This window comes from Diplotaxodon limnothrissa, linkage group LG14 (genome assembly GCF_057381915.1).
Source record: "Diplotaxodon limnothrissa isolate DT_005_m linkage group LG14, D_limnothrissa_male_GT1.1, whole genome shotgun sequence".
Lineage (NCBI taxonomy): Eukaryota > Metazoa > Chordata > Actinopteri > Cichliformes > Cichlidae > Diplotaxodon > Diplotaxodon limnothrissa.
The window spans coordinates 9294200-9364103 of record NC_140609.1 but is presented as its reverse complement, the minus strand read 5'-3'; the positions used below and the strand labels follow the sequence as shown (position 1 = coordinate 9364103).

The following is a 69904-nucleotide window of genomic DNA, read 5'->3' as shown; positions in this document are numbered from 1 at the left end:
CTTAGCTTAACTGTGTTGTAATGTAGTGTCACTTCTGTCAGTTACCACAAATGTTGAGTCATGTCACAAAGTTTCCTGTGCCCTCGCAGACTAACCTCACCTCATTTACTTAGCCTGGCAGGGCAAAAGACACTGTCTCAGCTGAACTCTGGACACACACACACACATACACTGATATGCACACACTGATCCCTCCTCCCTTTCCAACACCTTCGATGCTTGTGCCCTACCGGGGAAGATGGCAGGATGCTGCAGGACCGGATGCGCTGTCTACACCGGCTTTCTCTTACCCTTTACCCGCCCCTGTTGCTTGTCTTGTGTTTCTATGGTGTATTGATAGTCATGTGCTTTTTGTGCTGAGGTGTTTTTTCTGTTATCAAACTGTTCTCCCACTAGGAGCTCAGTCTGAGTGGAGTTTTTTTCTCCTCCTCTTACCTCATGTTATGTATTTTCGTTGTTGTTTTCCTATCAGCCTACCTTTCTGACATGTCTCCCCAATGTGATGTTTTTGTAAAGTTGGTCAGAAGGTTCCTTTGTTAGTGCGCATGCGCCATTAGCGTGCTGCCGCTATAACCCTAATTTCCTTTGGGATTAATAAAGTATACTGATTCTGATTCTGATTCCACACAGATAACCAGCACAAAGAGGAACATTTGCTGCTTGGCTACAATATTTTGTAAAGGACGCAGAAGGATTTCTTTTCTCATCATGAACACATCAAACATCACTGACGTGACAACAGAAGACCGGGTTTATGCTGGGATCTTTAGCTTAATTATGGTGATAGGTCTGCCTCTCAATGCGATCTCACTGTGGATTCTTCTTCGCCGGCACAGCCTCAAATCACCCAACGCTGTTTTCATGGTTAACCTGGCACTCTCAGACCTGCTGTTGGTCTTCACTTTGCCCATGAGGATCCACTTTCACGCCACAGGGGAATGGACTCTGCCCAGTGGGGTGTGCCTCATCATCACAATGTTCTTTCGCACCAACATCCGCTCCAGCTCCTCCTTCATCACCTTCATAAGCGTGGACCGAATGCTGGCTGTGGTTTATCCTATGAGGTCTCGCAATCTTCGAACCTCGTGCAATGCCTGGAAGGCTTCTGTACTCGTCTGGGTGATTTTGCTGGTGATGAACATCCTAGAGAGTGTGGACTTTCTAAAGCAGTTGAATAACCACACTCGCCCTACTTGTTTTGAGTGTTACGAATCTGCAAAATGTCCTTTGGAAGGAATCCGATTAAGAGTTATTCAGTTTATGATTGTAATATTGGTCACAATGCTGTTAGTCAATATTGTGTGCACCACTATGGTGTTTAGGACTCTACACGGACATCTCAGTGGTGACTCTCCAAAAATCAACAACAAGATGAATGTAATGCTGATTTTTGCCATAAACTTGATTTTATATGCTATATTCTTACCTGTGCCTATAACTATGGCTATGGATTGTGCCCATGTCAAGCCATTGATATGTCTTACTGTTTTAAACTGCTGTCTGGATCCTCTGTTGTATTACTTCTCTTTTGATGCTTTCTGGAAGAAAAAAGAAGATGTTGTGTAAATGTAAATAAATGGGGATACTGTCTGTGTCACACACTGCTCAGGCCTTTTACTTCAGCTGTGTGTGTGTTATTTTATAAATAAATGTAATATATTTTGTTTTTAAAATCAAGCTGTAGACTTGTTTTTTTTAAGCTCACTGCCAGTTGTTTATTGAGAGATGCACTTGCCACCGCAAACATATGATTTTATAGAATATGAGGCATTACCAAAAATTAAACACCATATGAAGCAGTTCAAATGAGGTCAACCCTAAACATCAGCAGCAGCAGTAATACTGATCAATATAACAGCATTCATATGATCAATATGGGGAACAGCTTTTCTGCAGTAAAAGTACTGCTGATGATTTATGTAGAATTTAGTGTAAAACACTTTCATGTCTAGTCAGGTATTTTCATATTGAATTTTAAAAAATTCCCCAACTACTTGCCATTGTAAGCTTAATGTAAATATCTATGTTGTCATAATCCTGAGTCCGTGACTCGGTGATTTTGTGTTTGGTGTATTTATTGTTATTATTTTCATTATTATTTGGAGGGGGGGGTTTGTGATGGTTTGTGTTTTGTGTTTTAGATACTGGGTTTCTGGGTTTGTGCTCCCTCTGTTGGTCCCTGGTGTTAGTGTTCCCCTGTCTTGTCAGGTTAATCAGGTCCAGCTGTGTATTTATAGTGTGTGTTTGCCTTTGTTCCTCGTCGCGTCGTCTGTGTTCATCCTCTGTGTTACCCTGCGTACTCTGCATTTCTCCGTGAATCCCCTGCTGTCCTCCCTTCATGTTCAGGTTTGCTACTCTTTGGTTTAGTTTCTCCCAGTTTAGTTCATCCTTAGTTCTGTTTTGCCATCCCCACTTTATGTTCGGTATTCTTAATAAATCACCCTCACATCTGAATAAGTGACAGTACGACGTGACCACAAGATGGACCCAGCAGCACTTAATCCATCTAAGTAGCTATGGGAGAATCTCATCGATGCCTCACAAGAGCTCATCGACCTGTGGCTGGAAAGCCCGGATGACAAGTCCCATCACGCTATAGAGAGGCGGCTACAACGTCTGGTGACGTCTGGTGACCATCTCACCCTCAACGTCGCAAAGACAAAGGAGTTGATAGTGGACTTCCGGAGGTGCAGAGAAGTACACACCCCCATCACCATCAACGGCGCTGCTGTGGAGAGAGTGAGCAGCTTCCGGTTCCTTGGAGTACATCTGGCTGAGGATCTTACGTGGTCAGTACACACAAACAAAACAGTGAAGAAGGCGCAGCAGCGCCTCTTCTTTCTCAGGAGACTGAAAAGATTCGGCATGAGCCCCCGCATCCTCAGGACCTTCTATCACTGTGCCATTGAGAGCATCCTCACTGGATGCATCACCACCTGGTATGGCAACAGCACCGCCAACAACTGCAAAGCTCTCCAGCGAGTAGTGCGGTGCTCTGAACGGATAATTGGAGGTGAGCTTCCCTCCCTCCAAGACATCTACAGGAAGCGCTGCCTGAGGAAAGCGGGGAGGATCATCAAGGACTCCAGTCACCCCAGCCATAAACTGTTCAGACTGCTTCCATCAGGAAGGAGGTTCTGCAGCATCCGGTCCCGTACCAGCAGACTGAGAGACAGCTTCTTCCACCAGGCCATCAGACTGCTGAACACGTCATAGACACCTCAGCTTCACTACTGGAACTTCAACATTATGCACTCCACACTGTATATAAATGCCACTTGTTTTGCACATATTCAACTCTGTATATTTTATATATTTTATTATTATTATTATTATTATTATTTTTTTTTTTTTTTACTATTTAATTTGTAAAATATGTGTACACACACACACACACACACACACACACACACACACACACACACACGTAGGAAAATATTTAGTATACACATCCAGAAATGCATATACTATTATATATTGTACATATATTTATTAGTTTCAGGTTGGCCATTCTTGTATTTTGCTCGTTTGTGTTGTTGTGTTTGCACATCTCTGTTGCTTGTGGGGCTCGCACACAAGAATTTCACTCGCATGTGCTGTGCCAGTGTGCCTGCACATGTGATGTGACAATAAAAGTGATTTGATTTGATTTGATTTGATTTGACTGGTCTCCCATGGCTTCTGGGCTCGCTATATCCGTGGGAGCAGGAATTTCTCCTTTTGGATCTTGGACTTCATCCCCCGTCTGCATTCACTTTCGAGCAGCCAGATGCGGTGAGTGAGCGGGATACTTTGGCTTCCCCAGATTCCGGGACTTTGTTTTCGGGGGCTATTCAGAGCGGGATGAGAGATAGTATGTGTAGCTTACCTACCTTTGTGGTAACGGACCCTTCCCAAGTGGGGGTCTATAAACCTTCTGTTAAACCAAAAGACTGTCTCTGTCGCTCCAGCCGAGCCTGGACTTTATTGCCACTCTCCAGCTCAGTTTTGTGTTCAGCCGTTAGCTCCCCAGTCAGTAGCACAGCCATTAGCCTCCGCAGGAGCACTATTAACTGTTCAGCCACCATTTCGGTCAGCCACTCAGCTACCATCACCACTAGCATCACTACAACCCATATTTCTGTCCATGGCTCAGTCAGCAGCTCAGTTAATGGCTGAGTCACAATCTTCACTCGCCCCTCTACAGGAAGCTATGCCCATACACCCCTTAAAGGACTGTTTTTCCGCCGCTGTTTCTGAGCAGGGAGACAAACTGTTTCACAATGGACCTGTTCCTCAAAAGCTGGCAACATTAGAGACTACTACTCACTCCAGGGCTTCCCCAGAGGCTGGGTTACAACCCTCAGCTTACTCTGGACCCCTGGAGGCCAAGATGCCAGCTAGGGACTGCACCCGGCTGTCACTGCCTGAGCAGAGTCAGTGCTCTGCGCAGCTGCAGCCTTCCTCATGTGTGCCAGAGGCCCATGTGCCTACTGGTTTTGTTTCACGTTCACCAGAGGCCCACGAGCCTGCTGGTTTTGTTTTGTGTGTGCCAGGGGCGCCCATGCCTACTGGTTTTGAGCCTGTTTTTGCTGGGGGGACCAAGGAGCCCGTCCAGCCTTCGCCATCATCAGCAGCTTCCGCTGAGGGGTCTCAGGAACCGCTTCAGCCTGTTGCTTTTGCTGGGGGGACCGAGGAACCCATCCAGCTATCACCATCGCCTGCAGTGCCACCACCTGCAGCGCCTTCGTCTCCGGCTTCCACGCCGCCGCCTGCAGCGCCTTCGTCTCCGGCTTCCACACCGCCGCCTGCAGCGACATTCTCGTCTGGTCCAGTTTCAGAGCCTTCAGCCTCACCTGGTCCAGCTTCAGCCTCAGCTTCGCCTTCGCCCAGTCCAGCGCCGGCATCGGCGTCATCCACGCCTGGTCCAGCGCCGGCATCGGTGTCATCCACGTCTGGTCCAGCGTCGGTATCGGCGTCATCCACGCCTGGTCCAGCGTCGGCATCGGCGGCATCCTTGTCTGGTCCAGCCTCCGTGTCTGCATCCTCGCCTGCGGCAGAGGCTTCATCATCCTCATCATCACCTGCTGCATCAGCTTCGGCTTCGCCTGGCCCGGCCTCTGCTTCAGCTCTGGCTTCGCCTGGCCCGGCCTCTGCTTCAGCTCCGGCTTCGCCTGGCCCGGCCTCTGCTTCAGCTCTAGCCCCGCCTGGTTCAGCTTCAGCAGCAGCTTCTGCCTCATCCTTCTCCTCATCCTTGCCTGGTTCTGCTGCTGGCATGCCGCCATCCGGTCCACGTCTAGCACCACCTCATCATCACTGGCCGTTTTCTAGGCCGCTGGCTGGTCGTCATCGCCATTGTGGACGCCCTCCTGAACGAGGTCGCCGCCGCCACTGCCTTCCGCATGGACGGCCTCCTGAACTGTTTGCGCGCCGCCACGGCCTTCTTCGTGGCCGGCCTCCTGAACTGTCCCATCCTGGCCTTCTGTGCTATTGGCCCCCAGGCCGGCCACCTGAACTATGTTTCGGACTCCCAGTCCCCTGTGTGTTTTGTTAACGTTTTGTTTGGGACTCTGGGGCCTCCACTTTTGTCCTGGTCCAGTCCCTCTGTCCTGGACCCCCTACCGCCCACCCGGGTCTGGTGGTGTTTTTCTGTGGCTGTCGGGAGCCAGCCCTTGGGGGGTACTGTCATGATCCTGAGTCCGTGACTTGGTGATTTTGTGTTTGGTGTATTTATTGTTATTATTTTCATTATTATTTGTGGGCTGTTTTGGGATGGTTTGTGTTTTGTGTTTTAGATACTGGGTTTCTGGGTTTGTGCTCCCTCTGTTGGTCCCTGGTGTTAGTGTTCCCCTGTCTCGTCAGGTTAATCAGGTCCAGCTGTGTCTTTCACCTGTGTGTGTGATTTTTCCCAGTGTCCCTCTGTGTATTTATAGTGTGTGTTTGCCTCTGTGTTACCCTGCGTACTCTGTATTTCTCCGTGAATCCCCTGCGTGCTCTCCCTGCTGTCCTCCCTTCATGTTCAGGTTTGCTACTCTTTGATTTAGTTTCTCCCAGTTTAGTTCATCCTTAGTTGTGTTTTGCCATCATCACTTTATGTTCAGTAGTGATGGGCAGATGAAGCCCCATGAAGCACTGAAGCTTTTCATCCAATTGGTTCACCCCAACGCGAAGCTTCATGAAGCTTCATTTGCTCTAGCAGGACACCTACTGGACGTAAAAATAATAGCTGGCATGAATTTGAAGAGTGTGGCATTTTGCACACAGCCTGTAAATGTCAACAACAAAAGGAGTGTGTAAAACATGTATATTGTAGTGATGGCAGTATACTGTGTATATTTATAGTGGCAGTATGGGAAATGATTATTTGGAAATGCTTGAAATGGAAATGATCATTTACTGTGAGGTGAGGTGTGGTTGGGTGTGGACAGTGGTTGTGCTTTTGTAACGTTGAGGTATGGACAGCTACACACTCCTGCCTGTTCACATTTTATTCTGTAAAAACTAAATTTTCACTGCTTTTATGACCTTTTTAGTGGGGAGAACATAGCTAGGATTTAATGATTTAACAAATCTTTTGAATCCTTTGTCCTCCACAATGCTAAATGGCTGGGAGTCCTCAATCACCATGCTGACCAGGTCTTCATCTATTTGAGATTGTTCTCCTGAGGAAAGACAATAAAGATAAAGCACAAATATAAATATCACACACGTAACTTATAACAGTTGTATAATATTGTTATATCGTTTAGTAACATTACTGCATGCTGTATTATGATGGCATTTGATGGCTCACCTGGTCTTGCTCCACAATCGGTGTCCCCCTTATTCTCATGCAAAGCTCTGTAGTGCCTAAGCATGGATGAGGTGTTGTTATATCCCAGCTCCCTGGCACATAGCAAACACTTCACCTTGTACAAAAGTCAAGACAGCTCAACATAAATTGTATTGCACCATCAGTATCATGACAATACATCTTCTGTAGAAATTTACATACCTTGTTGGGAGGAATAAGATCAAAATGTTCCCACACAGGGGAGGACATCCTCCTCTTCTTAGCTGGCTCCATTCTCTCCTGACTTTCTTTCCTCACTCTCATAAACCTCCAAACGGTCTCCAAACTCTCTCTAACCGCAACTCTCCATCAAACACCCACATTTTGAATGAAGTCTGAGGGGTTTATATCGCTGTCATATCTCGCGGCAAAGTTCGAACCGCTTCATGAACCAGTCACGTGGTACAGCCGGGCAGCGAGGCTTCGGACGTCATCATTTTCAGCTCCTCCCATAAATGAAGCAAGCCTCGATACGCGCTTCGCGGAAACGCCCCCTCCATTACTCGACACACCTCCGAAGCCTCGATACAGAACGTCCCATCACTAATGTTCAGTATTCTTAATAAATCACCCTCACATCTGAATAAGTGTTGCATTTGAGTCCTCCTTCCACACATCACACGGCTGCTGCCCCAATTGTGACAGACATGGTAGCTACAGAAGTTTTTACAACTCTTCATTATGTGTGTGTGTTCACATGTGTATATGTGGCCCTATAGTAGCTCCACTTGAGAAGCAAAACAAAAAAGTTAAGTGCTGTAGTGCTGGAGGGTTGGCAGCAGAGTTTCATAATTTCATTGCGTCTGTAATGTCATGAAAAGTAAACTTCACCAACCACAAAAGCTGAGTTTCCTCTTACATTTTTGACTAGCTGCTGCGTCACACACTAACCTTGCCTCACTTCACACAGATAAACAGAAAAAGGAAGAACGTTTACTGTAATACTTCATAAAGGATAGAGAAATATCTTATTTTCCATCATGCACACACCAAACATCACCACAGAAGACCGGATATATGGCTTCATTATGGTGATAGGTCTCGCCTCTCAAAGTGGCTCACTGGATTCGTCTTCGCTGTCACATCTCAAATCACCCAATGTCGTTTTCATGGTCAACCTGGTCATCTCAGCCTGCTGCTCATCCTCACTTTGCACATGAGGGTCCCCTTTCACGCCACAGGCACTGTGTGTGTGGTCAAATGAATGGCAGCAGCCTCATGGCCCTCTGCTCACTTCTATGGCTGCAAATAATGTGTCAGTATTATGTTTTGGGCATTGTCAGGAAAGATCTGTGTGAGCAGAGCAACTGGTGGAAAGTTAACATTAGGTATTCACATATTCTGACAGTTTTGTTAGTTTGTAAAACAATAATTGTACAGATCTACATAATGCTGCTTTGTAAATATAGACCATCTAGTATCCGCTTAGTACAAATAAGAGTCTCTTGTAGTGAAATAAGGGGAATTTTCAACCACACATTGGGCACAAAGTGGTAAATGGGTGATTGCTGGCAGATAAAGAGCCCGCTTCTGGCAGTCGTCCAGTACTGTGCTATGCGTTTCCCATGTTGCTGACTGATATCTTATTTGGAAAGTTAAATGGGCAACATTTAGTTACTGTAATAGCTTTTTTTTTTCTGTATTGACACATTATCATTTGCTAATTCAGTGATAAACTATACCTTTTACTCTACGCATAAAAATAAGACATGGTTAACTGGTAGAGCCCTATGAGGTATGTTTACTATATCATACCAACCATGTATTTATTTAATTTAAAGCAAAGCGGTAACACTTTGTTCACAGGCAGAACATTCCGTTTATAGTAGTGTTTTTTCTGTATTTTAACAGTTGTGGTTAGACAGGTTTTAAGTCCTGTCCTCTTTTTCTTTGGTTTTGCACTTAAAGTTTTGCATGAATTCTGATAAAACTTTGTAGGTGTGTGGAGTGGGATCATATTAACGCTTCATTAAAATTTGGCTTACATCCACCAAGGTCTTCAAGGTCAACTTTAATGATTTAGTGGGTGAAGAAAGCCTTATAACTTAAACTATGGTTCTTACAAGTATGGTGTGTATGGTCAGCAAATAGAAAGCATTGCATAAAGATTTAAAATATCATGTCACATCTGATCCCTGACGTCTCCTTCAAGGTCCAGAGACTGATCTGAAGTGATAGCAATGCTACTGTAAACTGTAGTATAATATTATAGAATCAGCTCAAGTCATTCATGTCCTGTTATACACGTTACCCATTAGCCACTGCTACAAAGTCTTTGTGTAATCAAAGTCAATTCAATTCAAATTCACAATTCATTAAAAAGCAACTGTATTTGTCCCTAAGGGGCAATTAAAAAGACAATTAAATATCTGTCCTGCTACCCTTATCTGATTTTTGCTGTACTATGAACCTATTAAAGTATTTTAAAAAGAAAAGAACAAAGAGAACAAGATGGATATATGTAGAATACAGCACTGTTCCCTTATAGGGTGAGCTGGAAGGAGACAAACTTTCTGTCCGTGCTGTCTGGGTACCTCGGCTTTGTCCCACAGTCCAAAGGCATGCTTGTGAAGTTAACTGGTTGTTCTAAATTGGCTGTAGATGTGAATGTGAGCATGAATACTTCTGTCTCACTGCATTTGTATTGTGATAGACTGGTGACCTGTCCCTCCTCTCACCCACTGACAGCTGAGATAGACTCAAGCCCAAATTAGAAAAGATGGAACTGGATGGATGGGTTTACAAGCATACACGGGAACACTGGTGTACTGCCTGATGGTTTTCCATAAGACCAGAGATCGACAACCTACGGCTCTTTCGCCCCTGAGCTATGGCTCTTACCTGGCTTGCAGATTTGGGTAAAAAAAAATATTAAAAAAGTAAAATTAAATAAAACTAGGAACATTTGAAATGTTACAGGCATAGTCTCCCCTTTAGGAAAGTAACCTGATGGGTAATGTATTCTGTGCCAGAGGCTGAAGTGGAAGACAGGCACGTGCGCGCCAGCGACTGAGTGAAGTGCAATGAAGTTTACGGAGATTGGGAAAAAGAAACCTATGCTTATAGTACTAGCTAGTGCAACCAGAGGGGCATGTAAAGGACCCATTTCTAAGTGAAATGTTAGTAGGCTATACCAGACCAGGAAGCTATAGCAGCTACGAGATGAACTCTGACTCACACAGGCACTTGAACGCAGAAGCTGGCAGTGTTAAATTTACCTCAAAACCTACGTGGGCATACCGACGTGATCTGTGCGTATCAGGTGATTCGTCCACACGTATGTAAGGTTTTGTGAGCGAGCGAGAGAGCTGTTTCGTGTAGTCTTATACGTTTGTACGCACAAAAAGGCTTTTGATAGTCAAAATGATCGGATTCTTGAAGCTGATCTTAATAAATTAATTATTTACTCAGGTTTGGATGTATGCGTTTGTAAAATAGTTTTACGTGTGGTCAGATATTTCTGTGTGGATTGAAGCACACGCGTGAGTCCTCTAAAGTTACACACGCATCATTGAATACGTTTGTAAAGCTTAGTTTACGCTTTTGAGACATATTTCTCTCCATATTTCGGAGGCCTGCATATCTTGAGATCCGCATAGCAATGCGAGCAGGTTTTCTCAAACATAAACTACAGGAAGTCCAAACACCTTCTTGCAGCCCTGATATGGAAATCAAACAAAACAAAGTGAGAACACTATTATTTAATACGCTGTCATTTTCAATCACAAAATATCTATAATACCTTTTGCAAATATCTGTATATGTTCGACCCTGACCTCAAGCTGTTTTATTGTCGCCTATTGAGAAGAGGACAGTACACTGAAATAGACTGAAGTCATAATTTCATGCAAAAAGCTTTCATGATTACTCTTTTTATTTTAAAATTATTACTCCACTGCTACGTTTTATTTATTTGAAAGTGGGCTGTTTGTTATTTGATGAATTTTCCATAAGGTGTGAACTCAAATAGACCTGTGGGTGGAGAGGCTAAAATGTGTTTTTTGATGTTAAAGGTTGCCGTCCCCTACATTAGACATAGCCATATTGCGTTAACAATTTGTTTAAAAGTCCTACAATGTCACATCCAAAAAGTTGGGACACTGTCCCAAATGTCAATAAGACATGTAAAATATTTACAGTGAGAAAGTTGGAATCTGATTGCAGCAATATATCTTAGGAGACAGAGGCAACAAAAGCTAGAAAACAGAAATAATGAGAGCAATATTTTGCAGCTTATTGGGTTAATAGGCAACAGATCAGTAACATGAGTTGGTATAAAAGCAACATCTTAGAGAGGCAATAGTTTCTGTGTAGTAAAGAGAGCCGCATGATAAAAGTGGCTCTGCCATCCAAGATCACAATATCGTCAAAGCACAAATGTAGAGGAAGAGCTTATGAGATGAGCTTGAGTTTCCTGTAGTGTGACTAGTTACAGTCACAAACTAGTCACGTCTCACTCACAAAGAAAAACCACACAAAGAGGAACCTTTGCCACACTGCTTCCGTTCTTTAAAAAGGACATTCAGACATTTCTTTTCTCATCATGAACACATCAAACAGCTCCACAGAAGATGACCGGGTTTATGCTGGGATCTTTGGCTGCATTATGGTGATAGGTCTGCCACTGAATGCAGTCTCACTGTGGATTCTTCTTCGCCGCCACAGCCTCAAATCACCCAACGCTGTCTTCATGGTGAACCTGGCACTCTCAGACCTGCTAGCCATCATCTCTTTGCCCATGAGGATCTACCATCATGCAACAGGCACCTCGCTGGGAATTATCACATGCCTCTTCAGCCTAATAATCTTTCGCAACAACCTCCGCTCCAGCGCCTCCTTCATCACCTTCATAAGTGTGGACCGACTGCTGGCTGTGGTTTATCCTCTGAGGTCTCGCCATCTTCGGACCTCGTGCAATGCCTGGAAAGGAGCAGCACTCGTCTGGGGGGTTTTGCTGGTGGTAAATATCCCAGAGGGCATAGGATTTGTAAAACACGTACAGAACCACACAGAACACAATTGTTTTCAATCTCATTATTATAAAAGTGTAACACGATCAGCAATTATTTACCTTCAGATTGTGTTACTGGTCACAATGCTAGCAGTCAACATTGTGTGCACCGTTATGGTTTCTTGGACTCTACACAAACATCACAGTGACTCTGCAAAGGTCAGAAACAAGGTGAACGTAATGCTGATTTTTGCCATCAACTTGCTTATATTCTGCACATGTTTTCTGCCCATGCCACTACACGCAGTTACAAAAAGCAAAGGAAAAATAGCTCCACTGGCATTTCTGACTGTTTTGAGCTGCTGTCTGGATCCACTGATGTATTATTTTTCTTTTGACTCCTTCTGGAAGAAAAAAGAGGACGTGGGAAGAGAACTATAGATTAGTGACCTGCTAGAGTTGCTATCAGATGTCCCATGATAAATGCCTGTTTTTTTGTTTTTAACAAAGTGAGTTTGTGCACAAGATTCTTAAGTAGTTCAACCACATGCAAAGTTTTCAGCAGTTAACCATCAATATTCATTTCTTCAGCAACATTTGCGTGAAAGCCAGAGACTGAAACAGCAAAAGCAAAGGCTTGGGTTAGTGGCTTCATATTTTATTTTCACTGCAACATGAAAGCCTCAGCTACAGAAAGTATGGGAAAAGGCAGCAAATCACATAATTGATTAAATCTACTTTATATTTGTTCACTTCACAACCAGTGTTGCCAACTTAGCGACTTTGTCGCTATATATAGCGAGTTTTCAGACCCCTTAGCGACTTTTTTTCTAAAAAAAAAAGTCTAAAAAAAAAGTCGCTAAAAAAAGACGTGAAAGCGCGTATCTCTTTTACTCTCAACAAGCAGCGGGTGCTGTAACGCAGTCAGTTCTTCTTTTACTCTTTTACTCTTATGCTGTTTTGTGGATCACAAGGTTTAAAACTACTTATAAACACACACACACAAAGTAACTTCACCAGAGTGCCTATTTCGGGTCACTTGCCGGTCCAGGCCCGGGTAAAGGAGCAGGGTTGGAATTGTGACATTAAAAAAAAACAATAATTGCTAAAAGAAATTTAATTTGTAGTTCTAAATAAACTCTAAATGCATTTAGGACGTTTTTTACTCACTTTATGTCTCTTCCACGATGTTATTTCTCTCTCCAACAACATAGATTACAATTAGATTAGCATGACCAATTATGCAAATTAGGCGAGGACGTCATTTAGCGACTTCTAGCGACTTTTAGGACAACCGATTTTCCTTACTGAGGAGTTGGAAACAGTGTTCACAACTGAGGAAGCAGCTTGTCTAAATCAGTTAGAAAGCTTCTGGAAGTCACCGCTTGTTGAACTAAATACTGTCAGGACATGAAACAAACCACCTTTTAACAAACAGATAAGAAAAACAGAAGAAAAATTGTGTTTTTTCGTCTTTTTAGTCAGACTAGCTGCTTTGTTTTTGTGATAAGTTGTCTCCTTGTTGTACATTTTTCAGTTGCATGAAAGACAGGTCAGTAATGTGGTATAAAAAGAGCATCTTAGAAAGGAAGAGTTTCATCAATCTATAAAAACTGCATCTCTAAATTGTGAAAAAAAATCAGAATAACATCCCTCAATGTAAAATTGTAAAGGCTTGAATATCTCATAATCTACAATACATAACACCATCAATGCATTATGAGAATGTGGAGGAATCTCTGTGCGCAAGGGACAAAGCCCAAAATCAACATTGCAGTCCTGTGATTTTCAGGCCTTAATATAGCACTGCATTACAAAAAAGTATGCCTGTGTCGTGGAAATCACCACATGGGCTCAGGAACACTTGCAGAAATTGCTGTATGTGAATCATAATCATAATTTACTGTGCCAACGACAAATCCAAGTTAAAGAAAAAGAAGAACATGGTCCAGGAACACCACCATCTTCTCTGGGCAAAATGCATTTAAAATGCACAAATTGAAAAACTTTTCTATGGTCAGATCAATTCTCTGGACTAAAGAAGAGATGGGCCTTCTAAAGGTTACACTTCTGATGGTATGGGTGTGCATTACTGACCATGAAATTGGCAACTTGCACATCTGGAAAGGCACCATCAATGCTGATAGTTATATACAGATTTTAGAGCAATGCTCTAAATGTTGATGACATTTTTTCAGAGAATTTGTTGCATAAGACTGATAAATAACATACTGGCTCTATTACAGCAGTGTGGCTTCATAGTAGAAGAGTCTTTTTATAGATCAGTTGCTGCCATCAAATTTAAAATGGGCTAATATTTGTCTTTAAAAGGTACATTTTCTCAGTTTAAACACTTGGTATGTTTTCTATGTTTTTTTGTGAATTGTTTATGAGTTCAAGAGTTTTTCATTTGGGGCTGTTTTTCATCTGCCTGAAACACACTTGCTTCTACAAAAAAGCCTCTCTAACCTTATGGCTGATTTAGTCCAATATACAATAATGTTACATTCTGCTTGATATTAGGGTTGCTAAGGTTTCAGTTGAAACTTCTGTCGATACAAGTGATTGCTCAAAATGAATTTTAGTGGCAGCCCTGTGACATACTAGCGACCTGTCCAAGGTATATCCTGCCTGTCACCCTATGGTAGCTCGAATAGGCTCCAGCACCCCTTCAACCCTGAATTGGATAAATAGAGGTGAATGGATGGAGATTTTAGTTGCCACTATATCAGCCCACCTTATGGCACATCATTTAGAGAGGGAGCTGCTGCTGCTTTGCTCTGTATGGCTCTTTCTAAAATTAAGCCCATGTGTTTCATTGTGGTAATTTGTGCTGTCTAATTGTGATAGATATAGTGTCACATATAAAACTCTCCCACTGCCTGTTACAACTGCTGACAGCTAAATCAATCTTAGCATGTTAGTTATGCTGTGCTCGCCTTTCTTTTGAAAGAAATTTGTGAAGAATGAATTTCCCTTACTTGCTGCCTTTTCTCCCGCTTGTTTTGTTTTGATTCTTTGATTTTGCTTTGATTTGTTTCATCCATGTGCAGTGAAATTGATTTCATTTAGTTAGGTTAAATCTCCTGTAGATACGTTTCTATTGGTATTGTTAAACAAATGTTAGCTTGTGTATGTCGCAGTAATGTTGGGCTAATATATGTCAAAGTGTATAAAGATTTTAAATAAAACAAATATTTGTTGTTTACACAGATGCTTTTTTGTTTTGTTTGTTTTCTTTTGTGTAACAGCAAAATGTACATTACTTAACTGTCCTGTAGCTGATGCGGTGTTTCCTGGAGGAAAAGATTATAAAAGGATGAAGAATTCTTTTTCTACAGTTAAAGCTGAAGATTCATAAAACTTCCAGAAATACCAGTAAAGTTCACCAATGTTTGACTGGTGTTTGCTATAGATTCTGCATTATCCACTTTTCTGTGATGTGACCATGCACAGAGTGGTCAGTAGAAGAAGGTTTAACTCAGCTGACATAGCTGCAGATGAAGATGCAGATACATGGTACTGGACTGTGAGCACGGGGCCCACTAAAGGATGTTGGAACCTTGTGCCACCTTCACAAAGCCTTTTCCTGACAGTTTGATAACTAACATGCACAGGAATAGCCTGCTGGAGGTCATTCTGTGGGAGTCTGGCAGCTCCTCCTAGTAGAAATGAGCAGACACAGATCTTGCCCTTTAGGGTGAGGCCTTTCTATGGTCCTGTCCAACTCTCTTTGTGCAACCTCCCATCTCCTGGTATCTCCTCCATATACTCAAGACTGAGCTCGGAGACACAGCAAACTTTCTTGCATGGATGTGCCATCCTGGAGGAGTTGGACTACCTGTGCAACCAGAATTGGCTGTAAGCATCTGGGCTACCAGCAGTGACAAGAACAGTAGCTAAAAACCAAACAAAAGGAAAATCAGTCAGGAGGGAAAGTAGAGAAATGGTCTGTGGACACTGTGGCTCTCCAGTGCACCTGTTGCCACTTTTATTTATCATCACCATATGTGATGATGGCGCACAAGCGCCACATATTTAAATGTTTTCCAGAAAAAGACTCCAAACGAGGAACATTCACTGTGTCCAGTCTAATCATTTATCATCACGCTGCCACATTTAAGAAATTGTTTCTTGTTCTTCTGTTTAGTTTTAGCACAGGTTATCTACTGTAATAACATGTCTTTACCTGTTTATTCAAACGGATCATCTCTCTTCAAAACTTACAAACGTATTAAAGGTAACTGAAAACAAACCATCTGGCATCCATCAATGTAAATTCACATAAGCCTAGGCCCTGTAATGTTTCATACTTTTTATTTATTTCATGTAAAATTACGCTCTCTTTTTTTTTAGACAGTCCATATTTCATTTTTATGTGTACAGCTGAACAGTGACGAAAAATATCTTATTTAAGTATAAGATGGGGAAAATCCCTAAATTACACAATACTTAAAATAACAAAACTCTAAAAATTTAATTGACTTGTTATTTGTTTTATTTTCAATGTTCTTGAAAGTGAAAAAAAAAAAGTGAGGGAAGGAAATAAGGCAAGCTGACTGCAGATTAGTGAACTTCAGTTTGGAAGCCATTTATGTGTGAACTTTATCATGGTCCTGCCTGCAGTGGAGTCACAGTGGTTACAATGGCCTAGATCAGGGGTGTCAAACTCAAATACAAAGTGGGCCAAAATTCAAAACTGGAACAAAGTCGCGGGCTAACGTTAATATTTATTGAAAAAAGAATCTTCCTCTAGATATAAGAATGAATCTTTTCTTATGGATTCAAACAAGTTTTGCTGAAAAACTGAATATGGAACAAGCAAAGCTTAATACTAAACAATATATATATTAGCTGTATAATACCAGTAGGCCAGCTCTAATAGTAATTTGGTATGGCTTCGCGGGCCAAATGTAATTAGGCTGCGGGCCAAATTTGGCCCGCGGGTCAGAGTTTGACACCTATGGCCTAGATTAAAAACGCAACTCAAAAATAATACTGTCATTTCCAATATTTCTAAACCATCATGATCTGAGGCTGCAGATTGTGTGAGACCAATCAGTGAGCACCAGAATGAAGACGACACAGGAGAGATTGGTAAAAGAAAACAAGACGTTTATTTTGTATTTTGGCTGACACAATAAACAAGACAAACCTAAATGCAACAGGGAACCTGAACTGGGAAAATACTTTATAGAAGCAGGGGCGATTTTAGCTCATTTTTGGGGGTGCTTCAGCATTTTGGGGGTGCTTCATCACCCCCCAAAATAAATCAAAGCACCCCCAAAGATTTCTTACTTTTTTTGGAAAATATTTGCTGTTTGTGGGACACACTACTAAAAATATAAAAAGCATACAGTACTTACTTGAGATGGAACATTTTAACAACAAAAGTATAGATAACCCCTCCCCCCTCCCAAAATGGTTTGTTCCAGCTCGGCTCTCCCCTGCTCTGGCTCTAGCACCGTTGCTGCTAGAGCAATAGTGGCTGAGCGGAGGTGGGAGTGCCTGGCTTAAAACAGGACATGTTTTTTGTTTTGTTTTGTTTTGGGTTTTTTTCCCATTTCAATTATTTATTTTTACCAGTGAAACCAATATAACATCTCTACATTCACAAATATACATTTCTGACATTCAAAAACAAAACAAAAACAAATCAGCGACCAATATAGCCACCTTTCTTTGCAAGGACACTCAAAAGCCTGCCATCCATGGATTCTGTCCGTGTTTTGATCTGTTCACCATCAACATTGCGTGCAGCAGCAACCACAGCCTCCCAGACACTGTTCAGAGAGGTGTACTGTTTTCCCTCCTTGTAAATCTCACATTTGATGATGGACCACAGGTTCTCAATGGGGTTCAGATCAGGTGAACGAGGTGGCCATGTCATTAGTTTTTCTTCTTTTATACCCTTTCTTGCCAGCCACGCTGTGGAGTACTTGGACGCATGTGATGGAGCATTGTCCTGCATGAAAATCATGTTTTTCTTGAAGGATGCAGACTTCTTCCTGTACCACTGCTTGAAGAAGGTGTCTTCCAGAAACTGGCAGTAGGACTGGGAGTTGAGCTTGACTCCATCCTCAACCCGAAAAGGCCCCACAAGCTCATCTTTGATGATACCAGCCCAAACCAGTACTCCACCTCCACCTTGCTGGCGTCTGAGTCGGAGCTCTCTGCCCTTTACCAATCCAGCCACGGGCCCATCCATCTGGCCCATCAAGACTCACTCTCATTTCATCAGTCCATAAAACCTTAGAAAAACCAGTCTTGAGATATTTCTTGGCCCAGTCTTGACGTTTCAGCTTGTGTGTCTTGTTCAGTGGTGGTCGTCTTTCAGCCTTTCTTACCTTGGCCATGTCTCTGAGTATTGCACACCTTGTGCTTTTGGGCACTCCAGTGATGTTGCAGCTCTGAAATATGGCCAAACTGGTGGCAAGTGGCATCTTGGCAGCTGCACGCTTGACTTTTCTCAGTTCATGGGCAGTTATTTTGCGCCTTGGTTTTTCCACACGCTTCTTGCGACCCTGTTGACTATTTTGTTTTTTTTTGTTTTTTGTGTCCCGTTTGGATCTTTAGCCATCAGAATTGTTGTCTTAAGGCCAAGAAAGATGCCAAGCGGATTTATTTTACCAAGTGGATCATCATGGCCTTGCCATATTGGTCCATTTGATTGACCTTTATTATAATTATGAATTTATTTTTATTTTCAGTTGCTACAAACGGGACAGACATGACTGGGGGATAGGACAGGGAGAGAGAATGAAAGAAAGAGAGGGAGAGAAAGAAAACCAAAGGGGAGAAGAGACGGTGAGAAGGGGGAGAAGAAAGAAAGAAAAACAAACAAAACACCTGGGTCACCTGTATGGAGAAAAAAAACAGAAGAGAAAGCAAACAACAAAGAGCAACATAATAAAAAAAAACGGCACCATCACAATAAACTAGCTAGCAGTAGATATCAGTAGATACTAAATAATAAACGATATTGTGCAGCACGCAAGATAGACAGCGTACAATGTGCTTTGAGGCAGCAGCCAAGAAAGCTGTAGTCCGCGTCTGTGAATACCCGTGTGTACACCTGTGTGCATACCTGTGTGGATCAGCATGCTTGCATTCCAAAGGTTTCTCCATGTAACGATCTGCTAGGGAGTGTGGGGGGGCCACAGCCCCGTCCTCCAGGGTATGAAGCAGGTATGGAGGAGATCAAAACTCCAGACATCCAGAGGTCCCCAGAACACAAGAGACCAAGGAAGACCAACAGAGGGGCAGCCGCGCCACTGTCCCAGTAAGAGCTGAGGAGAGTCCCAGATGAGGGCTCACTCAGCAGCCGCGGAGCAGAAGCCAGGGGGAGTTGCAGTGACGCGCCCGTGAGCTCCGCCGGCACCCAGCTGTGCCTGAGTGACCGAGCCCCAGGCCGAGAGGCCGGGGGCACCCCACCTCCGAAGTGGCCCGAGCGAGCCCCAGGCTCCAGGCCCCGATAAGCGGCCGCCAAGGAGTGAGCCGGTGTGTACCCGGACGCCCACCCCCAGACACAAAGAACCACCAACGCACCGACACCTGAGGGAGTCCGCCACTGGCAGGGGAAGTGGTGGTGGGTGGAGATAGGCCTCCAAACCTTGGAGGGCCTGAGATGTCCCCAGAGAGGTGGCGTCTGATACCCAACCTGACATATAGACACAGACATACAGGCACACACAGGTACAAACATCCATCCCCACCCTCATGCTCTCATATGCACTTACTCCACACTCAACCAACGTGGATACAGACATAAAGAGACGCTGTACACACGATCACACTCCCCAAGCGTACTCTACGAACCGGGTCTAGGTACCCTTGCCCCTGGAGGGGGGAACTGCACCCAGACCCAGGTGGTGGTGGTCTTCTCTCACCCCCGTTCTCTGCGGCCTGCTGGAGCGGGGGGGCTAGGAGGAGTTGGCCGTCCAACTGCGGTCTGGAGTGTGGGGCCTCCCTGCTGCTGCGGAGTCGGGGCGGTCTGCCTCTCCCCACCGCAGGGAAAAGGGTAACACCACCTGGGAAACAGGACATGTTAGCTGCATTTAACTTTCAGTTACTCTTTATATAGTTAGGTAGGAGTCAGGCCATGTTTCTTTTTAGCTGAAAAACATTATAACAGGTAACCTGCAGTGTTGAAAACTTCCGACGATGTTTGCTACCCTACAATCCGTCCTACTCTGTAGTAAAACCAGCGCTATTTGACTGTCCTGTTGATGTCATTGAAATGTATATAGCCTATTTAAAATCTAAAACTTAACATTGTCCGTAGCCTGCTGTTGTTACCACTGTCCTGTTTGAAATGTAATGAGAGAAACTGGTTATTTTGTCATATGTGCATGTACCGATATTGAACCCAAGGTACTAACTAGCTAACTGACTGGATGCCCATTAACCTTATAGCTCCTGTTCTGTGTGTGTGTGTGTGTGTGTGTGTGTGTGTGTGTGTGTGTGTGTGTGTGTGTGTGTGTGTGTACACAGAGAGACAGCCAGGCTCATAATGGATATGAGGAAGTTTTTTCAAAAGAAGGAGCCACATTCTGTCATGGTCTGCGGTGGGTGACTGGAATTTCCATAAGGCTCCTGAACTGACCTGGGATCCGCCCCTGGGCAGGGCCAACTCCAGCTCCTGCACACCTGGAGCCTATTGCAGGCAATCAAGCCAGAGGGATTTAAACCACACGTTGATGTTCATTCACTGCCAGTTCGTCATCAACACATGTTGGTAACAGGCCGTATACTTCAAGTGCTTGCTGTGATCTATCTTGTTAACAAGACTCTTGTGCTGCAGTTGCTGTATTCACCTTGGCTCACGCTCCACCTCCCGACTCAGGATACCAAGCAATCATTTTGAAAATCTCTCTGTGCCTCACCTGCCTGCCCTCCTGCCATCACACTCCATCTGAAGCCCCGGATCTCAGGCCAGCCTTTCCACGCCACTCAGCCTCCCCCTGGATTCTCATCACCCCCCTCTCAACACTCCATGTCCCCTACTGCAAGTAAGAATTGCTACTCTTACAACTGGCCACTTCAGAGCTGCCTCCAGAATCAGAATCAGAAAGGGTTTTATTGCCAAATGTTGAGCAGGTTTACAACATTAGGAAATTGCTGCAGTGCTTCAGTGCAAACATACTGTCATAAATTACGCTTAAATAGACATGAGAATAAGAATTAAAAGTGCTAAGTAGATATATACATGAGTGCAGGTGGTGATCAGTGCCAAACATGGAATGATGCAGTGAACACAGCGTAGGGTCATGTGTTAGTGGTGGGAACAGTCATACGGTTATTGTTCATGTGTCCAACAGCAGAGGGGAAGAAACTGTTCTTATGGCGAGAGGTTCTGGTGCGAATGGACCGGAGCCTCCTGCCTGAGGGGAGCAGGTCAAACAGACTGTGTCCAGGGTGAGAAGGGTCAGCTGAGATCCGAGCTGCACGCCTCCACTACCTCCCTAACTCCTCTATCTTCTCTCTTCAGTGTGACTGTTCCCTGCGCAGCTCCACTCCGCATCTCAGGCCTCATTCCCTCGCCCTAGCCACGTTCCCCAGGCCACGCCTCGTCAAACTCCACGTCTTATTGTTTTGTTTTGTTTTTTGTCTTTGCTATCTTTTCTTTTTTTGCACTTAAGCCTAATAAATTGTTACATCATCTGCTGTCTCTGCTCTGGGTTTCTGCACCTGAGTCCTGTTCAGTACATGCCACTCGGCCCCGTGACACATTCAGGTAAAAGTGTAAGATCAAATGATCCATCAATAACGGATAATGTTGGATCAGTGTTTCAATATTTGTATCCTTTATTAGATGTACACGTGGTTTGGTTATTTGCCTTTTGGTTGAAAATACACTGAGAGAGGACTTTTTTATTAGTGATCTTAATAGTATTTTTTTAATCTAATTGAATACAATCTATTTGTGTATGAATGTCAGTCCAAAGAGGAAAGAGGGGAACATGAGGAGAAAGTACAAGGTCAGGCAGAACCAGGTAAGAAAACAGACAGGGAGTACTAACAGGCAAAACAGAAACTGTTAAACTGGCAAAGGGGGGGGCGGGGGGAAAAACAACTAATTTTACTCATACAATCTGGAAGTTGTGTTCTCCCTATATTAAAGCTGCTCTACAGAATCTGCAAAACAAACTGGGTTGTAAGCCCTGGCACTGCATTACCATATTGAGCTTCAGTCAGAGGAAGTCACGGTTACCAAAGACTTTTTGAAGCTCAAGAGTGAGGCTGGTGCCATTCCAGATATGTTAACATTGTACAATCTTCTGGATAATCAGATCTTCCCCACACTGAAAACTGTTATTCAGGTTGCCCTAACAAACCCAGTTAGCAGCTGTAGCTGTGAGAGGTCATTTAGTTTCTTGAGTCAGCTCCATACCTGGCTGAGAAGGACCATGGGTCAAAGCAGACTCCAGCACCTGGCTGTGATGTCAGTTGAGAAAGAGATGCTTGAGAGACTTGACCACCAAAATGTGATAGACAGATTTGCCAACCTCAAGGTGAGGCGACATAGGTTAAAAGAAAAAATCTGCAGAGCCATAGTAGCATCTGCAGTAAAGATCTTTTCATACATTATATACATTGTACCATAGGCCAAGGTGTCTCAGTTTTCTAATTTTTTAATAATATTTTGTACATTTCAAGGACTCTTCTATTTTTGGAGTGTATTTTTTTACGTATCCGTATTATATTATACATACACTTTAAAAGTGAATCTGTCCAAAAAATGCACTGTTTACTTTTTACTCACTATGAGCATCATTTTCATCATCAGTTTGTTTGTTTGTTTTTTATTCCAATCCATTCTTCTTTAGCAGCATTTAAATAACCTTTATCAGATTTGATGGTTTTGTTACAGACTTGTCAAAAAAGTGTTTTGCTTTTCTTTCACAACTGTGGGGATTAAATTGTGTTAAAATGTACAAAACAGTGATGTCATGTTTTGTGACGAGGACCCAGGCACAGAGAGATTTGATGAATTTAAGAATCTTATGATTTAATAAAGAAATTTGCAGACTTGCACAGAGAGGGTAAAATTATGATAACTGATAATGGAGATGAAGACAACAGACAATGAGGACAGGGAGGAACAGGGGTTTAAATGCACCAAGGAGACAGTCAGAGGGAACTTGGGACAACTGGAGACATTTAGGGATGCAGGGACTAACAGAGACAGGGAAGAAGTCTCATCGTGATGAGTAAAGTTTACCTTGCCTGGATGGGCAGCTCTCTGGGTGCTCAGCACCCCCAAAGCTCTGATCCTAGAATCGCCCCAGTATAGAAGTAAAGTTTATATTACAAAAAACCCCTCCCCCATTAAAATAAACTCAGAGACATTAAAAGAACTAAACTCAAGACTAAATGTAACGGTCTTTTGCATTTGATGTTTGTTAAGCTGTATGTCTGGATTTTGTTCTTTGCGCCCTCTGGTGGTGAATTGTGTAGGGTACAGCTTGATCTCCTCCCAGTTTCCTTTTTTGCTAACGCACATGGTGTCTGCATGCTGCAGCTCACAGTTAGCTCCACACATGGAGAAAATATCGTTCAAAGAGTAGAAATAATTGAGAAAGAAGATGGAGGATAAGGCAATAAGGCCATAAAGGACTATTTAGCACCTCCTGGATGTCAGCACATGAGGTTTGTGTGTTTTAAATGTTTTGTTTTCTGTAATTAAGGACTTTTGATTGATTGGCACTAAGTACAAGAGCGCATTTTGATGTGATGTTTTGTTTATTGTTTGTCCGTGAGCAGTTCTCACGGGTTGCCAAGAACAGAATAACCCCTGTTCTATAACTACATCGTGCGTACGTCAATCCTTGAGGGTGCTACACTAAACCACTGCAAAGGAAAGAATCAAGAATATAAAAATACACTCAAAATGCACAAATATAGAGGCAGAGCTTATGAGATGAGCTTGAGTTTCCTGTAGTGTGACTAGCTACAGTGACAAACTAGTCACACCTCACTCACAAACAAAAACCACACAAAGAGGAACCTTTGCTGCTCGGCTTCAGTTCTTTAAAAAGGACATTCAGACATTTCTTTTCTCATCATGAACACATCAAACAGCTCCACAGAAGATGACCGGGTTTATGCTGGGATCTTTGGCTGCATTATGGTGATAGGTCTGCCACTCAACGCAGTCTCACTGTGGATTCTTCTTCGCCGCCACAGCCTCAAATCACCCAACGCTGTCTTCATGGTGAACCTGGCACTCTCAGACCTGCTAGCCATCATGTCTTTGCCCATGAGGATCTACCATCATGCAACAGGCACCCCGCTGGGAATTATCACATGCCTCTTCAGCGTAATAATCTTTCGCAAAAACCTCCGCTCCAGCGCCTCCTTCATCACCTTCATAAGTGTGGACCGACTGCTGGCTGTGGTTTATCCTCTGAGGTCTCGCCATCTTCGGACCTCGTGCAATGCCTGGAAAGGAGCAGCGCTCGTCTGGGGCTTTTTCCTGGTGGTAAATATCCCAGAGGGCATAGGATTTTTTAAACACTTACAGAACCACACAGAACACATTTGTTTTCAATCTCATTATTATAAAAGTGTAACACGATCAGCAATTATTTACCTTCAGATTGTGTTACTGGTCACAATGCTAGCAGTCAACATTGTGTGCACCGTTATGGTTTCCTGGACTCTACACAAACATCTCAGTGACTCTGCAAAGGTCAGAAACAAGGTGAACGTAATGCTGATTTTTGCCATCAACTTGCTTATATTCTGCACATGTTTTCTGCCCATGCCACTACACGCAGTTACAAAAAGCAAAACCAGTATAACCCCACTGGCATGTCTGACTGTTTTGAACTGCTGTCTGGATCCACTGATGTATTATTTTTCTTTTGACTCCTTCTGGAAGAAAAAAGAGGACATGGGAAGAGAACTATAGATTAGTGACCTGCTAGAGTTGCTATCAGATGTCCCACGATACATGCCTGTTTTTTGTTTTTTTTTTGTTTTTGTTTTTTACAAAGTAGCTCGTTTGTGCACAAGATTCTTAAGTAGTTCAACCACATGCACAGTTTTCAGCAGTTCAAGGTTCTTTATTTGTCACATGTATAGTTATACAAGTATAACACACAGTGAAATGTAGCCTGACACGCTCCTCGACATGTGCAAAAAAAATTGGGGGGGGGGGGGGGGGGGGTGTAGAGGAAGAACATTATATATATATATGTATATACATTGGGTGTGCAGTAGTAGCAGCAAGCAGGTGAATTCTGTACGTTAATATGAATAGACATCTGACATCTGACTATTTTACAGTTAACCATCAATGTTCATTTCTTCAGTAACATTTGTGTAAAAGCCAGAAAGTAAAAGAATAAAAGCCTTGGCTTGGCCTAGTGGTTTCATGTTTTATTTTCACTGCAACATGAAAACCTCAACCACAGGAAGACCGGTGGCTCATCTGCTTTACTAGAAACTGTGAAAAAAGGCAGCTGCAACACTGGAACTAAGATGTTATTTTTGTCAAGTTCAGTTAATATCTCAATCAGTATCATGTAATAAGTTTGTCAGAATTAACAATCTGACATGAGAAGATGTATTCAGACACACTGAAGTTTTTTTCTTAAAGCCTTCTCCTGAAGTATTTCTCATGCAGTTGAGAAAAACAGTGTAGAGAAAAAAAATCACATAATTCATTAAATCTACTTTATATTTGTTCACTTCACAACTGACGAAGCAGCTTGTCTAAATCAGTTAGAGACTTTTTTTAAAAAAAAGCTTCCGGAAGTCACCGCTTGTTGAACTAAATACTGTCAGGACATGAAACAAACCACCTTTTAACAAACAGATAAGAAAAACAGAAGAAAAATCGTGTTTTTTCGTCTTTTTAGTCAGACTAGCTGCTTTGTTTTTGTGAGAAGTTGTCTCCTTGTACATTTTTCAGTTGCATGAAAGACAGGTCAGTAATGTGGTATAAAAAGAGCATCTTAGAAAGGAAGAGTTTCATCAACCTATAAAAACTGCGTCTTTAAATTGTGAAAAAAAATCAGAATAACATCCCTCAATGTAAAATTGTAAAGGCTTGAATATCTCATAATCTACAATACATAACATCATCAATGCATTATGAGAATGTGGAGGAATCTCTGTGCGCAAGGGACAAAGCCCAAAATCAACATTGCAGTCCTGTGATTTTCAGGCCTTAATATAGCACTGCATTACAAAAAAGTATGCCTGTGTCATGGAAATCACTGCATGGGAACACTTGCAGAAATTGCTGTATGTGAATCATAATCATAATTTACTGTGCCAACGACAAATCCAAGTTAAAGAAAAAGAAGAACATGGTCCAGGAACACCACCATCTTCTCTGGGCAAAATGCATTTAAAATGCACAAATTGAAAAACTTTTCTATGGTCAGATCAATTCTCTGGACTAAAGAAGAGATGGGCCTTCTAAAGGTTACACTTCTGATGGTATGGGTGTGCATTACTGACCATGAAATTGGCAACTTGCACATCTGGAAAGGCACCATCAATGCTGATAGTTATATACAGATTTTAGAGCAATGCTCTAAATGTTGATGACATTTTTTCAGAGAATTTGTTGCATAAGACAGTGATAAATAACATACTGGCTCTATTACAGCAGTGTGGCTTCATAGTAGAAGAGTCTTTTTTTTAGATCAGTTGCTGCCATCAAATTTAAAATGGGCTAATATTTGTCTTTAAAAGGTACATTTTCTCAGTTTAAACACTTGGTATGTTTTCTATGTTTTTTTGTGAATTGTTTATGAGTTCAAGAGCTTTTCATTTGGGGCTGTTTTTCATCTGCCTGAAACACACTTGCTTCCACAAAAAAGCCTCTCTAACCTTATGGCTGATTTAGTCCAATATACAATAATGTTAAATTCTGCTTGATATTAGGGTTGCTAAGGTTTCATTTGAAACTTCTGTCGATACAAGTGATTGCTCAAAATGAATTTTAGTGGCAGCCCTGTGACATACTAGCGACCTGTCCAAGGTATATCCTGCCTGTCACCCTATGGTAGCTCGAATAGGCTCCAGCACCCCTTCAACCCTGAATTGGATAAATAGAGGTGAATGGATGGAGATTTTAGTTGCCACTATATCAGCCCACCTTATGGCACATCATTTAGAGAGGGAGCTGCTGCTGCTTTGCTCTGTATGGCTCTTTCTAAAATTAAGCCCATGTGTTTCATTGTGGTAATTTGTGCTGTCTAATTGTGATAGATATAGTGTCACATATAAAACTCTCCCACTGCCTGTTACAACTGCTGACAGCTAAATCAATCTTAGCATGTTAGTTATGCTGTGCTCGCCTTTCTTTTGAAAGAAATTTGTGAAGAATGAATTTCCCTTACTTGCTGCCTTTTCTCCCGCTTGTTTTGTTTTGATTCTTTGATTTTGCTTTGATTTGTTTCATCCATGTGCAGTGAAATTGATTTCATTTAGTTAGGTTAAATCTCCTGTAGATACGTTTCTATTGGTATTGTTAAACAAATGTTAGCTTGTGTATGTCGCAGTAATGTTGGGCTAATATATGTCAAAGTGTATAAAGATTTTAAATAAAACAAATATTTGTTGTTTACACAGATGCTTTTTTGTTTTGTTTGTTTTCTTTTGTGTAACAGCAAAATGTACATTACTTAACTGTCCTGTAGCTGATGCGGTGTTTCCTGGAGGAAAAGATTATAAAAGGATGAAGAATTCTTTTTCTACAGTTAAAGCTGAAGATTCATAAAACTTCCAGAAATACCAGTAAAGTTCACCAATGTTTGACTGGTGTTTGCTATAGATTCTGCATTATCCACTTTTCTGTGATGTGACCATGCACAGAGTGGTCAGTAGAAGAAGGTTTAACTCAGCTGACATAGCTGCAGATGAAGATGCAGATACATGGTACTGGACTGTGAGCACGGGGCCCACTAAAGGATGTTGGAACCTTGTGCCACCTTCACAAAACCTTTTCCTGACAGTTTGATAACTAACATGCACAGGAATAGCCTGCTGGAGGTCATTCTGTGGGAGTCTGGCAGCTCCTCCTAGTAGAAATGAGCAGACACAGATCTTGCCCTTTAGGGTGAGGCCTTTCTATGGCCCTGTCCAACTCTCTTTGTGCAACCTCCCATCTCCTGGTATCTCCTCCATATACTCAAGACTGAGCTCGGAGACACAGCAAACCTTCTTGCATGGATGTGCCATCCTGGAGGAGTTGGACTACCTGTGCAACCAGAATTGGCTGTAAGCATCTGGGCTACCAGCAGTGACAAGAACAGTAGCTAAAAACCAAACAAAAGGAAAATCAGTCAGGAGGGAAAGTAGAGAAATGGTCTGTGGACACTGTGGCTCTCCAGTGCACCTGTTGCCACTTTTATTTATCATCACCATATGTGATGATAGCGCACAAGCGCCACATATTTAAATGTTTTCCAGAAAAAGACTCCAAACGAGGAACATTCACTGTGTCCAGTCTAATCATTTATCATCACGCTGCCACATTTAAGAAATTGTTTCCTGTTCTTCTGTTTAGTTTTAGCACAGGTTATCTACTGTAATAACATGTCTTTACCTGTTTATTCAAACGGATCATCTCTCTTCAAAACTTACAAACGTATTAAAGGTAACTGAAAACAAACCATCTGGCATCCATCAATGTAAATTCACATAAGCCTAGGCCCTGTAATGTTTCATACTTTTTATTTATTTCATGTAAAATTACGCTTTGTTTTTTTTTCTTTTTTTAGACCGATCATATCTCAGTTTTACAGGTCCTTCTTAAAAAATCAGCATATTGTGATAAAGTGCATTTTTTTTCTGTAATGTACTGATAAACATTAGACTTTCATATATTTTAGATTCATTACACACAGCTGAAGTAGTTCAAACCTTTTATTGTTTTAATATTGATGATTTTGGCAAACAGCTCATGAAAACCCAAAATTCCTATCTCACAAAAATTCTGACCAATAAAAGAAAAGTGTTTTTACTACAAAAAAAGTCAACCTTCAAATAATCATGTTCAGTTATGCACTCAATACTTGGTCGGGAATCCTTTCTCAGAAATGACTGCTTCAATGCAGCGTGGCATGGAGGCAATCAGCCTGTGGCACTGCTGAGGTGTTATGGAGGCCCAGGATGCTTCGATAGCGGCCTTAAGCTCATCCAGAGTGTTGGGTCTTGCGTCTCTCAACTTTCTCTTCACAATATCCCACAGATTCTCTATGGGGTTCAGGTCAGGAGAGTTGGCAGGCCAATTGAGCACAGTAATACCATGGTCAGTAAACCATTTACCAGTGGTTTTGGCACTGTGAGCAGGCGCCAGGTCGTGCTGAAAAATGTAATCTTCATCTCCATAAAGCTTTTCAGCAGATGGAATCATGAATAGGTCCCCCAAGATCTGGAATCGGTTCTTCTCCACAATCTTCCTCAGGGTCCGGTCACCTCTTCTCATTGTGCAGCGTTTTCTGCCACACTTTTTCCTTCCCACAGACTTCCCACTGAGGTGCCTTGATACAGCACTCTGGGAACAGCCTATTCGTTCAGAAATTTCTTTCTGTGTCTTACCCTCCTGCTTGAGGGTGTCAATGATGGCCTTCTGGACAGCAGTCAGGGCGGCAGTCTTACCCATGATTGCGGTTTTGAGTAATGAACCAGGCTGGGAGTTTTTAAAAGCCTCAGGAATCTTTTGCAGGTGTTTAGAGTTAATTCGTTGATTCAGATGATTAGGTTAATAGCTCGTTTAGAGAACCTTTTCATGATATGCTAATTTTTTGAGATAGGAAATTTGGGTTTTCATGAGCTGTATGCCAAAATCATCAATATTAAAACAATGAAAGGCTTGAACTACTTCAGTTGTGTGTAATGAATCTAAAATATATGAAAGTCTAATGTTTATCAGTACATTACCGAAAATAATGAACTTTATCACAATATGCTGATTTTTTGAGAAGGACCTGTATGTGTACAGCTGAACATTGACGAAAAATGTCTGATTTAAGTATAAGATGGGGAAAATCCCTAAATTACACAATACTTAAAATAACAAAACTCTAAAAATGTAATTGACTATTATTTTTTATTTGTTTTATTTTCAATGTTCTTGAAAGTTAAAAAAAAAAAGTGAGGGAAGGAAATAAGGCAAGCTGACTGCAGATTAGTGAACTTCAGTTTGGAAGCCGTTCATGTGTGAATTCTATCATGGTCCTGCCTGCAGTGGAGGCACAGTGGTTGCAATAGCCTAGATTAAAGACTCAAAAATAATACTGTCATTTCCTCTATTTCTAAACCATCATGATCTGAGGCTGCAGATTGTGTGAGACCAATCAGCGAGGACCAGAATGAAGACCACACAGGAGAAATTGGTAAAAGAAAACAAGACGTTTATTTTGTATTTTGGCTGACACAAACCTGACCTGGGAAAATACTTTATAGAAGTAAAGTTTATATTACAAAAAAAACCATCCCCCAAATAAATAAACTCAGAGACATTAAAAGAACTAAACTCAAGACTAAACCATATTGCAAAGGAAAGAATCAAGAATCTAAAAATAAACTCATTACAGTCAGAGCGTATTAAAAATGTGTATTACAGGAATCATAATCAGAGATCCTATCTTCAAAGCACAAATATAGAGGCAGAGCTTATGAGGTGAGATGAGATGAGATGAGATGAGATGAGATGAGCTTGAGTTTCCTGTAGTGTGACTAGTCACAGTCACAAACTAGTCACGCCTCACTCACAAACAAAAACCACACAAAGAGGAACCTTTGCCACTCTGCTTCAGTTCTTTAAAAAGGACATTCAGACATTTCTTTTCTCATCATGAACACATCAAACAGCTCCACAGAAGATGACCGGGTTTATGCTGGGATCTTTGGCTGCATTATGGTGATAGGTCTGCCACTGAATGCAGTCTCACTGTGGATTCTTCTTCGCCGCCACAGCCTCAAATCACCCAACGCTGTCTTCATGGTGAACCTGGCACTCTCAGACCTGCTAGCCATCTTCTCTTTGCCCATGAGGATCTACCATCATGCAACAGGCACCCCGCTGGGAATTATCACATGCCTCTTCAGCGTAATAATCTTTCGCAACAACATTCGCTCCAGCGCCTCCTTCATCACCTTCATAAGTGTGGACCGACTGCTGGCTGTGGTTTATCCTCTGAGGTCTCGCCATCTTCGGACCTCGTGCAATGCCTGGAAAGGAGCAGCGCTGGTCTGGGGGTTTTTGCTGGTGGTAAATATCCCAGAGGCCAAAGGATTTTTAGAACACTTACAGAACCACACAGATCACATTTGTTTTGAACTTCATGAATATAAAAGTGTAACACGATCAGCAATTATTTACCTTCAGATTGTGTTACTGGTCACAATGCTAGCAGTCAACATTGTGTGCACCGTTATGGTTTCTTGGACTCTACACAAACATCTCAGTGACTCTGCAAAGGTCAGAAACAAGGTGAACGTAATGCTGATTTTTGCCATCAACTTGCTTATATTCTGCACATGTTTTCTGCCCATGCCACTACACATACTTACAAAAAGCAAAACCAGCATAACTCCACTGGCATGTCTGATTGTTTTGAGCTGCTGTCTGGATCCACTGATGTATTATTTTTCTTTTGACTCCTTCTGGAAGAAAAAAGAGGACGTGGGAAGAAAACTATAGATTAGTGACCTGCTAGAGTTGCTATCAGATGTCCCATGATACATGCCTGTTTTTTGTTTTTGTTTTTTACAAAGTAGCTCGTTTGTGCACAAGATTCTTAAGTAGTTCAACCACATGCACAGTTTTCAGCAGTTAACCATCAATGTTCATTTCTTCAGTAACATTTGTGTCAAGCCCAGAAAGTGAAGGAGTGAAAGAGGCTTGGCCTAGTGGTTTCATGTTCTATTTTCGCTGCAACATGAAAGCCTCAACCACAGATCGGTGGCTGACTTACTAGAAACTGTGAAAAAAGTCACCTGCAACACTTTTTTGTGTTTGCAAAACTGCGTCCTTACTTGTCTTCAGTTTACATGAAGTCAATATCCTGATCAGTATCATGTAATAAGTTTGTCAGATTTAACACTCTGACATGAGAAGATGTCCCCTCCCCCCAGAAAAAACAGAGTCTTCCAGAAGTCACGTGTGTGGAACTACATACTGTCAGGGACATGAAACAAACAACCTTTTCTCATATCGTTGTTGCTTTGGCCTAATATTTAATCAAGACGTATAAGAGTAATATCAATCTCCTCATTTCTCTTTTGGCAAATAAAACAGCATATACATAAGAATAACTCTGACAGATGGGTGTGTGTACGCATGTAAAGTACCACATGAATGAATAATGTTGAGGATAGATTAAGAATAATTAAACATTCAGCAGAAAAGCTGGTTTAAAATTGACTAATCACAATATTTTGTAAATATTTTTGAAAACATTACATACAGCACTGTTTAAGCCCATCTCTTCTGTATATTTTAAGTCCTTTCATAAGACTCAGGCCTTTGTTTTTTTTTGCGAGTGCCTCAGTAGTGGAGCCAACGGCTCAAGGCCTAATTAAGTCCCACCAGATGGAAGGGTGTTGGTGTAAGCCTACAACAGACTGTAAGACGACTGATTATCTCATCTGCAGATTTAAAATTATCCAAAGGTTATCACTGAAAATGCTATTAGACACTGAAGATTGGTTGAATTTCCCAGACTGGCCATTACATTTTACTGTTGTTAATGTTTACTATTGTACACGAAAGTTGATTGTGTCATATTCAATATAGTCATCATTTGCCAAGACCTAGTGATCATAATTGACTACAACTGGTAGTTTCTACTTGCCAGGATATAAGGACCAAGTTATCTGGACGTGTCACCACTTTGCCAAGTCTTGGAAGAAGGCCCAAACCGTTACATTCTGCTGGGATGAAATTGGTTTCGATGTTGAGGAACAACCCAGAAACCACAAAAGTTCAACTGTGGCATGAACAGGAAAGTGCTGTAATACTAGGGCCAATGTCCAGTGAGTTTTACTTCATGGTGAACTGAGAAGGTTTCAGAAAAAAAACCCTGCTACAAAATCAACACTTTCAAGCTGAAATTTACACCTGCCCACACGAACAGGACAAATGACTTCTGGAGTTTTACCAGTCAAAGAAACAATGATTGAGTTATTTGGCCACAATGGCAAGAGGTATGCTTGTTTAGGTATGTTTAAACCTGAGGCTTTCAAACCTAAGAACACTGTATCAGACATCAAGCATGGTGGTGGCAGCACTTCTGTTGTGCATGGAGTAATGAAGAACAAATGTCATGATCCTATGTCTTTGACACAGTTTGTGAGTTTATGATGGTTTTGTGAATCTTTCTTTTGGATTGAACAGATTTTCATCTTCTTGTCCTGTATTAGTTAGTCTGTAGTTTTGTATTTCCTAGTGCATCTGTGTTTAATATTTCTATTTTTTAGTTTTTGCCTGCTCTCATGTCTGTTCTGTCTTCAGCATCTCCTGCTGCTTTCTGTTGTGTGTTTTTTCTCTCCAGTCTGTCGTGTGTTTCCATGTTTATCCCCGTCCTAATGTCAAGCTTTTGTGTCCTTGTCTCAGTCTCTCGTCTCTTGTTTTTTGTTGTGTGTTTTCAGGTCTCCCGGTTCTGAGTTTCCAAGTTTAGCTTTTTACCTGATGTCTTGTATTTTTTTATACCATTTTTGAAACTTTTAAGTCACAGCATTAAAGTTGCTTTTTTTTCAAGTCATATCCTCGACTCAGAGTCCTGCATTTGGGTCCTAGTCTGCCTGCCACACAGCCATGAATGACATTCAGATTCTTCAGCTTCGCCTCAAATCAACACCTAGCTGTTTGAAACTTGGACACAGTTGGGTGTTCCAGTTGGACAATGATCTCAAAGACACATTAAAACTGGTTAATCGATAAAGCAGTCTATCATTAAGGTTCTGGAATTACCAGCACTATAGAAAATTTGTGGACTATGGTTAAAATGAACTCCATCAATCTGCCAGAATTACAATAGAAGCTTTTTCATGGCTACCAAAAGCATCTTGCCAAAGTGCAACTTGCTAAGGACATTAATAGAGCCTGTATGAGCGTTTACGTATAGCTTTGACCCTGTGTGGATTGGAGAAAATCCCCCAAAAAGTCAAATGTCTGCAGTCAGTACTTGAGGCTTTTTTAAAGTCATTAAAGACAGAATTCATTAAAGGTTATCTGATGACATGATGGCATCAGATAACAATGTACAAGCTCTACTTCCAATATAAACAGAAAAGATAATCCTGAGACCAAAAGCAGTGGTTGAATCACAGTGGCTACGTCCATGTTTTATCCCATCTGTGTAATACAGTCATCATTTCTTCTAATATTACCCTACATTAACCTACTACAAGTTTCACACAGCATGTAGTTCAAATCACTGACAAAGACTGGAAGATGTAAAAAGCAACTATAAGGCGCATATGTCAAATACAAATAGCAGTTAAGAGCGATTTCATTATGCAAAACAAATAACCAACACATCAAAGTCACCTCTTTTACTTTAAGAGATTTCTTTAGAAAATCTAGGGAGATTTTATGTTTTTGATTAATGGTGACTGGAAATGTAGTTGCTGGCAGAGCTGCAGGTTCACACGAGGATTTTACTATAGAAATGTTTAAATCGGTACACAAAATAGAAACCGTAAAATGAAAAATACTGGCAGCAGCCAGCGTCGACCCTCAGCCTCCTACTGGATGCTCCCATGGTATCGAATTCAAAATCCTTTGTCAGCTTTTTCTCCAGTTATCGCATTCACAGAATTTTCAAAAAACTTGACCTCTGACCTCCAACCTCGAAGTCTAGGTCACTGAGATTAAAATTTGTCGAAGATACACCTACGCTGTCACTTTGAAACTCCTGCATCGCTTCTTTCTTGAGTCATCGTATTCACAAATTTGGGTGTCAACATTGCTTGCCCACCCACCCGTATGGTGACAACAAAACCCCCTTAGTCTTTTTACATTCATAAGATACTGACTGAAGCCTAGTAACGTTTGAAATAAAGTAACATATGCCTCAACTCAGTCATTTTTTTTTTTACTACTTTATTCACAGACAGATTTCATTGGCAGACAAAATATACAGATCACAGTTGGTTTTGTTCATCTAACATATAATACGCTCCCTTTCACTTGTTTTGACTTTAGTCCAGTCTCTGACTCTGGACTAAGGCTTTAAACGTGGTTTTACAAAACATTCTAAGAGTGCTGTTTCTCTTATACATAAACACATGCAAGGGAAAACAAAGGTTAGTCTAAAACGATTCAGAAAAGTAGTGGGGACGGGGGGGGACGGGGGGGGGGGACGGGGGGACGAGAGAGAAGAAAAAGTGTGACAAATTAGAGGTCAAAAAGAAATATGGGTCTGTGTTTCAAGGGCAGAATATTATTCCCAAAGAAGAAAAATAGTAAGTGTAATGCCCAATGCAGCCTGGTCTAAAGTCTACTGTGCGATAGTGCTTTTTAACAGGATGAAGGCAGAAGCGAGGAAGCAACAGGTAAGCAAGAGGCTAAAGATGCAAGCAAGCTACTAGTCATCAACAGTTACATTACACTGAACATGAGAAAATATAAATAAATGAATCCATGTTTGCTCAGGAAGGCAATACCTCATGCTTTGTGTAGATAACTAAGGAAAACAACGTAACCTCAAGGGGAGCACAACAAAACAACATGGGGAGAAAGTCGTCTCCCCCGGCAACGGTAACCATCATACAAATCCCCAAAGAGGAGATGTCTTGAAATCATTATTTTTGGCTTAAGGCCTTTGCTACATGGAAAATCCTGTGACATAACCAGCAGCTTAGTATTGCATCACACTTTAGGGTAAATATTACCTAATTCGAAACAGAATAAAGGGGAGGTACTGAAATAAAATTAAAAACAAAACAAAAACAAGTAAAGTGCAACTCAGACATGATCAGATCCACAGGAGGTTGCTACAGTGGCTGGAGACATGACTGGTGATGTGCCTTTGTGTGGGCGGGAATCTCACAGATGACAGTCGCGTTTACGCTTCATCGCAGATAACCGTCTCCACCACAAATGTATTCTCAAAGTGGCGGATGTGGTGGCAGTCCTTCGTGTCACGCTTGTTGATGCCTATGAGGGAAAATGGGGCGAGACACAGAGAGGCGATCAGCCGAGTCGCTGAACTTCAGATACAATCACAGCTTAAACGATAAACCTCTTAATCCCCCAAAAGAAAACAAAAACACAGGCATGTATCAGCTCTTTTTAATGGCCCCATTAACCCCAACGTACGCCTGCGGGTGACGCGGCGGTTCAGGCGGTACGTGTCCTTCCCGTTGCACAGGCGATAGATGAAAGGTCCCAGCTGACGCATGTTGTGCACTTTGCCGGTCACCACCATCTCTTCATGGATGATGTAGGTCTGAGGCAAGTATGTGCCCTTCTGCAAGAGACACAGTAACAAGCTCGGTGGGAACACAAAGGGGCTGATGATGCTGCAATACTAATTCTTGAGGGGACTGACATCTGTGGAAATTTTCCCGAGTGACTTTTAATGCTGGCAAATTGTAGCAGAGGAATATTTCCAGTTAAACAACACCAAAATGGTGTATTAACTCAAATTAATTTTAACTTTGCCAAAAGTATCAACTCCTTCGAACATCAGCAAAGAAGGTTAAATTTTTTTTTTCTTTAAATTAAAAAGCTTGGGAAGCTTCGACAGACTTACTAAGCCATGCTAGTTGTTAGTGTGTCCACATAATAAGCAGTGTATCAATACATCACAGAGTACACCAACGATATTACAAATAAAGGAAGAAAAGAAGTGGGGTGGTTTTCTTCTTATTCATTTCTTACACTGCTAAATATGTTAGCTTCCAGCATTTGGTAACAGCTGGAGATGTCGCCTAAGATTGGCTGTGTTACCTTGACATTGATAAGCAGCTCCCAGAGGTTGCGCGGAGGCATCACAATGGTGGTGTTGAGCTCGATAACGTAGCACTTGTCCAGAGCAATGTCATGATATGCAGTCAGTCCCTGGAAACAACAACAAAGCAATCTAATTATGACCAGTTCTCCATTACTGTAGCGTCTTTAGCTTACAATGTAAAGCACCTTTAGCTGACTAGAATTTCATTTGGTGCTTTAACAATAAAATTAAACTCTCATTCTCATTTAAAAACAAAAGCAGGTCAGTATTTCACTGACTGAACTTTGATATTTAAAGTAAGTCAGTAATGTTAGCTTTTCTGTATATTTTGCAACTTTTGTGGTTGAAAGATAAAGCCAACGTGGAATCGGTGAAGACCGCAGTTCCTCAAAAGGCCACTTGTTTACAACACAGTTTTGTGTTTTGTAAAAAAAAAATAAAAAAAATATATAAAAAAAAAAATTGTAAAAAGCCTTAAATATGAATGATTATCAGGCTCACTGTATAAGTGCATGGGGCTACATCATTTATTTACTTATTTTCTCAGCACCAAGTAGCAGGTGTCTGTGTCTGCAGTGCAATAAACCCATGTCGTCTATGGATGCACTTTGCTAACAAAGCTAGTTAGCATTAGACGACAGCTTTGCACTTTGGCCAAATGAGCAATGAGTATACAGTATAGTTAGAGTCCACTTTCTGCTAGCTGTATGCTTCTTTCCGATGCTCTGCACTCATTCCCTCTGATGCAGCCGAATGAGCAATGAAATCTGCCTCATGTTCATATTTTCCCCCAATTCTTGTCAGCTGACAAAGACAACGAATATGAAGTCTTGTTTTTAAAGCAGCCTATGAGCTGTGTGGAAAAACTCTAGCTGTTCTATACTCCTGGACTGCAGATTTTCATGAACTCAGACAAACTCCATGTTCACATTTACTAGAAGAAGAAAAAAAAAGAAGTTATCATACTGAAAAAATGTTACAACCCACATTTTGGCTCAGAACTGCATCTATGTGTGTTGTATTTGAGGCTGAAACTTGAAATAGACATTCTGGAGACATGCGAGTCTGGCGTTAATGTGTCTTTAAGGGGTAGAATATCAGACCTATATGTAACATGTGTATATTTGTCCTCACTCTGTGGAAATCATGGATTATATCAGCAGGGTCACTTCCTCCAAAGTGAGGCACGGGCACAGTGATCTTCTCGTAGTTGTCGGCCAGGTAGATGCCGACATTCTCCTCCAACTCCTGACGGCCACGCAGCGGAGCGTACACAGAGTCTTCATACAGCACCCTGCAGTGAAACAAGTTCTCCTCTGGGATCTACACACATGCACACAGATCAGCTTTTAATGCAACACAGCAGCCAAGAAACACGACTGCAGCAACATTATCCGTCTCAGATGGCAGTGATTACAATTATTTATTGTTTTTAAAAAGAAGAACATTTTCCCCCCATTTTTTAGTGCAGTGTTTCATTGCAAGGCCAACAAGGGCACACATATGGCACACTGCAGAGCATAATCGAGTCTTACATGAGGTATGAAGTAGTAGCGGTAGACAAAGATGGAGGCTAAAACCAGACCAGCCATGAAGACCACCAGACCAAACGTCAGGCAGCACAGGCCATTGAGAGGAGACTTCTTGGGCCGCAGGGGTAGGACCAGCTCCTCCTCATCCTGGAGGACACCACAAATGCATACATTAAAACTTCGAGAAGTGCACAGAGCAGCATTTCTAGCCAGCTTCGATTCGATCGCGTGACGGGTGGCTGAAAAGAAATCTGAATTTAACTGCAGGAATTAGCAGCACGGATCTCGGACAGGAGGAAAGGCTGACGGAGACGGCGGGTAATAAAAACTTGACTTAGATAGTGAGTAATCTTCCCAGACGCCTCCAGTCTCGCAGCCCATCTGCTGATGCCACGCACCCAGCCAGTGTTTGGAGGGTGGCACTACACACAGTTAGTCATTATTGTTGTAAAAGGAAACGCGCACACACACAGCGAGTGGCTACTATCTGAGAACTGGCTCAGCGAATTACTGTAGATGTGCTGCAGAGTAACTACAGCAGGAGAAATTATCTTGTGAAAAGCAGACTGTAAGGAAACAAAGGGCTGCTATTCTTAGCTGGAGCTATGAAGGGAAAAATAACAACTGTGTGCATGTGAAAAAAAAGACTCTTTGAGGATACCTCAAAGAAAAATGATGGCAACTGTGTTTGCGTGTGTTCCTATTATTATTATTTTTTTTTAAAGGGAGATGACTTCAAAATGCTTGAAAGCTTTCACCAACCACCCCCCTCACCCCACCAACATTGCGTGGTATGGCCCGAGTGCCTAATTTCAGGACACCGCTTTTGCTATTTGAGCTGAATTTGATTCTTCAAGCCTTTGTTCTTTGGAGGGAGCATTTGGAGGGTGCACAAGGACAAGGAGACAGCAGTGTATGTGTGAAGGCAGACTTTTGCAAGTTCTTTGTGTTCCTCCGTCCCACTGAGATGGGATCGTGGCAGCAGCTGAGTGCGTGTCACACCATGAGGCCTTGTCTGTCTGTCTGTCTCCTGTTCAGTACATTTGGAGGAGCGCAAGTCACTCAGGGGCCGCAGCTCTGCACTCCTGCGATATTCACTTCCTATGCAATGCCGGACGCCTCCTCTGTATTCTGTCGGTGTTTGTCGTCTCTGCTGCTCAGCCATGTATTTTTTAATAAGAGTGATGCAGGGGGATTCCGCAGCACAGCAAACTTCAGGACTCCGCAGCTCTGCCTCCCTTTAGAGCTGTGACAAATAATCCTGCATGCGCTGCAAGCCTCGGCAACCCATCTGCCATTTTGTCATCCCAAAGCTCTGCATTTCTTGCATTCTACCCCCCCCCCCCCCTTTTTTTTTTTTTTTTTACCCCCCCTACCCTTTTTTGAAAGCTTGGGGGTTTTGTTTTTGTTGAATACATCAGCACTGCAGGGGAAATCGACAGATAAACCAAGTACAAAGCCTTTAAATTGGTACATTGTGGCTTTTTGCTGTGCTTTTTGCACATTGGAATAACTTGCATCAAACGTGCACAAAGCGCGCTGGCGCACAGGAAAGCGTCACAGCAATGACATGTTTTTGTTCCCAACCAAATGTCGATAGATGCTGTCAAAAAAAGGGGGAAAAAAAAATCCCCCTGCTGCTGCTCATGACCGAGCAGGCGCAGGCTGCCCTGCGGACCAAGCAGGCAGGTGAGCCTGCTGGACACACAGCAGGCATCGCGTTACATAAAGACCATCTACACACAAGAGTTGATATCATGCTCGATTATAATGGGTTAAATGTGAACAGGCGACTCTTTTGCTCACCATCGGATGAGGAATGAGGATCTCGGTCTTGTCGCCATCGCTCTCTTTTTCCACTTTCTGTCCCGAGACAGCCTGGAAACTGATCTTCACCATGGCTCCGGGGTAGTGGGGCGGTCACTGCTCGCCTGTCTATCCGCTGCAGGTGACTTCACTCTCGGGCTGTGTTGACGATAGCTGGCCACCTTTCTCAGACAGATCCCTTACTCTCGCCCTCTTTTCTGCTGTCACCACCGGGGTGCCTCTCTGTTTTTGTCTCTGCCCACCGGAAGTGTGCTTTTTTTAATCGTCCTTTAAAGGACCAATCTGCCGCTTTACTGTCTACTGTTCAGAGGAACAGCTTTATTAACGAGACAAACAGTTTCCACATAAAACTAAGGCTGTAGCTATAATGATATTTTATAATAATATATGCTGATATATTCAAACTTATCTACCCTCAGCTTAAATTTCTGCTTGAAATTATTAAAATCTTTTAAAATTAACTAAACCTATCAACAGAATATGAAGAAACGGCTAAAGTCTGTGTGCAAAATATCCATCTATCCATAATTAACCTAACCCCACTAATTGCATGTCTTTAGACTGCGGGATCAAGCCAGAGTACCCAGCGATAACCCACGCAGACACGGGGAGAACATGCAAACTCCACATAGAAAGGCCAGATGGTGGATTCAAAACCACGACCTTCTTTCTGTGAGGCAGAGTGGTAACCGTGCTATGTATGCACTGTGTTAAAGAAGTATGGAGTGGCCGCTGTACTACCACTTTGTACCACAAGATGATGTAGTGAGTAATTATTAGCCTTTTCTCACACTTCTGACCCTGATCTGGTTGTCTTCATCAGTGACTGTATGAAACGGTCATCGGTCTGCATCCACACACAGCTTAATGTGTTCATTTCTCAGCGTCTCAAACTTTTTCTCAGACTGGCTCTGATTTCATGCACATACATGATCTTGAAGAGCACTTTATGGTTTGACACTTAACTTTTGATACTTAAGTAGTGATAGGTCAGTTTTCCAACAACAGTATTTCTACACTGGAATATTGCTACGTGGTGTGGTATAGGTCCTGCCTTAATATAGCGAGAAACCAGGGTTCTGTTTCTTCAGGAATAGTTCTCCAAACTCCTTGAAGGACATTCAAAACGCTTCTTTGCATGTTTCTGCCTTTTGGTCTGTTCTCTGTTAAGATGACCCCACACTGCTTTCGTAATGTTGAGGTCCGGGTTCTAGGGACACCAATCCGTGACTTGTAGAAAAACACACAGTGGAACACTCTCTAGATATGGGTTTACTGCACTGGCAGAAAAATGAAATTACTGCCAATCAGATGCTTTCTAGATGATCTTTCACAGTGGATCAAAATCTGACAGTTGTGTGTTCGTAATTCCATCAATTTTGGTAAAATCACAAACCATGACAGACCCTCCACTGTGTTTTACAGACGACACTACATTCACTGTTCTACCTCTCGCCTGAAGTCCTCCATAAACATGGATTCAGACACCGTTTATCTGTTGTAGCGTTAAGGCCTGAAACTTCTTTCATCCTCCACTTTTCTAGCTTCCTTATTTAATAAGGACACCCTTCACACCATGCTGGGATATTATACGTTTTGAGCTAACAGCTCCTTAGGAATCACCTTGGTGTTTCAGAAATACTATTTTGTGTCTGTCGCCATTTTATCTTTGGCAGTTTCCATAGGTTCAACTAAAGAATGGTAACAAAGTTCCTAAAGATTCAATTACAAATTTTGCTTTTTGTAAGTTGTCTGTTTTGCATAGACTGAGCGATTCCCATCTTTATGTTAGAAGGATTCATCAGTCAGTGTTAATGGTCAGGTACAAGGACTGGACTGAAAATGAGTGGAGAAATTAGAAAAGGCTATTTACAAGACACTTGACTTTGTAATGCTTTTACCAAGTACCCACATGAACCTTAGAATCACAGAGCACACATACAATCAACAGCCGAGACTTTGATAGTCAGAAGGAAAGCAACAACAGGCTTTGTTTTATTCCAAATACTTTTTTTGTTTGTTTTGTTTTTATTCCTTTATTTCGATTGTAGGGCCCAAGCCTTTGACACTTCTGAAAGCACCCACACGCTCGTTGCTGAAACTGGAGTCAAAGCCAGCGTACAGCCATGTAGCCAAGAGTTCAACTGGACATTTCAATGTTGTTAAATAGCTGGAAAAACCAATTCCAGTACAACATCTTTAGTACAGCATCATGCACAGCCAGTGGAGCAACATGCTTGTTCAATGCTCATGGAAGAACTATGGGCTTCTGGTTTCTGTCTAAATTGCTTGAATGTGTTGACCATAACACGTTGCCCGAGTTCAGTGTAAATGCAGAAAAATCTGTGGTTTCATCAGTTTTGCTCAGTACCATGAGGACAATCCAAGATGCCCAAAGTACTCTGCTACCCACAATGCTTTACGCTCACAATTGTACTGGAATTAAATCAACCCTCTGAAGAGACAGGCTCAAACACAAGGGAAAAAAAGGGTGTAGGGGGTGGGGTAAGAATGTGGAAAGATGTGCTGAGTTTCCAAAGTCCTAATGAGGTCACCCCAGAAGTACACTCACTGTGGGGCTGCACAGCACTCCAGGGCCTCATGCCAAACAGTGAGAAAGAAAGAAAAAAAAAAAAAAACAAGTTAATGAAGAAACTGGGGAAATCTTCATCACCCTAACTCCAGTAAGTGATGCTGATCATCCAGTACTTCACAAAGTGCACAAACACACAGGCTTTAATGTTTCAGTAAATGCTCTGCGCCTACATCACCTCCCCCAATACATATTCAGCAGTCTGAGTCTGAAATACTCAAAAATGTAGATGGAGAATAAAAAGAAGATTAAGAGATCCAGAGCTAATACAATGACATTCCTCTGCTGGACAAATTGTTAATATCCTATAAGGTTAGCTAAACGTGAGCTGGCCCTTCAAAGTATGTACAAAGAAACCCACCAGCAATCAGCAGTAAAATGAAATGCAAAAACAATGTCACTTAACTTGTGTTGTTTTTTATGGTTTAGAAAGCAATTTGATTACAATTAACCGAAAACATTATGTTTAAGGTAATATATATAATATATATCCATGTGTCAAGGTTAAACAAAAATCTACAAAGCAAAAGAAAAGAAACAAAAAGGCATATGTACATGTTCATCCTGTCCCAGAAAACAATAAAAATGTCCATGTCTTGGGCTTCACCAGAATTATACCTTTCCTCCCTCCCTGCTTTGCGCCTGTGCTTCATGTGCCCTGTGGTGACGAAGCACACGGGAGGTAAACGGTGCGATGGCGTCTGAGAGTTCGCCCCTGTAAAACGAGCCGCTGTTGCTTTGTTGGATGAAGGCATACATGTTGCTGTGATGCACACAAATTTCAGTTTGTGGCACTGAACGTGGGTGCCGGGCTCGGCAGGCCATCACAGAGCCGACGCCGGGCACAGCAATGGATCTGTCACATTTCGAGGCATGCAACGACCACACACACACACACACACACACACACACCAATGTTCAACTTGCTCGTACCATTTCCAAGACATACACACATTCTTGCAGCATGTGTGTATGCATGTTTTGTTTTTTTTGTAATACGCATGTTTGTGTAAACGGGTCCATTTTTGTTGCAGGAAGTCTGCCTTACTTTAAATGCACGGATATTTTCTGCCACTGTGTTTGATGGGCTGTGGGTTGTGTCAATATAATATACCGTAAATGTCTCGATGTGCAAGAAAGCAGCAGCAACTATTATTTTCTCTTTTGAGGGAAAAAGACTGAAAGGAACAAAAAGAAAAAAGTTCCGGGGTGCAGAGGAGCTGGCAACTTCCTGACGAGTTGATACGAGTAGATTTGTTCTTCTTCTTTTCTTTTTTTTTTTCTTTTTTTAATTTGTTTCTTACATTTTGTTCAGAAACCAGAACAGCAGCTGCTGATGGGGTCCATTAAGCAAATGTTGCCTGGATGATGTCCAGACATGGTCCTGGTGGCTCCCCCCCTAAACTTCTGCACGCTCTTCGCCTCAGGCCTCCTGAGGTGCAGGCTTCTTAAGATCCCTGATCTGTTTGACCAGGTAAGTCTTTTCATCGTTGAACTGTTCGTCTTCTGTCCTGTCGTTTTGGAACTTGCTCAGAAACTCGATGAGTTTGGTCTGGTTCTTCAGCAGGATGTCGAGGATGGGCTGTGTCTTGTTCGGGTTGGCCACAAACACCTGTGGAGAGAGACAGAAAGAGGGAATTTTTCATGATTTTGTTTTCTACAGAATCTGTATCTGTGGTGCTAGCAGGACCACATGTGCTCACAAGAAGAGGCTCACCAACACTTCACCAAATAACTCACTAAATAGTAACAATATATATTGCACTATTGATTATATTAGTAACCGAGTACTCTGTTATTCCATCGATTAATGAAAAATCTGATGAGAAATACTTTTGTCCTATTAATGAGCAATAATAAATATTTCAAAGAGAAAAGAGGATCTTTCAGAATAAAAAGCTCAGATTTGCCAAAAAACAAACAAAAACAACAACTAAACCCTTTGACTGTACGTAGAGGTCATATTAAAAATTTATTCTTTAAAGAAAACATTTTCTTAAATGCAAAAACATAAATATCTCAAGTAGAGTCATATGTCAGAGTTGAATAAAATTCGATGCATATACAACAAGGTAGAACAGGTGTGTGTTCATGTGTTTTCATTGTAAGCCTTTAAAGAAGAAAGTGGTGGCTGCAAGAAATGCGAGCATACCAGCATTTTGAAGTGTGCTCTGTGCTTTGATGCCAAATTCTTATACTGCTGCTATGAAAACATAAATGATAATAATAACATTAATATCAACAACCCTATCCTGGACAGGGTGAACTGTTCCCTCAATGGTCTTCTCATAGGGGTCTTCTGAATTGCTCTTTGTCTGGTCCCTCACCCAGAACCAATTTTCCATGGGAGACCCTACCAGGGGCCAAAAACAAACAAAAGAAAAAAAAAAAAAAACCAAACAACATCGCCCCTGGGATCCCTGGGACACACAAACCCTTCAACCACGATAAGGTAGAGGGAATCTAAGTCTCTCCCTTAGACATAGGATGAGAAGCTCAGCCATCCGGGAGGGGCTCAGAGTAGAGCCACTGCTCCTTCACATCGAAAGGAGCCTTTTGAGGTGGTTTGGGCATCTGACAAGGATGCCCCCTGGGCGCCTCCTGGGCAAGGTTTTCCCGGCATGTCCCACCGGGAGGAGGCCCCGGGACAGACCCAGGACATACTGTAGAGATCATATCTCTAGCCTGGCCTGGGAACGCCTTGGTGTTCCAACGGACAAGCTGGAGGAGGTGGCTGGGGAGAGGGAGGTCAGGGCTGGGCTGCTGCCCCACGATCGATGTATGTATGGATGATAATAATACCAATGTGTCCAACCTAACAACCCTCAGGTCAGTGGCTCAGAGTTTTACTGGCCCATATACATTTTTATTTTTTTTATTTTTTTTTAAAGCTATTTTTTCTTATTTTTAAATATTAATGTAATTTAGTGAACACTACAATTTATGTTTCATTTTCAATCTGAAAAATGTTTGAAATAAATATGATCTAGTGCATCCCATGTCCGCCATGAGACTCACCCCATTTGCTGCATGTACGTTAAACTGTGCCTGTGTCGTCATCACTGCTGCTGTTGTGTTGTCAGTGTTTGTTTAAAACTCTGTGGGCTTAATGTTGTCAGATTTCTTTATTCACACGTTGCTCCTAAATACGTTTGTACTGCAGGTCTGTTTTTAGTCACAAATGTAGTTGAAATGCTCATGTTTACATTGTTTAACACATCGATGCGCTGCACAGCTGTGCGTTAAATGAAGCACTGAAGCAAAACATTTGTGTCAGGAATTTTTTATAATTGAATTACTCCATGAACTGGTGCAGCTCTGTCTTGAACTGCAGGCAGTGACAGTAGTCTGTGCTCTGCATTGCAGGCTCAGTGAATTCAGCGTATTGGCACATGAATCAGTTCTCTACCTGCTGCTTCTTCCACTAAGCAAAAGAAAGCAGAACAGAACTAGAAATGATCCACATGAAAAGTAGAAGAAATTAGAAGAAAGTCTGCCTGATGTCTTGAATAATTTACACAACACTATTAAATCAGGAAGTGCATTAAGCACCTTAATATTTTCTTTACCCCCCTCAAGCCTTGCCTCTTCTGTAGAAAGGACTAGCATACAGTGCTTTGATTCTACCTTAAAAACGTGGAAAGCCTCGAACTGGATGTTGCGGCTCTTGTCCCGTAGCAGGTTCATCATGAGTTTGAGATTCTCTGGCTTGCTGATGTATTTTGTCATAATGGTGAAGTTGTGCCGGTCGAGGAGCAACTCCCCCAACAACTAGAGAGAGAAAAGAAATAAAAATGTATTCCATCAGTGTATTTCTTCTACTATATTTAAATAAGTAGTCACGCTTTACTCGTTTGTATATAAATCATTAGTGATCATGAATAAGGCAATAAAAATGTGTTTGAGAATCACCAGTGGTCAAACATCTGGATTACAGATTTAGTCATCAAGTACTCAGTCTTCAGACTGAAATCGAATTAAACACTCCAAATATGAGGCCAGTGAAGGAGCCATTAAAGCTCTTTAAATAACCACATAAGTTTGTGGTCTAACCACTAGATGGCAGTCATGTTAAGAGTGATTCAGAGAAACCCAACACTAGAAACCATTTTTAAATAGCTCTCTGAATAGAGTTGCACCACTACTTGAAACCTCTTTACTGGCACAATCCTGGGCTCTTACCTTGAGGGACTGCCTTTTAGTCACGTAGTTTTCTGAGTGGAGCAGCTTCTCATATTCACTAAAGAACTAGAGCAGCAGAGAAAGAGGCAGTGAGGCAGACAAAATACAAGTGGTCAGCGAGAGAGGCAGTCATCTAAATGCTTCAAGCGGTGTTTTCACAATTACATCTGTATCTTGTATCAAAACACTGTGACAGGAAAATGAGAGCTTTTCCTCTCACGGACTGACAGCTATGTTGTGCTCCCAGCCTGCAAATTATCGCCCAAATGGCTGGTTTGATGTTGTTAGAAAAAGAGATTGCCAGCATCTTAAACCGCCTGACTAACAGAGACAGACCTAATTCACACGTAATTGGTCAAAAGAAACTGTTTTTGTTTTTTAATCTAAAGCTTATAGTTGTCTCAAACACTATCCTTGGCAGGGGTGAGGCTATATGGTTTATTTAAGAGTACATTTTTTACATATTTTGATCTAATCTAGATATTTTTAGTTAAATGTGAACTTACTCTGTCATAATGTTGTTCCAGAAACTCTGCGCTGAGTAGCTTGTGTCTTGTAAGGAGGTCCTGGAAACAGACAAAGCCAACTATCAGCGACACATTCAGACCTGACAGTTATGACTGGGTCCCATCTGTCTCCTATTTGTACAGCGCAGATACAAACCACAACCCAAAGAAATCCATTTACCGTACGTTTTGTCACTAAATGAACCACTCTGAAGCTAAAAATTAGCGAGAAAAGACATGTCAGCTCACTGTCTGATGACTGAAACTGTTCCAAGACAGCAGACAAATGCTTTATTACAATGGTTTATCAAAGTTATCTCTTGCTGGATGGAATGAACACGTTTACTGTCAAGACTAACATGCCAGTAAATGTATTCAATAAGTAAAGGTGTGAAAGTCTTTTTGAATAGCACAAGATTTAAAATAGTCAAAGAACTCCACAGTAACTACACAGCTTGTTTGGTTTCTATCAAAGCTAACAAAGGGCCGTGCACTTAAAACACTTGACTACTTGGATTTATCAGGTTTTTCCTTTCTTTTCTTTTTTTTTTAAATATGTGTCTAGAAGAAAACCCCTCTCACTCACAGCAGTAATCATCCTGCTTCAGTTCACATCGCTGTCTTGTACTTAGTGACTTTGTTGCCCGATTTAGCCATTTTCAGATACCCTTTAGTGGAGAATCCCCCCCCCCCAAAAAAAGAATAAAATAAAAAAAATCTCTCAGCATGACAGAGAACAGCTGTGTGTCATGCCAGGGGAATAAAGTAATAAACTTTCTGTTGCTTCTTACACTCTCTTTGAGTGATTATTTTACATGTACTACAACTTGGCCCTCGATTTGCATGCTCAAAGCTGGCACTGGCCTGTCGTCCCCATCCTGAAAAAATACCATCTTAAACATGAGCTGCTCCAATGGGAGACTGAAGTAGCAAACTACAAGTAAGGGCTTACATAATAATATAAACAGCTATTTAAACTGTCATAAACATAAAAGCATGACCAGGTTTTCCCTTTTGAATCTAAGAGGCAGATCATGAGAGCTGAAGTGTTGAGATCTGGTTTTTAATTCAAGGCATTTGGTGACTGTGCTTTGTCAAGTCTGTTTTCTTTAAGCTGTTTAGGCAGTTACAGCTATGAGGAACCATAGATGTTTTAGAGCATTACTTCAATAGATTAACAACTTTGCTGACTTACTTTGAAAGTGGCAAATGCGTCTGAGGCGATGTCGAATGTGGACATCTCCACGTATCTGAAGAAGTCGTAGAATTGTTCTGACCACAGTGTGATTTTGGCCAGTGGCTCATGTCTGATGCACTCCCTCAGCATGATACCGCAGTTCAGTGCAATCTCTGGAGACTCATACCTGCATATAACATCAACATATGGAAAATGATTTCTCATTTTGTATTTCACATGCACGCAAACACAAGCGGTAGGAGGATGGATGGTTTCCTGAAAAACTGAAAACAAGAACACAGTGAGCTGCAAAATGTTTGGCATAATAATGGTGTACAGAACAAGAGCAGGCCGATATGACTACAAATATTTATCACGATATACATTGAAAATTTGCGATAACGATATAACTGACGATATAATTGACACTAGACAAAATACTTTACAACTCCACAACTTTATTAGTGCAAAAAAACTTTGTTGTGTAGCTGACGGACGAAAAGCTAAACCAGTTCCACATCACTGAAGTTGCAGCATTTTTACAAATCAATTCTGGTTCATCCGTTTCATTCAACAATCCGCTTTCGCCCTTCTCATTCTCCGTCGCTGGCATGCTTTTTCCGCCATGTGCATATGAAAACAAAGGCACTGCGCATGCGCGTTTTACCCATATTCTATGGCAATATTTCATTTTCTTATCGTTGCCCAACATTATACCGGTATTACCGTGAACGGTATGATATGGCCCCGCCAGTTTCACATAAAACAGACTTCCAGTGTTTAAACTGAGTGCAGCTAGCCAAAGATCCTTCAGTTTTCAGGAAAGACAAAGCAGGGATAGTGACTGAGCTGGGTGAAAGCTTATGATGTATGTTCTTTCAGAGCACCACTTTACTGCAGACATTTAAATAGTTTCCCTTGGGATTAATTGAACAAACACAAAGAACAGAAAGCTTCAGTCACGTCAAGCTGTGCAGTACAGTAGTGCATCTATTCACCGTGCCCCTGGCACAAAATGACTGATCCTCGTGTCGTGTGCTTGGTTTTCACAAAACAGGTTTAAGAAGAGATTTTTAAATCCTTTGGAGTCGCTAGGATTTCTGCACAGGTGACTCCAAATATTCTCATATCTTCATCCAAGTCAGAAAGACAGAAACAATCTGACTAAACTGACAACATAAAACCAGTTGTGCTTCTCATGTGTTGTATAACCTCTCCACTTACCTTTTCAAACCTTCACTGAACTACTGAATCTGAGAAGCGCAGACTTCCAATTCTATCTAACTGAAACACCTGACATTTTGAGCACAGCGATTCACAAACTTATTCCAGCCTGGACTTGCATGTAGCTTGTTGTACTCTAAAAAACAAGAAAAGTGTAACTGTATATGTTACTAGTAGCTGCTCTATTACTGCAAAATTAGACAAGGTGAAGGGCAGACCAGGGGATATCTGTAAGCGTGGATGAGGTGCACAGAAACGAGCCACCTTCCACAAGGTGTAGCACTCTAGGATGCCTTATACTGGTGTTTTTATAATCTGTAGTGAACTGGACTGCTTGTTCTATTTTTACTTTTCTTATATAGGCAGCAGCTCTCATTTCCCTTTATGCTAGGAAGAAGTTACTTGGTTCCTTGGTCTTTTCAATACCAAGTACTGTTAACAACAACAATTATAATGAAATAATCATTGGGGGGGGGGGGGGGGGGGGGGGGGCAGTATTACTCCGTGTATATGCTCTTACCCTTTAAGCAGCATGAAGAGAATATTCTGCTGGGTGCAAAGATACTCCACCGTGGGTGTCCGAGTACCAATCTGACGCCTCAGGATGTTGTTGAAAATCTGAGCCACATCTTTTTTACCCTGACAGAAAAATACCACATGAAGGCTTAGACAGAACAGAAATGCACACAATAGAGAATTTATACATGAAGTCATTTTACAACAAGCTCTCTGGGTGGAAAGCCAAGGGGCCGTTGTAAATGTAAGGTGTGGTGCTTTATTGCATAACAGCTAATGAACGGCTAGGAATCTGCTGCATTTTTAATTTTCTGCAGTGTGGCAATAAAACCTTGATGAAAGATTCGTTCTCTTGAGGTTTAAACATATTGACAGGAAACAGCACTAAACAGAGGAGCCAAAAAGAGAGACACTGTCGTATACTGGCAAAACTGAACATATAATAAAAGTGTGTAAAGTTATCAGAAATATCAAATTACTGTCACACTTTGATATTGGACTCTTGTGCTTTGCAACTGTTCACCAGGCTTTTCTTTTGAGCAAGGGGGCAGTATGAGCGAGGGTAAAAGAGGAAGGAGGATCACACAGTACAGTGAGTCACACTGTGATGGGGTGAGTCAGGGAAGCCTGCAGCAGTTACCACACACACCATGACATATTGCAGCGAGACATGAGTTTGCTCCCATATCAAAACAGGCAGGTTTGTCATTAATAGCAAGCTGTCAATCCACGTGCACTTTTTCGAAACATCCTGCTTTTTCCTTCTCATACATAGTTTAGTTCCTGCACCATTGTTTTAAAAACAAAATGCTTTAAAAAAACCTTTAAAGAGAAAAACAACAGTACTTTTTATTTTTTATTTTTTTTAAACCACAGTTAAAAGGGAGTACATTTCTGCAGATTTTGCACTGCTGGTCAAACAGAACAAGAGCTTTAAAAACATCACTTTGAAATGTGGTTTGAACCATTTAATGGTGCAGGGTCCTACCAGTCTGTTCCATATCAAGGAATCTAATATTTTTAGCTTTTATTTTTAAGCGATCAATTACATATTTACAAGATGCATACTTAAATAATTTTTTTTACCCAAGTTCAGGAACCTAATTTAATTTGCAGACCCTCTTTCGTCATTTTATCCATGCATCCATTCTCTCTATTCTTATCAGGGTCATCAGGGGGCTGGACCCTACCTCAGGTATTATAGGGAAAGAGGCGGATTAAACCCTAGACAGGTTATCCTTTGACACTAACACAGAGGGCATTTTATATTTAGTTATATCATTTGCTATACTGCATTTGATTTGTGCATTTGCTACTGTGAATTAGTGGGGAAAAAAACAAAAACAAATCATCAGTGAGTGTAAAGTTACTGCAGGTCCACTGCCAACACACAATGATGACCAACAGAACACTGACATGTTAAGCATCATTTATGATCTTGCACATGTGTCTGTCTGCGTACACTTTTGTGTTTGGATGGGAGGGGTTTTCACCCATGGCAGATGCACTCCTCCTAAATCCTGACTGCGTGTTGCTGGAAGCAGATGACACATACTTCTGCCAAATGCCAATTGGTTGACAAGTAGACTGGAATAGGCATGGGAGCAACAGCAGAGTTAACCGGGAACTGCAGAACCGCAAAAAGAAATTCAAAGATAAAAAACAAAAAAAACAAATAGCATGAAAAGCACAGACAGTGCTGAAGTGACACTTTTCATAGTTCTTAACACTGTTTCACTTCAGCTCTTTGTTTATTGGAACTTCACTCTTCTGCACAGCTGGCAGACGGACAAAAGCATAAGCAAGAGTGGTCCACACAACGACTGTACAACAGAGCTCTCTGCAGGCAGATTGGACATCCCCAGAGTGCAAGCATACCACAAACGCAAGAATAATTTTTTATTTTCATTTACTGTTTCCATTTTGTGAATCAAAATAAGGCACATGTCACGACATAAACAAATTAAAAACAACACCTGAAACAATTAGTGGATCAACAAAGTTCCTAAAATAAATAGCAAGAATGGGACAAACATTATGACTTAACACTGTTTTGCTTTCAGATCATCAATATCCATCCACTTATACTGACTGATTAATGTAGGCTTAATTCCTTGTGCTCTCTAGTTGGTTTTATTGTGCGTTCCCTTTATGTTTGCAGTGAGAAATAAAATGTATCCACACCTTTTCAAACTTTCTCACCACAATCTGAATCCTCTACATCATGTGTGCTAAGTGCTAGACCTTACATGTCACTGTAAAGCTGCTAATGGCTTCTAACTGCAGATATTTTATTAGGTTAGTGCCCCTGTAAGACGCATTCTTGCAATGCTTGCATACCTTGGATAAATTGAGACCACTGTTCAATATCTACCACTAGTTCCTGTTCTTTCAACTTCACATCAAAAGTCTCACCTCAAAGTCGATGAGCTGCAGGTCTGCTATCAGGGTGCTGAGTAATCCACTGTTGTAGAGTTCCTGGGCGAGCTGGGCCACTGCTTCTGTCTGGGGCTCTTTTTCATTAGTCCCATACAAGATCTCCTTCATGGCCACAAGACTCTTTGACACCTCCTCTGTAGCCTGAACACACAAATTAATCCAGGGCACAACATCAACATATCAGATTATCTCAAAGTTCAAACAAATTCCTTCAAACTCGTGTCACTAAGTACAGTGAACTCTCTTAGGTGACGGACACTGCACCTGACAGATGAAGAGATTCACCCTACCTTCTCTGCCTTTTTGTCCGAGATGTCGTGCTTCTCGAGCACCGTCATGCTGTCCTTAAGATTCTTGACGATGTCCGCCGGCGACTTGTGGGACTTGCCAAAGGGGAAAGGCATGGCGGAGAGTTACCACGAGTGACCAGGCAGCCGACTGTCCACCTGAGGAAAGAAATGTAAAACAAATCCACCTTTCAGATAAGACCAAGTACAATCACAGAAATGGTAAAACGAGCAGACACAAAACCCTGAACAGGAGAAGTTTGAAAGGTTAAATACCGCAGAAACAGGAAATGTATTGACTGCTGCTGCACTTACAGGTGTGCATGGTAGCAGTAAATGTATCCCTCTACTTGTTACTGTATTCAAGACAAGAAGAGATTTTTTTTTTTTTTATCTTATGAATTAGCGTTTTTGGCAAATGTTCATTGGATAAGCAGAAATGCTGCTCATGTCATTACTCTGGATTGAGCCTTTGATGAAGTTGTATTGTTATGCCACTTTGAGCTGAGAAGTAGAAGTTGGGTGGGGGCAGGGCAGTGGTGCACTCCATATATCCTGTAACAAACACTAACCTACGTAGTAAGTCCCAAAGAAGCTCTCAATACTAATAAAAGTCAAGCTCATGTTAGTTATAGAAATAAATTTGTGGAAATATGTTTTTTTAATGATTTGCACATATCTAGATCTGACCTTTAAAGCTTCATTTAGCAGCTGTAAAAGCTTGTGAAGTTTTTTGGTCATTATTAGTAAATGATTAACTGTGAAATGAGCTTACTATGACACAGGGCCACATAAATGAAGACACCACCTCAGACCTTTGTATACCCGACTCCTTCACTTCAATAGCATACCAAAACAGACACTACATTGCCAAATATACTTTATCAGTTCAAATTTAGGTTTGTAAACACACCCTTTGAGTCACAAATCTATAAAACGAAATCCTCAAACGATACCAAAAAACAAACACTAAAGACCCTAGAAAGGCCACGGGTGATGCAATCGACTGATGTCACCATCTCATATCTCACTGCTGCTCCTGTTTAACTGTGTGACTTAACAAGGACCCCTTTCTACAAAATTCTCCGACCCACCCAACAACCCTAAGTTCACAGGGCAGGGCAAAAGTCAAAGTTTCATGAACAGTCACGAAGAGGCAACACCAGGCCAGTAAACTGTAATCCCATTCTCATGATCAGGTTAGCTGGAGGAAAAATAGAAAGCGTGCTGCCCTTTTAGGACATATTTCCACTTGATGTTTGGTGAATTTAGTGACCTAAAGGTACAAATCTGGCACTGCCACAAACCTGTTTTCCAGCCAGGATCCTCTAAACTGTGCACACAAACCCTGGAGTTGTCACACACTTCCTCTTATATCTTGGCAGGGAGTCCACATTTAGAAAGCAATGCTGGAGCCAGGAATATAAAACCGAGCAGCAACCAAAGTGGGGTGGCAGGCTGCTGCTGTTGCCCACCATTCATATATGATGTGTCATGTGTGACAGAGCTGAAACAGGAGAGCCTTATGTTCCCAAGCGGATGGTTTTTGCTTGCTCACAGCTTCGTTAACGTACACAGGCTTCAGCTTCGCCAGGTGGCCACATGCGTCTTTCGCGCAGGCTAATGCTCGTTAATGTAGGCAGCAGAAGCGCCTCTCTGCTCCTGACCTGATACAGTACCAGTGACGCAAATAGGAGGGAAATACATATGGTGCGTTCAAAATCGGTAGATCACATCTAACCCACAATGACTCCGGTACTAATCAGGAGTCCGAGTAAAATTGTGCCAACCTGACGTCTGTACAACCTGTCCTAACACAGACAAAAAAAAAAAAAAAGACAAAAAGAAAATCCAAACCCGCTCGACCTCTCTTTGGGTAAATTAGCCTAGAAATACTTGTCGTGGCAAGTGACAGTGAATCCTGTCCTATAAGTACCTACCAGAACTCAAACAATACAGTGCCATAGAACAGCTCAACGTTAACCTCACCATCTCTCTCAGTCCAGACAGCAGCGGGTGCCCTGCTACCATCTGAAGGTAAGCTAGCAACCGCTACTCGCTGCTAGCAAGTGCTAGTCAAGTCCCCTGATTTATTTAAAACATTTTCCAAGCGATATATAAAATATATATATATTATACACATCAACACATCTATTTAATGAAAGTATTACCACTCGTACAACTTAAAAGCTAATTGCAAACCTACGGCCCAATAAGCTGTGCAACATAAACCTGACAGTGAGCACCGCCCATCTCTGTTATCCATGCCTGGTTTGTGATGGTGTGAAGTCTGCCAACTTTGCGCAATGTTAACAAAATGGATACTGAATAACATGGAGTCTAGCAAACAAAGGAGCGTTTACCGCAAAGCTGGAACAATATGCCACTTAGCTTTCTTTCATTTCTGCAGGACAGCGAACTTTATTTGTTTGCAAGGTAGCGTGGCCTGTAGTTTTTCAATCACAGTCCACCAAACAACCGTGCTACTGTTGGCTGGCTTATGGAAGTGTGTATATGACTGTGTGTGTGCTGTCGACACACGGGAGGCCTCGGCAGGCCCACTGCTTACAAGCATTTTCCAGCTGCTAAACCTTCATTTACAGCTGCTAGGAGTTGTGGCAATATATTACCAACTCACTAGCTATCATAAGGTAAAAGTGGCTACGTTAATTAGCTAACTCGGCCTAACGTTAGCCAGGCCTGACTGAGGCTCCTCGCGTTAGTGCTTTGAAAACCATGCCTGGCTTTAGCAACTATCAGCAGCAGGCTAGGTTCAGCTAAACCGTTTCCACTTGCTCAGAAAGCTATGCCTGCAAACCACAATTCATAGGATAATATTCACAACACAATACCTTGCAAACGGCGTTTTCACTCGTTTCTCCCGGTTTGTCAAGACAGTAAAAGGCAATCCAGGTGCTCCTCGGACCAAAAACCGCTTTGTTTTCCTTGCTCGTGTCGCCTCCCCTTGTTTGTACTGTTGTTAATTGTGCAGCCCCTGTTTCCTCCTAGTGCTTTCTCTGAGCCCGACTGGTAATGTTAGCAGAGAGCGGCTGTCACTGCAGTGTCGTCTAGCGCCTCCGGTGGTCGCCTCGTGCAACAACAGTGGGGGTTACACTGCAGGGACATGCGAGATCACCGCATGAGGGCGCGCTTGCTCCATAGACAGATCATGGGACCTATAAGATGAATTAGGTAGAACCCCAAGCGACAATCTGCCTGCAAATAAATGTACGTATGAGGTGTCTTAAAAGCTTAAAAGCACTTCCTTTAGCAACAACAACCTTTCACTTGCACTGAACCATATGATCCCACTTCTACAGTTTCCCTGCAACCGTCCAGTGTGCAATATGAATACTAGCATCGGTCACAATCTGTACATGCACTAAACTTCAATAGAAATGTGTCTTCTTGCCTATAAATATCTTCATGTCCTCTGATCAGTAATAAAACGTTCAAGATATTTTACTTTATTACAAACTTTAGGATTATTGACTTAAAATCAGGAAATTTGAAATATTTGTCTTCCTTTTATAACTATTTCAGTGTACAGAGAGCATATGTGGAACGAAATCTTAGCACCCCATTTAAGGTTAGAAACCAAGGCCTTTTAGGATGCAGTTAGCATAAATCTGGAGTACACTGTATCAAATGTCACCTGAAGGAAATATTGTACTTACAGGTTATGATTTGAACTCAAAGCATTATTATTTCATCCAGTTTTGACAAATGAAATGATGTACATTAACACATTTGAAATAAGTCTACATTTTGCTTGAAATAACTCAGCCTTTTCCTTGAATTGTCTACATTTTGCTTGAAATAAAACTGAACTTTGTTTGAAATGGGTTTTTTTTTTAAGTTGTGTGGTATGCTCTCTCTATTAGCACAAACTCTTCCTTAACTCTAAACAAAACAAATATTGGATGCATTGCATCCTTCCAAATTTCTAAATTAATTAGTTGTACTTCAAGTTGTTTTCTAAGTGATGATGCAGTGTATTGCCAACAGCCAGAGTATTTTAAAGCCTCTTGTATAGGAAAAATGTTTTGTTAATGCACAATACATAAAACCATTAACTCCTTAGATATTAAGTTAAGAATGTGCAGGCAGTGGCTTGGGAAACAGACAGCTGTGATTCACTTTAATAACCAAAGCCTCAGGTGAGAGCTAACAGAAGCAGGAAGAGGCTTTAATTTTATAGCTGTCTGTTTAGCTGCATGAAGTGGAGTTTAGCAGCTGTTAGCTCCAAACTCTGTTTTTCATCTAAAGGTGTAGTAAGGGTTCACCTAGAGCTGAAAGTTACATGTTGGGGGATAAGACAGAAGGAGAAGGCTGGTTTCTAAACAAGAGAAGCCTCAGGTGGAGGATAGTGGTGGGATATGGCTGACTATCAAAAAGTAATTGCAGCAAATATGGCCCCCTCATAAAGCATTATCTGCTTTTGCTGGCAAACCTCTAACGAAAAATGAAACCTTGTTTCATCATTTCATCAAATGTTCATCATAATCATCAGATTTGATCTTAACCCATAAACAGTTAACTGAGTAAAGTCAATTGCAACGTAAAATTCAAAGCAACTACATCACCCAGATGGTTTGAGATACCCACTCCCCAAAGCGAACACTGATGGGATTGGCAGTCCTGCATGTCAAGCCCTTGCATACAGGTAACATACCTGGTGTATTTGTGCAGTCTGTTATACTGTAACAATTCAGATCCTCTGTGTTATTGATTCCATTAGAATTCAGAATTCAGTAGTACTGACATTACACTCGCTGACCATGCTGGTGCAGGGTCAGATTTCAGAACTGCTTTAAATCTGCAGAGTTTCCATTCCACTACAACCCAGAGGTGCACTAGTGGATTGAGATCTCAGAGATTCAGAGATTCACTTTCACATAATTTTTTAAACAACTGGTTATTGGCGTTAATGTTGCCTTGGTACTACTCAAAGCTATCTGGCCATTTTCCTCTGACCTCTGGCATCAAAAAATAATTTTCTCAGAGAGAACTGCAACTCACTGAAAGTTTTCTTTTTTCAGAAAACTTTTTTCCCTTTTTCTCTGCAAACTGTAGAGATGGATGTACGAGGAAATCCTAGTAGATCAGCAGTTTCTAAGATACTCTGACTTGTCTCTCTCTGTAGCTCATGAGCTGTTTCGGGGCCTATTTTGTCTTTGTTTTTGCCACTGTCTGCCACTGAACACTGGAAAAAGATGGATCAGTAAAATCAAAACTCTATTACAAACACTTTTGTTATAGTAGTGCGACAAAAGCCCCACAGTGGCTTCAAAAACCCACTCCCTTTAAAAATACAGACGCCTACTTAACGCTTCTCTGAGGGATTGATGTATTTGGATTGGTTGCTATGTGTTACACCTGGCCTCGTCACCGGCTATCTACTGGTCACTTGCCAAAGGCCGAGCCTCCTCCTCGTCCTCCTCTGGTCGGGCCCTGTGTGAAGGTTATTACTCACTTCATGCTGATTAAGTTTGGGTGAATAGCGCTCTTTGTCCGACCTCGATTCCCACGACCCGGCATTCGCCTGGCAGTCGCGTGGCTCTGAAACAAGGGCTCCCACTTTAGGGGACCCAAAAGGTAGGAGGACGGGGAGGGAGCGAGAGAGGGTTGAAGGGGGAGGGGGTATCTGGTCAATCTGACATCTGCTCGTAAACAGTTAACAGCAGATGTCTCACATTTTAAAAACACCGAATGTGATCAAAGCAGGCTAAATACACAGCGTGTTCCCCCCCCCCCCCCCCCCCCCCCCCCCCTCTTCTGCGCTTCCACGAAGGTACAACCTCTCCCAGTGCAACCAGCTTCTGTTAAAGTAATTCAGGGGTTTTAAAGGATATGATTATGAACTATAACAGGTGACAGAAATATATTCTCAGGTGATTTGTCAGCCTTTTTGTGTCGTCCCGTGAGCTCTGAGGAAATAGGTTTGGTCTTTTTTTGCAGGTGTAATGTTGCCCTTGAATAGAATAGACGTGGGGGTCCCGGGAGTAAAGCACGGTAATTGCACACTCTTGTTCATGCCTGGGAGAAGAGGAAACTGCAGTTTTTTGGTGTTGTTGTCGGGTGAAGAGGGGGGAAGGGGGGTGTAGCGCAATGGTTTCAGGCTGGACATCTGTCGCTTGTGAGCTTTTTTTTTTTTTTTCTAGGCCGGGTCTCTCAGTTATTCAATGGAGCCAGTGACCTGTCAGTCTTGACTGATGGGACCCCGTGTGTGGGAAAATCCCGCAGCCAAAGAGTTGGCGCATTCACATGCTAATTGCGCCCTATAAATAAGAGGGTCGCGCCGCGCCGAGGACCCTAGAGACGAACTGAGATTCAGAGGAGAAGGGACAAAAAAGCGCGCACACAAACACACACATATACACATACACACACCATCACACACCACAGGTTAAAACATGACTGCTTCATCCATGGCGCACAACCTGGGGAAACATCCTAGCGCAAAGGAGGAAAGAAAGGTACTGGACATACTGAAGACGGGTTTCTTTTTGACCAATTTTTTTAAATGAATCCAGCATAGTGCCTCTCCATCTTGTTTTTGCTGCTCTTACCTGATTTGGTTACTTTTTTACAGCTCAGAAAGCCGCTCATTGAGAGAAAGCGGCGGGAGAGGATAAACAACTGTTTGGATCAGCTCAAAGAAACCGTGATCGGAGCGTTCAGGCTGGACGTGAGTATTGTCCTTACGTGTCTCCTCTGAGCAAACAGCGAGGGCTCAATAATAACTGAGGTTTCTCCTCTCTCGACAGCAATCCAAACTGGAGAAAGCGGATATTTTGGAGATGACGGTGAAACATCTGCAGAACATCCAGAACAACAAAGTTAACGGTAAGGAGCCGGGCACTTGATTGATTACGATATTACGAGCTTTGTTACTGCTGTTATTCATCGTAATAAAATAGATTTATATCTCCGTTTTTTTTTTATTTGGTTAGGCGTAATAAACCGATAACGCGTGAGAATGAAAATCCACTGACCCATTTGGCATTAGGCAGCAGGGGGCAGCATCAGCACATATCATGGCATATGTTGGAGGTCTGACAATGTTTTCACTGGGTGGTGGTTAGAGCAACGTGGTATGTGGAGCTGCTGGATGGGCGAAAGTGGAAAAATTAGAAAATGATGGCTGTCTGAGGTGCTGAGCCATGGATGGAAATGTCATTGCAGCCAACCGGTTATACTGGTTGTGCTGTTTCCTGTTACCACCGGGGTTCGCTGTGACACATGTATCTTTTTCTCTCTTCATTCAGACCCCACGTTAGGCCTTGAGGCCCAGCAGAGATACAGCACGGGCTACATCCAGTGCATGCACGAGGTTCACAACATGCTCCTGACCTGTGATTGGATGGACAAAACTCTGGGCTCCCGTCTTCTCAACCACCTCCTCAAGTCTCTGCCTAGGTCCACCGATGAGCACCCCCTCACCCTGCCCACACCCAGACTCGATGCTGCTCTTCCAGCCACCCAAGTCGTCCCAGGGTCCCCCCTCAGAGTAGAGCAGTTCCAGAGAGAGGCTGGACCTCAGGAAAGGCCAGCACTCCACAGTTCCCACCTGGGGACACTTGAGATGTGGAGGCCCTGGTGAACTGCTGGATTGATGATCTTGGTTGTCCATTCCGTTAGACCATCCTTTGTTATGTATCTTATAGATATGCTGCTCAGAAGACAAACATGTGGGGCGGTTTTTGTTCCAGTGATTATTATTGTAGGTGTGCTATAATGATTCTATACAGACCTTTTCTCAGTACTTCCCTTCAGAAGTTGACCTCTTGTAGCCTGCATTATAGAAGGCTCTTATTAATCTTTCGTGTATTTATTGTATTAACAGCTTTATTTATTGTTATTATAAGGCATGACTTTGCTTCTTAGACCACCTGCTTGGCCTTTGCATAGATTCCTCCTTTGCTGTACTATTAACCTAAACATTATTAATAATAAAACTTATTTTGCACTCACTCAGATTGTATGATCTTTGCAGGTGCTCTTTTCTGTTGGATCTTGACAGGAGTACTTTAAGGTCTAAGAGGCCTACAAGTGTTTATTGTAATATGATGTTACAGTAATATGGATTAAGATTTTTAGGGATTATACAGCATTCGACTGTGACAGGTTCCAGCCCTCTTGTGGCCCTGGATGCGATAAACTAGGAAAATGGATTCATGGATGGACTATTGTCATGTAATGGACATGAAACAAGTCAAATAAGTGCTAAACCCAACTGCCTAATCGAAACGTGTCAAAGTCAGAAAGAAAACACTTAAGTACTACATAGACTCATATCCTTATGCTCAGTTGTAGTTTAGCTGATTAAGCAGAACAGAGAAGCAGCTAATATTTGGACTTTTCATAAAGGGGTGAGAACAGATGTCAAAATTTCATTTCCACTACCCCAGTAAGCTAATATGTCTAACATGAACACCCTGGGACCAACAAATCTACAAACCGGATATCATAAAATCTGGCATGCTGCATAAAATGTAAATAAAAATAGAATGCAGTGATCTGCCCCCTAATCTTATTCACAATAGAGCTTAGAAAATATATCAAATGCTTAAACAGAGAAATTTTATCGACAAATATTAACTTGTTTTGAACTTTATGACAGTCATCTTTAAAAAAAGGGTAAAGTAAAAAAGAAAAGTAAGTGGCACTAACACTAAAGAGCTGGAAAAACATGTGAAATCATTAGGTTAGCGGGCCAGTAACATGACTGGGTAGAAAAAGAGCATCTTTGAGAGGCAGAGTTCCACCAATCTGTAAAAACTGCCTCTGCATATCGGGGAACATTTTCAGAGTTCTTGAATATAAAATTGCAATCATTTCAAATATGTAATGATCTACATCTACATCATGTCATGAAGAGAATGTGTAGAAATGTGCGCATTAGACAAGGCCCAAAATCAATACCGGATCTTCAGGCCCTCATAAAGCATAGCATTAAATCATGGAAATAAGTGCAAGGGCCTTAGAAAACTTCCAGGAATTACTATCTATGAGTAAAATTCACAGTGCCATCCACAAATTCAGGTTAAAGCTCTATGGTGCAAAAGAGAAGCCATTCCTGATCATGATCAGAAAACTCTGCCATCTTCTCTGAGCCAAGGTTTATCTAAAATCCACCGAGGTAAAGTAGAAAACTGTTCTGTGATCAAACAAATAAAAATCTCAAATTCTTGTGTCATCTGGACTAAAGAGGAGACGGACCATCCAGCTTGTTGTCAGTTTTCAGTTCAAAATCTCTGATGGTATGGAAGTGCATTAGGTGGATGACAAACTTGCACATCTCAAGTTATATACAGATTTTAGAGCAACACATGCTCTCATCCAGATACCCTCTTTTTCCTGATAGGCTGTTCATTTTTCAGCAAGAGAACGCTAAACCGCAACTGCACTTATTACAACAGCAAGTCAAGGGGATGAGCAGACATTTGAAGCATGATAAAAGGGAAAAAATGATGACAAATAAGACCCTGGACTGCAGTTAGAATCGGACAAGAATGAGATATTTCTCTCCCAAAAGTCCCACAGCTGCCTTTCCTCAGTTCCCAGATGCTTACAGACTGTTGTTAAAAGCAGAGGGATGCTACACAGTAGTAAACATGATTCCGTCCCAACATTTCTACATAATGTTGCATCAAATTGAAAACAAGCTTTTCTTTTTTTTTTCTCTTAAAATTGTACATTTTCTCAGTTTAAATATTGGATATGATTTTTAGATTCTTTTGTGAATCAAATGTGAGTTTATGAGATTCGCAAATCATTGCATGCTGTTTTTATTTACATTTTATACAGCATGCCAATAGACAACATGAGCTAACATGAGCTAAAACAACTTTGTGAGTAATATATATTAGAGCTGAGCTTCTTTTGCTCAACCCTAATATATATATTTGCACTGACTATAACTACAGTCAGTGCACCCAAATCATAACACAACCGTTTCCTGTCTCACCTCTAATTGTGCAAAGCAGATTCCAGTATGCAACTCAAATTCTGCTGAGGTATCCCCCCCACCCCCTCATATAAGACATTTCTAATAGGTCATGGCAATAAAAGAAGTGTGAAAAGAGAGTCATTTTTAATGTTTCTTTATTAGAACTGCTTCCAATGAAACCTCTTTGCAGAAGGTCTGTGGATTATTCTGAGATGGAGGAAGCTGCTCGACATATTTGTTCCATTTGACTTTATCCGGATACACCTGAACTCTGTATGTTTGTGGAAAACAACTCAGTCATAACGATTGTTTCTTTATGATTTGATGATTTGGGAGGATATGACATATAGATAAGTACCCACCAACACTTATCACTTGTGTGCAGGTTTGTCTGGCTAGCACGATTTGTAATTATAAATGATGCCAGCATTGTATAGTGCGTATGTGAGATGAGAGGACAAGCTTATTTATGCTTCACGCTATGTCGCCAAGCTTGATTAGCTTCGTTCCGAGTTCGCTACATTACAATAAGGGAAGCAGATAAATACAGTGAGGATCTAAACGAGTTGTGTGTGTGTGTGTGTGTGTGGGGGGGGGGTTGCCATCTGGAAGCAAAACAAACGTGTCAGAGATGGCTCATACATTCACGTTTTAATAAAGATGCAATTCATTATAAGCTTCTGAGAAGTGCAAACGTGCGAGTGTCCCATTCCCCAGCTATTATAGTCCCTGTGATTGGCCGCCACATGGAGCCAGGCGGCTGGTCTGAAGAGAGAGGGAGAGAGGGAGACAGAAAGGGGGACGCCTGGTCCCTCGGCGGAGCTCGCCAACAAAAGCGAGCCGAGACAGCTGCTCTCTCCACAGTCCACACCATTAAAGCTCTCTGGAACAAGAGATCTGGGGGTGGCGAGGTGCCAAAAAAAACCCCTTCACTTCAAAGGTCTGAAGGGCTTCATTCATTCGGGGCACGGGGCTTCAGTCTTAGCGGAAATGCTGCTGCGCAATTATGGAAACAGCGCGTAAAACACGAACTTAGCACGCAGCCCTGCATTTACCTGGAAGCTTTCACAGATGCACGCTGACCCAGCCACTCTGCTCTGCTGTGAGGGTGATCTGAATAAAAATGACGTAAACAAAACATGTAATAACCAGGCCAGAGGATTCTCTCAATGCGCCATATGCACGCTCACCAGCAAAGCACCCCAACGAATTCCAGGCGAATTAAATCATCAAACTTGGTATTATGAGAACAGCTTTTGACTTATTCACAGTTGTGCAAATGTGTATATTGCAGTGTGTTTGAACACACATAAAAAAGAGAGAAAAAAAAAGTCGTCCACGTTGCACAGCAGCCAATGTGAGAATGCAGTTGCGCACAAATCAGAAGTCACAACAACAACGGGGAGAACAAACGAGGCGCAGGCCAACACCTGTCGCTTTCTTTGGAGAAGGGCCCTTAATTCCCCGAACTGATTTAGTTTTGGCCGAGGGGCCGCCAGCAGCAGCAGCTGCCAACTGAAGGCATCGCGTTACATCCGCCAAACAGACGGGTAAATCTGCTGAGGCTCGGACACAGAAGCCAGCAAAGAGGAAAAGAGGTCGGGCAGAAAAGAGACGGGGGCAGGGTTTAAATGCCTCGATGTGGTGTAGGTGCAGCGTCGTGCTGCAATCATTTTGGTTGGGCTGGTTTGAATAAGTAACTGACTGGTTTATATTTGACAGCCTGAAGAATTTCATTTTTGTCTTGAGTTAAACATATATTTGAGGCTTCTTCTAACATATGAACAGTCAAACAAAAACGAAAATAAAAACAAACAGCACTATTCTAACACTGTACTCTGTGTCTCTGTGCTGATTCGTTTTGTGCAGATGAATTATAAGTGCGAGCAGTTCACTGAAACTAACTGAAAGGGGGACAAAAAACGAACGTTCGTTCCCCTAACCCAAAAAATTGTCTGATTAAAGCCAGTCCAGCTCCTCGGGGCGCAGACCTGGGCTGACCGCAGACAAAGGGGGAGAGCGCTCATTGGCTCCGACCGTGTGCGCTCTGTTGTTCCCCAGCGAGAGCAGCACAGCCCCTATTCACATGTTAATAAGCCCCTATAAATACTAACAACAGCCACTCAGCGCCAGCAGCACGTCTGACTAGGATTACACAATAAACAGAGGGCGCCTCGCCTCGCCTACGAGTTTGTCGATTTTTTTTCTGCCTCTAACCGGTTCCGTTTGCCAGCTGCCCCTCGAGGACCACTCAGGAGGTACGAGCAGCGGTGGGAGAAGCCACAGTAACGGCGATCCAACCAACATGGCCCCCTCGGCTCGGCCAAACGGCCTCGGACTTGATGTGAAAGATGAAGATGAGTCCTACTGCGGGATACAGAAAGCGGATAGAAAGGTGGGGGACCGGTGGAGGCACTGTCCAGAGACACTTGGCAGTGACGCACTTGTCACGCCGCTTTAACGCTGCGTGTGCACAGTTATGAGGCAGGGATGGTTAGTTTGAGAGGAACCCCTCAATGATTCAAAGTTAGTTACATGCTTTAGTGAGAGAAGAATGACGCTGGGTTGCCTTTGCGCACCAACCGCGGACAGGTGGACGCTTATGACTTTGAATGGTGCTTCTTTCCTCATGTCACTGAAGTGTTTTCTTTCTGTGCTCCCGCAGACTAGGAAACCTCTGGTGGAGAAGAAGAGGCGAGCTCGCATCAACGAGAGTTTGCAGGAGCTGCGGACTTTGCTGGCAGACACAGACGTGAGTACGGAGCGCACACAGCTCCTGCACTGGAGTTTCACTTTTGCTCTGCGCCACAATGAAGGCGTAAACTGTGGCCTTGGTGGTGCTCATCTGGTTTCTTTCCTCAGTTTCATTCCAAGATGGAGAACGCAGAGGTGCTGGAGCTGACCGTGAAAAAGGTGGAGGACATACTGAAGAACCGGAAACAAGGTGTGCCCAAATTTATCCAGCCCGTGTAACTATAAAAGAGTAAAGATCTGTTTTGTTGAGCTCTCAGAGTGCCAAATAATAAAACGCTTGAGTATTGCATTATCGATAGAATTACTCTCATTATTATTGCAAGACAGGGGTACATTTTCACCCTGCTCTAATAAAAGAGCATGTGAAGAGTCAGGAAATGCTTGATTTAAAAATATAAACAGTGATGAGCAAACAAGAGCTCAGTGGGGTCTTTTAAATTACAATTTCCGTGTGTTTTATACCATTAACTCTCATCTAAATGTCTTATACAGTATTTTACAAGAAAAAAACACTTTTTCCGCAGAATGGTCACCATCGGAGGTTTGTATCAACATGCTTATATGTAGAGCTAGAGCAATTTGCAATTATCTTATAAGAGGAAGTGATATTTTATCACATAAAAGGCTGAAAAGTAACATTTTTAGCTGTTAAGTAATTGTAGTGTAGTGAAGGAGAAACATTTAGCTGTCACGTGTCTGCAGTCAATAAAGTAGGAGTTCTTCAGTCTTGTATTATCAATGCTTTGGATGCTGAGCAGTCGTGTCTCTCCTCTCACAGAGGCAGAGACACTAAACCGAGAAGCCAACGAGCGGTTTGCAGCTGGTTACATCCAGTGCATGCACGAGGTCCACATGTTTGTGTCCAGCTGTCCTGGGATAGATGCGACGGTGGCGGCTGAGCTCCTCAACCATCTCCTGGAGTGCATGCCCCTGAATGAGGACCACCTGCAGGACATGCTGACGGATCTAATCACGGACACTTCTGAGGGCAGCAGCAGCAGCACTTGGCATGGAGGCAGCGAGGCACTCTGCGCTTCTCTCACTTCTCCTGGTGAACGGAGTTTCTCCTGCGGGTCATCTTCTGCCCTCTCCCCAGCCCCTTCCTCCATGTCCAGTGAAGACTTGTGCTCTGACCTGGATGAGACTGACAGTGATCACAACCAGAGCTCTACAGAGGGCATGGAGAACAGGGAGCCTCCCAGTATGCCCACCATGACCTACCCCTGGTCTATGTGGAGACCTTGGTAGAGTAGTGGTGGGAGTTTGGATGGAATACAGTTGGGATGTGTTGAAAGGGGGATTATGGGCTTTCATTTTTATGGTGTGACACAGCACGTCCCACTGAAAGAGAAAATTCCACCCTACAATACAAGAGGATTTTGTGGCTGTACCAGTTTTGGCCTCCTATAAGACCGGTTAAGAAGGCTGACTACATGCATGGATTTTTTTTCTTAGGCCTCCTGAACTCATGGCACTGATGTCCAATAATTAAAGTCTGTTCTCTTGAGACCAATTTAGGCACCAACAAAAGCCTCAGCTGATCACTCTGCAGTGATTCTGAATACCGGCGTGCAGATGGATTTTCTTCACAGTCACTACTGAATACAAGTTTACAGAGATTTCCCCCAATTCTGGGAAATGTTTGGAATCAGAAAATGTAAGAGAACATTTCATCAGAAGTCCTTCCTGGAGTACTTTGGACATTTATATATATTTCAAATTAAAAGTGGATTCTCCTTTATGCCATCAGAGGGATCTGCTACACTCTGCTACGCTTTCAGCTGGAGGCTCAGAAAAATAGCCCTCCTGTTCTTTTCAGTAGTAACACCCTGGCTTTGAGTCCTCTTGTGACTTGTCTTTACACCTGGAGAAACAAACAGCAATCCCTCTCAACACCCAACAAAGCACAGAAAAGGCAACAGTGCAGGACTCTCCCTCTTGTTTGGTCTATACTTCAGTGTAAATAGGATTTGTACAAGGAGAAAAGCTCTTTCTAGAAACTGAGAAGTCGGGCGATGCCCCAATTAATATAAATATTTCTATTGCATTTCAGAGGTTCCTTTAGTTTATCGGACCAGTAGTTCCTTTAAGAATGACCATTTTATGTTGTAAAGCTGTTTAGAAATGTCTTGCGAATAAAATGTCTGAATTTTTCTAAATAAAATAACGTAACTGAAAACTTCTTTGTCTGACGTGACTCCAGCTTTGGAATAGAAGAGAGAAACTGGGTCAACGTGTTTGTGTCTGAAAATACTGATAAAGCAAACCGTTTCTGAAAACAACAGCAACCCAAACACTTGAATAAGTAGCCCAGTGCATTCAAAAGGAAAAGTATGTCCTTCACTTAAACTTTCATTGATTCATACAGTGCGTGCATGCGCGCGCGTAAAGCAGTCGCACCTCTCCGAAAGTGTCTTCGCTCTCACCTCTGTCACAATGACCGTGTTAACAAATGCGTGTTAGATCCTGTCTGGACCAGTCACCCAGACGCACCGTCGGAGGTCCTCACAAAGGGGCAACTCCCCTCATCCCTCCTATAATCGCATGCAGTAAGAGTCGGGTGTTGTGCCAGAAAGTGATTTCCGTTATTTGCCAAAAAAAAAAAAAAAAAAGATTTCCCCCATTTAAACAGCTATAAATGACTTGCTGGCGCATAATCTGTCAAACATATCTGTCATCACACCAACAACAAGTCATTCTGAGCCACAATCAGCTGAAATCCATTTTTGGCAAAGTGATGTTTATATATCCTTTATTTATACTGCTAAAAAGTCTCGTTGACATTAAAATGCCTTTTTTTAACGAGTGATCTGGCCGAAAGGGCAGCGGAAATTATAAACAAATATAACACAAGACTTCTATAAAGATATTTTCGACTGGAATGATTATAGTGTAGGTATACTTACGCAGAGCCATAAAGATACTTGCACCTGTTTCTACTCGTAAAAGTAAATAACATGTCATATTTCACAACCATTAGGTTACAGCTAATAACCTAGGTGGGGGAACCGCACGTTGAGCACGTTGTTCACTGTCTGATGATCCTGGATTACTGGAGGAGGAGGCAGGCCAATTATCAACCCCCGGTGGAGTATGGGGGCTTGGAGGCTCTGGGTGTGAGCGTCGGAGGAAACATATGCGAAGAGGAGCTGATCAAAGCTTTGAGCCACTGTTTGACAGCGGAGCGTCAAAGTATGTGGAGGTTTGGGGGGGGGGGGGGGGGTACTAAAATGGTCCAAGTGCATGCTGAGATTCTTCACCAGGGCACAGCACACACACATATACACTTGCAGGGATATCTGTGTGAGGACATCTTTTGACATAGTGCACTCCTTTCCCCAGTCGTTGCAAATGCCATAGTCTAACCCTAAAGCCTCCTAACTCTGAAAGAGGAGGTGTGGAACAGGAAAATGATCTAACAATGTTATGATCTAAAGGTTGAAATGAAACAAATGAATCACACTAGAATCAAACTCAGACAACTACACTTGTGCTAGTTTCACTCCCCTTTGTCTGGTATTTCTGTTCCTCTCAGTATTATTTTGTGTGAACTAACAGATTCAACGAAAACATGATGAGGGAGGTCAAATTATTTTTAAAATAAGGAAAATTTGGAGCAGGCCGTTTCATCAGCTAGCTAGCACAAAAATGGCTTTAAGATAGTCAATATACAGAAAATGTTTCTGTGCTTGTGACTTATGTTTAATAGCTCAAAACCTGGGATGTTATGATAAATCCAGTGCCTGTCTAATGTAGGACTGTTAGCCAGTCATATCTGGTTTCAGACAGTTAAGTCCATAAATGTATGCTTCTTACCCAAACACACCTTTAAGATGTTATCAAAGGTATTTAGACACATTCAATTACACCCACACACCCATTCTGTCTACCACAGGACTCCACAGAAATCCCCAAAGCTTTCATTTAACCAAAACGTACCTGATGCAAACTCACAGCATCATAGGAAATGTACATTTTTAGTCAGATATTTCCAGTAATGAGATCAGTGTACATACAATTAACAACCGTGAATCAAAAGCTGAGTCTTAAGACTTTGTCCTTGGGCAAGATACTAACCCTAGGTTTCTCTCCAATGCATCCATCAGAGTATGAATGTGTGTGAATATTGGAAGCACTTGTACAGGGAAAAAAAGAAAGAAAAAGTTCTTGCATGAACAGGTGTGAGTGGGTGTAAGAGGAAAGTTGCATAAAGCACCT

General features: G+C 42.1%; 8 protein-coding genes across 9 annotated transcripts; 6 read left to right on the top strand and 2 right to left on the bottom strand.

The window, feature by feature from the left end:
• The first annotated feature begins 708 nt into the window (after positions 1-708).
• LOC146618354 (lysophosphatidic acid receptor 6-like) lies at positions 709-1566 on the top strand. The gene has a single exon (XM_085371177.1). The coding sequence runs from the start codon at positions 709-711 to the stop codon at positions 1564-1566; it is 858 nt and encodes a 285-aa protein (XP_085227303.1).
• Positions 1567-11354: 9788 nt separating this feature from the next.
• Positions 11355-12203, top strand: LOC146618353 (lysophosphatidic acid receptor 6-like). Its single transcript, XM_085371215.1, has one exon. It carries the CDS (start codon positions 11355-11357, stop codon positions 12201-12203), a length of 849 nt encoding a protein of 282 aa, XP_085227341.1.
• Positions 12204-23829: 11626 nt separating this feature from the next.
• Positions 23830-24678, top strand: LOC146618352 (lysophosphatidic acid receptor 6-like). The gene has a single exon (XM_085371221.1). The coding sequence runs from the start codon at positions 23830-23832 to the stop codon at positions 24676-24678; it is 849 nt and encodes a 282-aa protein (XP_085227347.1).
• A 5907-nt stretch (positions 24679-30585) lies between these two features.
• LOC146618351 (lysophosphatidic acid receptor 6-like) lies at positions 30586-31434 on the top strand. Its single transcript, XM_085371190.1, has one exon. The coding sequence runs from the start codon at positions 30586-30588 to the stop codon at positions 31432-31434; it is 849 nt and encodes a 282-aa protein (XP_085227316.1).
• Positions 31435-35412: 3978 nt separating this feature from the next.
• itm2ca (integral membrane protein 2Ca) lies at positions 35413-40262 on the bottom strand. The gene is made up of 6 exons (XM_085370432.1): positions 40033-40262; positions 38230-38373; positions 37829-38017; positions 36691-36801; positions 36058-36208; positions 35413-35895 (listed from the first exon to the last, which is right to left on the bottom strand). Exons 1-6 carry the CDS (start codon positions 40123-40125, stop codon positions 35804-35806), a joined length of 780 nt encoding a protein of 259 aa, XP_085226558.1. The 5' UTR covers positions 40126-40262; the 3' UTR covers positions 35413-35803.
• A 1762-nt stretch (positions 40263-42024) lies between these two features.
• Positions 42025-55998, bottom strand: cab39 (calcium binding protein 39). The gene is made up of 9 exons (XM_085370011.1): positions 55830-55998; positions 52981-53136; positions 52667-52831; positions 50256-50374; positions 48530-48698; positions 47335-47394; positions 46829-46894; positions 46274-46417; positions 42025-44258 (listed from the first exon to the last, which is right to left on the bottom strand). The coding sequence occupies exons 2-9, from the start codon at positions 53092-53094 to the stop codon at positions 44070-44072; spliced, it is 1026 nt and encodes a 341-aa protein (XP_085226137.1). The 5' UTR covers positions 53095-53136; positions 55830-55998; the 3' UTR covers positions 42025-44069.
• A 3395-nt stretch (positions 55999-59393) lies between these two features.
• Positions 59394-60583, top strand: her8.2 (hairy-related 8.2). The gene is made up of 4 exons (XM_085371530.1): positions 59394-59456; positions 59573-59668; positions 59748-59826; positions 60249-60583. The coding sequence occupies exons 1-4, from the start codon at positions 59394-59396 to the stop codon at positions 60581-60583; spliced, it is 573 nt and encodes a 190-aa protein (XP_085227656.1).
• Positions 60584-65083: 4500 nt separating this feature from the next.
• her13 (hairy-related 13) lies at positions 65084-67280 on the top strand. Of its 2 annotated transcripts, XM_085370819.1 has the most exons (5): positions 65084-65327; positions 65598-65684; positions 65795-65876; positions 66465-66737; positions 66783-67280. In XM_085370819.1, the coding sequence occupies exons 1-5, from the start codon at positions 65238-65240 to the stop codon at positions 66932-66934; spliced, it is 684 nt and encodes a 227-aa protein (XP_085226945.1). In that variant the 5' UTR covers positions 65084-65237; the 3' UTR covers positions 66935-67280. The 2 variants fall into 2 exon arrangements, with proteins under 2 accessions (XP_085226945.1, XP_085226944.1); XM_085370818.1 differs by having other exon boundaries at positions 66465-67280.
• The last annotated feature ends 2624 nt before the right edge of the window (positions 67281-69904 follow it).

What these genes read in the sequence shown, in the direction of transcription:
- LOC146618354 (XM_085371177.1), top strand. Translation starts at nt 709, where the DNA reads ATGAACACATCAAACATCACTGACGTGACAACAGAAGACCGGGTTTAT.
- LOC146618353 (XM_085371215.1), top strand. Translation starts at nt 11,355, where the DNA reads ATGAACACATCAAACAGCTCCACAGAAGATGACCGGGTTTATGCTGGG.
- LOC146618352 (XM_085371221.1), top strand. Translation starts at nt 23,830, where the DNA reads ATGAACACATCAAACAGCTCCACAGAAGATGACCGGGTTTATGCTGGG.
- LOC146618351 (XM_085371190.1), top strand. Translation starts at nt 30,586, where the DNA reads ATGAACACATCAAACAGCTCCACAGAAGATGACCGGGTTTATGCTGGG.
- itm2ca (XM_085370432.1), bottom strand. Translation starts at nt 40,125, where the DNA reads ATGGTGAAGATCAGTTTCCAGGCTGTCTCGGGACAGAAAGTGGAAAAA. An exon ending in TAATCCATGATTTCCACAGA is followed by an intron (nt 36,802 to 37,828) that starts GTGAGGACAAAT and finishes TGTTGTTTCCAG; the next exon opens with GGACTGACTGCATATCATGA. An exon ending in CCGCCGCGTCACCCGCAGGC is followed by an intron (nt 35,896 to 36,057) that starts GTACGTTGGGGT and finishes TTTCCCTCATAG; the next exon opens with GCATCAACAAGCGTGACACG.
- cab39 (XM_085370011.1), bottom strand. Translation starts at nt 53,094, where the DNA reads ATGCCTTTCCCCTTTGGCAAGTCCCACAAGTCGCCGGCGGACATCGTC. An exon ending in TGGAACAACATTATGACAGA is followed by an intron (nt 46,895 to 47,334) that starts GTAAGTTCACAT and finishes CTGCTGCTCTAG; the next exon opens with TTCTTTAGTGAATATGAGAA. An exon ending in CTAAAAGGCAGTCCCTCAAG is followed by an intron (nt 46,418 to 46,828) that starts GTAAGAGCCCAG and finishes TTCTCTCTCTAG; the next exon opens with TTGTTGGGGGAGTTGCTCCT.
- her8.2 (XM_085371530.1), top strand. Translation starts at nt 59,394, where the DNA reads ATGACTGCTTCATCCATGGCGCACAACCTGGGGAAACATCCTAGCGCA. An exon ending in GCGCAAAGGAGGAAAGAAAG is followed by an intron (nt 59,457 to 59,572) that starts GTACTGGACATA and finishes ACTTTTTTACAG; the next exon opens with CTCAGAAAGCCGCTCATTGA. An exon ending in CCAGAACAACAAAGTTAACG is followed by an intron (nt 59,827 to 60,248) that starts GTAAGGAGCCGG and finishes CTCTTCATTCAG; the next exon opens with ACCCCACGTTAGGCCTTGAG.
- her13 (XM_085370818.1), top strand. Translation starts at nt 65,238, where the DNA reads ATGGCCCCCTCGGCTCGGCCAAACGGCCTCGGACTTGATGTGAAAGAT. An exon ending in TACAGAAAGCGGATAGAAAG is followed by an intron (nt 65,328 to 65,597) that starts GTGGGGGACCGG and finishes GTGCTCCCGCAG; the next exon opens with ACTAGGAAACCTCTGGTGGA. An exon ending in CTTTGCTGGCAGACACAGAC is followed by an intron (nt 65,685 to 65,794) that starts GTGAGTACGGAG and finishes TTCTTTCCTCAG; the next exon opens with TTTCATTCCAAGATGGAGAA.